Source organism: Nicotiana tabacum, chromosome 17 (assembly GCF_000715075.1).
Source record: "Nicotiana tabacum cultivar K326 chromosome 17, ASM71507v2, whole genome shotgun sequence".
Classification (NCBI taxonomy): Eukaryota; Viridiplantae; Streptophyta; class Magnoliopsida; order Solanales; family Solanaceae; genus Nicotiana; species Nicotiana tabacum.
The window spans coordinates 40804338-40876426 of NC_134096.1; the positions used below are offsets into that span (position 1 = coordinate 40804338).

Genomic DNA, 72089 nt, shown 5'->3' on the forward strand with positions numbered 1-72089 from the left:
TGAGGCCATTAAGGTCGATAATCAAAAGATCGAGGCAGTTAAGAACTGACCAAGGCCTACAACTCTTACTGAGGTGCGTAACTTCTTGCATTTAGCTGGTTATTATCGAAGGTTTGCAAAAAATTTCTCTTCTATTATTGCTCCGTTAACAAGGTTGACGTATATTCCACTGGAACGATACTTGTGAATGGAGTTTCCAAGAGTTGAAGAATAAGCTAACCTCAGTACGAGTTTTAGCTCTTCCTAAAGGGTCAGAGGTTTATGTTATATATTGTGATGCTTCTAGAGTAGGATTGGCAGTGTTCTGATGTAACACAATAGATTTGTTGCTTATGCTTCAAGGCAACTGAGAAAACATGAGTAGAATTACCCGAGTCATGACTTTGAGTTAGATGCAGTTATATTTTCTCTGAAAATATGGCGTCACTATCTGTATGGAGTTCATGTTGACGTATTTACAGATCATAAGAGTTTGCAATATGCATTCAAGCAATAAGAATTTTATTTGAGACATCGGAAGTGGCTCGAATTGTTAAAGGACTATGACGTTGATATTCTATACCACCCCGATAAGGCAAATATGGTAGCTGATGTGTTTAAGTTGGAAATCAATGGGTAGTCTAAGGTATATGGAAGTTGATAAATTAGAGTGACTAAAGATTTGTTCCGGTTGGCCAATTTAAGTGTATGATTGCTTGATACATGCGAGGAAAAAGCCATAGTTCAGAATACTGTTGAATCCTCGTTAGTGGACGAAGTAAAGACACGACAATTTGACGATCTAGTCTTGGTGAAAATAAGAGAAAGCATTCCCTTTCAAAAGAAGAATTTGATCGATTTATCTGGGCACAAAGTCTTTATATATAAGGGCCAATTGTATGTGCCCAATGTCAGGGGACTCCGAGGATAGATCATGGTAGAGATTCACCAATCTCGATACTCTATTCATTTAGGGTCAACCAAGATGTATCATGATCTTGGACAATTATACTGGTGAAACGACATGAAGAGGAACATTGCTGAATATGTCGCTCAATGTCCAAATTACCAACAAGTTAAGGTTGAACACGAGAAGCCAAGAGGATTACTTCAAAATATTGAGATTCCGACCTAGAAATGGGAGATAATCAACATGGAATTTGTTACCGGATAACCATGTTCTCACCAAAAGTTAATTCCATGGGGGTTATTGTGGATAGACTCACAAAATCAGCTCATTTCTTTTTGCCTAGCAAGGACATTTTTTCAGCTGAAGATTATGCTAAGATATATATTTAGGAAATAGTTCAAGTTCATTGAGTTCCAATTTCTATTATATCGGACAGAGGTTCCTAATTTACAGCTAACTTTTGGAGATCATTCCAAGAAGGATTGGCTACAAGGATCAATCTTAGCACAACTTTCTATCTACAGATAGATGGTCAGACTGAACGCACCATTCAGACGCTTGAGGACATGTTACGAGCCAGTGTACTAGACTTTAAGGGAAGTTGGGAAGACCATCTACCACTCATCGAGTTTGCTTATAATAACAACTACCATTCTAGCATACAAATGGCGCCATATGAAGCCCTATACGGACGAAAGTGCAGATCCCCTGTCGGTTGGTTCAAGGTTGGCGAGACAAAATTATTAGGCCCTAATTTGGTGCAACAAGCTGTAGAGAAGGTGAAAATGATTCAAAGTCGACTATTTGTTGCTCAGAGCCGACAAAAGTCCTACTCGAATAACCAGTGTCGAGACTTGGAATTCTCTATAGAAGACTGGATACTCTTGAAGGTGTCGCCTATGGAAAACATGACGAGGTTTGGCAAGAAAGGCAAACTCAGCCCCCATATCAGATTATTCAGAGAATCGGCCGAGTGGCTTATAAGCTTGAGTTTCTCCTAGAATTGGGAGTAGTGCATCCGGTATTTCATGTATCCATGCTTCGTAAGTGCTTAGCTAATCCTTTTCAAATTACCCCAATTGAAGATATTCAAGTCACATAAGACTTATCTTATGAGGAAATTCCAGTGGCTATCTTAGATCTCCAACTTCGTAAGCTGCGAACTAAAGAGATGGCTTCAGTTAAAGTACTTTGGATAAGTAATAATGTAGAAGAGGTGACATGGGAAGCTGAAGAAGATATGAAATCCAAATACCCTTGTTTGTTCCATACTGCAGCTGCAGGTACGGGTGTTCAAAACCGAACCGAAACCGAAAACCGAACCGCACAAGTGACTTAATGGCTTATTGGTATCGGGTTAACGGTTTAATGGACGGGGAACGAATTGAAATTTTTTTATTAACGGCTTATCGGTTTGGGGGCGGATTATTCAATTTTCTTAAAGACACCTAGCTTTCCCTTTACCTTTATTTCCTGATTTTTCGTTCTCCTAAATCCTAATCCCTTTCCCAACCAAGCATGTTCCCTGAAAATCAGGTTCATTAATCTTAACTTAATCCCCTCAATATATTTTGTACTTGAAAAATATTTTGATAGATAGATTCCCAAGACAAAATATATATTTGTAGCAAGGAAAAAAAAGAGTTGCAACTTGCATGTACTTGGAATAAAGGATTTGTCTATTTTCAAGATAAGGTTGAGAGGGACAACCGGACAAGTTGAATCCCACTTACATTTTTGTAGTTATTTCTTAGTGGAGGATTAACTTGGATACCCTCTGGTTGTTTATCAACCTTATAAGCAAAAAAGTACATAATTTGGTACATGTTTCCCGTTAATCTCCTAATTATACTTTTTTATGAATTATTATTAACTTTTCATGGAACCTAGCTTTTCCTTTAACTTTATTTCCTGATTTCCCGTTTTCCTAAATCCTAATCCCTTCCCCACTTGATTAACATTTAACATTTACAATAGTTCCCTTTAGAAACCCTAACATCTAAAGTTCTAAACACAACAGAGCAGCCAACCCTCTGGCCCCTCTCGCCTCTCCCTCTAGCAAGAAATTCTCAAACAACAACCGTGCACAGTCGCACACACGCATAGCCAGCAGAGCAAGGAAGAAAGAAAGAGGAAGTCAAAAGATGTATGGCCATGCTTTGCAAGTTAAAGATTCATAATCAATTCTACTCATTCTTTTCTTCACTCCAATTTAAAATCAGGTTGATATTCAGTTAAAAAATATTATAACACAAGCCTGGATAATATTTGAGTTGATAAATATTTGGTTGATATTCAGTTAAAGAATGGAGTTTTTCTATATGAGTTGATAAATAGGGATAGCTTTTACATTACTTATTAGCAGAATCTTTAATTAAATTTTTTCAAACTAACTATTGTTCTGTATTAATTTGATCTTGTGTCTTTCTGCAGATAGTTCCTTAATTTGTAGCATGACTGAAAATATACAAAGTCATAAGGTGATGGGTGAAAGTGGGGCTTCTAATTCAAATGCAATAAGTCAAGCTGAAACAACGGAGTCAAATATAACCAAAAAAAGGAAAAAAGGTCTGTTGTGTGGGATCATTTTACAGAAATTATTACTTCTGAAGGGACTACAAAGGCAAAATGTGACTATTGCTTTATTGAGTATTCTTTTAAAACCAAAGACGGTACGTCAACACTTCTTTCTCATATGTTTAAGTGTCCTAAACGCCCTGCTATTGTTGATAAAAAACAATCAAATTTAGGCTTTAAATCTGTTTCGAGGGGTGATGTAGCTGTTGTTGCTTGGAAATTTGATCAAGAAGAGTGTAGGAAGGCGTTATGTCGTATGGTAATAGTTGATAAACTTCCTTTTAGCTTTGTTGAGAAAGAAGATTTTAGAGACTTTATGAAAGTGGTACAACCTTATTTTCGGATCCCTTCCCGTAGTACTGTAACTAGGGATTGTTTTGATCTTTTTAATGAAGAAAGCAAAAGTTGAAGAGGTCTTTTATAGAAACGAAACAAAGAGTATGTATTACCACAGATACTTGGACTTCTATACAAAGAATCAATTACATGTGTATCACTTCTCATTGGATTGATAGTGAATGGAATATGCATAAGAGAATAATTAATTTTTGTCCTATTGTTAGTCATAAAGGCGAATATATGGCAAATGGTATTTGTAGGTGCTTACGTGAGTGGGGGATAAATAATATCTTCACTGTCACCGTTGATAATGCAAGCTCAAATGATGTGACAGTAAAAGAATTGTCTAAGCAATTAACAAAAATGGGAACTAATTTGATGAACGGTAATCACCTTCACGTGAGATGTATGGCTCACATCATGAATCTTGTGGTCCAGGATGGTTTAAAAGAATCTTCAGTGTCTATTGAACGTGTTAGGCATGCAGTGAGATATGTTAGGCAATCTCCTGCGAGGTTGAAGAGGTTTCAAGAATGTTTTGATGATGAACAACTAAATTGTAAAAAAAACATTATGCTTGGATGTTCCAACTAGGTGGAATTCCACCTACTTGATGTTGCGTAGGGCTGTTGAATTTGAAAGTGCATTTTCACATTATGCTTCTAGTGAAATTGGCCTAAGACATTATCTTGAGCATTCTTATATTGAAGTTGGAATTTCTACAGGTGAACTTTTGAGTAGTGATTGGGAAAATGTAAAAAGAATTACAAAGTTTCTTGAAATCTTTTATCTTCTTACTTTGAAAATTTCTGGATCACGTTATGTTACATCGAATATTCATTTTCTTGAAATTTGTGCGGTTGCTGTTTATTTGAAGCAATTGATAGCAAATGAAGATACAGCTTTAAGTGAAATGGCAAAGAAGATGAAAGAAAAGTTTGATAAGTATTGGGGTGATCCAGGGAAAATGAACAATATAATTTTCATCTCATGTATTTTGGATCCACATTACAAGCTCGAATCAATTGGCTATGCACTTGTAAAAATGTTTGGTCAAGATCCGGGGGAAACTATACAAGCAGAAGTGAAGAAGTACATGACTTCATTATTTAGTGAGTATGTAAAGTCCGGCTCAAAAGGTGTCGTGCTTGATTCATCTTCAGATTGTTCTTCATTGGACACTTCTACTTTCCGGCTTTCTGGAAGTCAAGTAAGCACCCAAAATACAGGACTTTTAGAATCACTCATGCAAGATATAAAAAAATATAAAAGTGGGAGTGGAGGTGTGGATACTAGAACAGAGTTAGATAAATATTTTGGTGAAGAAACTGAGGATGACACTAAAGAATTTGATGTTCTTCTCTGGTGGAAATTGAACTCAGCTAGATTTTCTATTCTTGCGGAGATGGCTCGTGATGTATTAGCTGTTCCGGTTTCAAGTGTGGCATCTGAATGTGCGTTTAGTACGGGATGACGTCTTCTTGATTCATGTAGGAGTTCATTAACTCCTAAATTGGTGCAAACTTTAGTGTGTCTTCAAGATTGGCTTCAAAATGAAAAATTAAAATAACCTGTTTGTGTTGAGGAAGATCTTGATAAAATTGAGCAGCTTGAACAAGGTAATAATTTTGTTACTATATTTGTTGTATATAAATGTTGTGGATATGCTTATATTTATCGCATGACTCATTTTTTTAATTTTCTTTCTTCAGATTTAGCTAGCGATGGAAAAGACCCTTCCGTAATTGACGTGTAGTGTTAATATATATGGTAATAATTCGAATTATGGAAGTGAATCATTCATATTCCTTCCCTATGGCTTATAGCTCTGTGAAACATATGTAACAGCTAATATTATGATAAGTGCAGGTTTATAGCTTTGTGAAGCATATGTAATAGCTTTGTCTATCATGATAAGTGCAGGTTTATAAACTTTATAGTATCACCAGACACTCATGTTAACACTCATGTTATCTGATTCTAAAGTATTCTAAACTATCCTATCTATGAGTTTGGTGAGAAGATATTCTAAAGTTCATACAATATACTAGAGATATCTAATTTGCTTGTTATTTACAATTTGTTTCTTGGCCAGTTTTTTATGGTATTGGGGTAGAACTCATTATGATGTAAATACTTACAATTGAACTACTTATGTTTGGTTTAAGTCATTGAAGTATTATATTGGTAGTTGATGCCAGTGTAAAACAGTTCAATTTTGGTCCTTGGATATGTTTGTGACTTTGTGCTGGTGGTGTGACAATGTGGTCAGTTGTCTTTTATTTTCTTTCAGTATTACAAGCAATACTTGTTTTTAGGGACTAAAACATCAACTTTCTTTGTTAATTGTAGGCCTAGATAGAAGAAGAGCAATTTTGTTGGTAAAATTCTTATGGCTGTTGTGCTAATAGCACTATGCATTCTTATGCTCAAGCAGTCCCAATCTTCTAATACCCCAAGCAGTCCACATTTTTATGTATGAGACAATAACCATACACTTGAATGTAGTTGATATATATGTATGAGAAATGTTGAATGTATGAGAAATGTTGACTATGCTGAAGTATGTTAAGTTTTAATCAACTGAAACTAAACCGATAACTGCCCGATAATAGCTAAACTGATACAAATTCGCCCGATATCTTATCGGGTGGCTAGTGGATTAATACATTTAAAAGCCGATAACCAATAAGTAAAACCGTTAAGAGTAAATAACCGCCCGATCCGCCCGATAAGCAGCCCTAACTGCAGGAGATAATGTTGAGATTACTATTACAGGCATAACTCAAGATACCACAGAGGATGATTGAGATATTCTAAAAGATTGATTGCGCTTCAACATTCACGGACGAATGTTCCAAAAGAGGATGATGTTACCCCCCACACTTTTCCCCACACATAAAGTTGAAGATTGAAAAGTTGTCTTCCAGCGCAACCAATCGGCCGGTGACATGTTATGGGAACAAAGGGTGATTACACATTCCATTAGATTGCCAGCTGCCCCACCGGGCATAATGGCCTGTGCGGGTGACCTGTTTGGCACTTGGGGTGGTGAATATCTAAAACTTGATATAAAAAGTAGCGCATGTTCTTTCTCTTTCATTCTACGCAATCTCACTAGCTTCAAGCTCATCCAAAATACTCGCAAACTCCTTGTAAGAACTCTCAAATGATTCAAGACCAAATCAAAGGCGAACCTAGTATAATTTAACGTAAAGAAGCTTGTGATCATCACTATATCATGTGTCTTCTTGTTATACTGATTTTAGAAACTCTTTGGAGGTGGAGGTAATCACCATAGAAGCGTAAGAATTCAGGAAGCGTAGTTAGCCTCTTCAAAAAAGGTATGTAAGGCAGTTTCCTTTCTTGGCATGTCTTGATGTAAGCTCTTCTTTCTAAATAATTCATATGTGGTAAGACTAAATTATTCTAAGCCTTTCTTGATAATATTGTTCATGTTCTTGTATGTTCTTTGTCGTTGGCATTTTCTTTCCGGTTTGAGATTTTTCTGGATGACATCTTGAGGTTGTGAAACATAACTCATTTTCTAATCTTGATATCTCTTGAAATTGATCTGCATTATATATATATATATATATATATATATATATATCGAGTATAGTCTTCCGGATATGGCACATATTGTGCAACCACAAATCAGTTGGGTATAATGAGATATGATAATGAAGTATTTACCGAGCCCTTTTTGTGGTCGGGTACGACCGTGTCCTCCATGAGGCCGAGTACGAAATGATGTATCATATGATAGTACCGAGTACTCTTAAGACCGGATACGCCAAGTTCTATTAAGACCGGGTACAACCAAGATATCTTAAGACCAGGTACGACCGAGTCCTGTTGAGGTCGGGTATGTCGAGTCCTGTTAAGGCCGGGTAAAACCAAGACCTCCTGAGGCGAGGTGCGATGTGATAAAGATATAAGACTTTACCGAGTCCTCTCCGAGGCCAGGTATGATATGATATAATATGCCCCAAAGAGTGGCCGAACATGATATGAGATGATACGCCCTAAAGAGCGGTTGAATAATATTATATTATGTATTTAATGTATAGCCCCAATGAGTGGCTTGATTTTTACAAAACTTGCATACATTTTTTATTCATGGTTATTGCAGTGCACGCCACCTGTGGCTTGTCTTCGGTACCGAGTTTGAAATTATGTATACATATCTCTTATGTTACGCTTTTGGTTTACATACATTATCAACCTTACATACCCAGTACATCTTTCGTACTGACTCCCCTTTCTTTTGGGTGATGTGTTCATGCCCACACATAAAGATAGACCCGGTGACGCCCCTCCCCAGTAGGGTACCCGTTTCAGCTGTTGGTTATCGCACTCTACTTCTCTGGAGTAGCTGCACAGAAGTCAATAGGTACTGAAGTATATGTTTCAATCATTTTGGGTATAATGAGGCCCTGTCCCGACCAAGTTGTATATTACATTACTCTTAGAAGCTTGTAGACCGGTGTCCAGTGTATATGTAAATATGCTTATGACTCTATTGGAAACGACAATGTATATATAAGATGTTAAAGTTTCTTCCAAAGTTAGTTGTGAATGTTTTTTTAAAATTTTGGTATTATACTTGGAGGACTTATTGGCCCAGATTTCATGTTGAAAGGTCTAAGTATGGATGTTAGTTCGTACGAGACTTCGGGCATCGTGTACCGGTCGCACCTTCTGAGGTTGGGGTTTGACAGTTGTTCACTCTTTTAAGACTAGAAAAGGCCGCCGAAGTCTTATGCTACTCAAAATTGACTTATAAAATGCTTTTGACCGCTTAGAATGGTCTTTTATTCACTACTATCTCTCTAGTCTAAAATTTCCTTTACCCTTGATCTCCATAATTAAGAATTGTATCTCCTCCTCCTCTATTTCCATCATCGTCAATGAAAAGCCGACTTCTTTCTTCTCCCCGATTAGAGGTATTCATCAAGGTAACCCTTTATCTCTCTGCCTCTTCATTATATGTATGGAAACCCTTACTAGGATTATCACTCTATCTATGACTAATAACACTTGAGACACCATCAACTATCTAGTAACGGCTATGCCCTATTCCATCTACTCTTTGCTGATAATCTTATCTTATTCGCGAAAGCGAATGCCAAAAGTTCTACTACAATTAATAGTGTGCTTCACCATTTGGCTCTCTTGCAGGCCAGAAGATCAACCATGCTAAATCCAAAGTTATATTCTCTCCGATTACTTCTCAATCTACACAATTAGCTATTCTCAATATGCGTATCTCTACTACGGTAGATCAATATTTAGGACTTCCAATCACAAACTTCCAGCCTAAAATTCGAGGCTACTAATATATCTTCGACCGCATGAATAATCGTCTTCAGGGCTAGAAAACGAAGTTTCTCAATCTTGCCTGCCGAACCACTTTGATCAAATCCGTCCTTGCTTCCATTCCTACATATGCGATGCAAAATAATATTTTGCCGACCAAAATTATAAATAGTATTGACAAAATTCAAAGGAATTTTCTTTGGGAAACTACACCTGACAAAAGAAAAATTTATTTAGTTAAGTGGGATAATGTAACCTTATCACGTCAAAAAGGAGGTCTGGGCATTCAAAAAACAAAAAGCAAGAATTTGACGCTAGTTGCAGGTTTAGCATGGCGCTTCTGCCACAACCCCATGCCCCTTAGATTAAAGTTCTTTCTTCTAAATACCGCCTGGCTCGGACTACCGCACCTGACACTCCTCCTCAGTCCAATACCTATTTTATTTGGAAAAGCCTTCTCAAGGGTTACACATTACTACCAAGGGAACTAAGTGGCCTATTGGATCGGGTTCAGATATCAACTTTTGGCATGATATTTGGCTTTCCAATAATTCCATACCTAGGAGTCTTATTCAGGGTCCCTTACAACTATTTGAATCTACCTTAACATTGTCCCACCTTTTGCAGAATGATCAATGGCAATTTTAAAATCTTTCTTTTATTCTCCCTCCTACTATCTCTACCCTCATCCATAGTACGCACTTCAACCCTTACTCCTCATGCTCTGGTACGTTTTGCTAGTTCCCCAATCAAAGCAACACTTTCTCCGCAAAATCAGCGTACCAACTACATCTCCAGGAAGTCCAACCTGCTGTAATAGATGTTGCCCCAATCTCCTAGATTTAGAAACTACATATACCCAATAAACTTAAAATATTCCTACGGCTAGTGTTGCAAAACCGACTTTCTACTGCTGCTTACCTTTACTCTTTACATGTTCTTCCTCACCCCGACTGTCAATCGTGTCTTTGTGCTTCGAAAACCATAAAATACTTGTTTTGGGACTGCGACAATGCCAAACCATTGTGGACTTTCTTCGATGTTAACACTACTGCTCCCAACTTTAATGATTGGCTTCACGATCAATGTTGCATACTCAAAACCTCTTTATCTACTAGACATTCAGGTTCCTGGTATGTTAATAGTTCCTTTCATTCTTTGGCATATTTGGATCACACGGAATCATAATCAATTTAACAACCTTCACAATCAGGTGTTTGTTAATAATATTATGTACCATCTTATAGAACTTCACTTTCTCTTAATGCCTCATCATCCTACAGCTTCCACTTGCAGTCTTTATATCAAATGGAACCTCCGCTTGAATACCTTTTTAAACTTAGCACCGATAATGTCTTTTATCCAGCTGCCCTAAAAGTTGGTGCCACAAGGATTTTTCATAATCATAACAGTCAATGGATTCGCGGATTTACGACCAACCTAATAACTGAATTTGAACTAGTAGCACTTTTGCTTAGTTTACAGTTAGCTAAGGAATTAAATTTATCTCCCCTTCAAATAGAGACTGATTCACAGATATTATGCACTATGGTCGAACATAGAAATGAGCTCCACTCACACATTCTTTCTGATTACAGGTCACTCATACTGGAACTGGGTCGAGTAGAACTTAGGCATATCTACCGTGAAGCAAATACTATAGTAGTGTTTTGGCTAAGCATGGATTGAACCTCATCCCCTCTGATGGCAGGCAACCATGGCAGCCCTTACACCACTTATCCCCCCCTTTGTGTTACTCACTTTCAATAAAGACTGTTCCAGAGACTTATCTGCTCGAACAGTCCCAACTTATAATAACTATAACTCTCACGTTATTTAGTTGTTTAATATCAACATCTGATTTAGCGGAAAAAAGAAGAAGGTCTATGTAGGACGTGGACATATCCCTAATTTTTTCAATTTATACAAATCATAGGGGGTTGAACTGGATATATATTAAAATATCAATCATTTGCTTTCCTTTCCTAAACAAAACAATTGGGGGGGGGGGGGAGGGGCACTCAAAAAGAAAAGGGAAAAGGGCCAAATATACCCCTCTATTTTGGTATATTGTTCACATCTACCCTCCGTTATACTATCGGGACATATCTACCCTTACCGTTAGCCAAACTTTTTAAAAATACCCTTCACCTAACAGAAAGCCACTAAATTAAAAAAAGTACCTTTTTTTAAAAACCCATTAATAACCTGTTAAACCCCTTTCATTTACTGCACTTCTTTCTCATATATTAGTCATCTGCTTCGTAGTTACTTGTTGAACTCAAGAAGTGAAAGGCATAAAAATACCGACAACCATATATTCATTTATATATTGAGTCCCGATTCTTTTAATATCCTTATTGTATGTTTATTATATTCTACCTTTTCCAATTTTCTTTTTTTCTTCTAGCTTGTCTTTTTGTTTTTTCCACCATATCGAACTGTACCGAGTATTCATCATGATTTTCTTTCCACCAATACTTGAATGTTTATAACATCTTATTAGGTTAACAGTTCTAAAGTCTTAAGGCAACTACCAAAGTATTTCTTCCTCCGACAATGAGACTTTGTTGATGAGTATTCATGCACCATGATTTTCTTATTCTGCTTTAAGCATTTGGGCAATAAATAGTTATCGCCAAATCATGACTTAAGAACCAAAGTTAGATTCCAAGTTATATGGGATGTGATACTCATAATTCTTAGTAACAACTGAACTTATAGTGAACAAAAATTAGAAAAAAATTAGAGGAGATTCAATTTAATATCAAACTACACTCTAAGAAATTCATCAAGAATGAAAGAAAGTACACCAACAAGTTGGAAAGCAACTTAACAACCTAAGTACACTAACTTCATGTATTAACCAAACACAAGTATTATTAAAGTATATATCAGTTGTTACCAACATACAAACTAAGTGTCAAGTGTACATTACATTAGACAAAGGGATGCCATGTTATAACCACAAAAAAATAAAAAATAAAAATGATAACATGACATCCTAATGCCACCATGAACAACTAGTAACCAAAAATATAAGTTCTTACTAATTCTACTTCCACCATCATTCTCGTCTCTCTCTAAATAAATAAAATGTATTAAGCCGTCTCACAAATTTAGGTTTCAAATTTTTAAATGATGGGTTTAACGGGTTATGGGTTAATAATTTTTTTTAAATGATTATTTTATTAATTTGGTAGCTTTCCGTTAGGTAAAGGATATTTTTAAAAAAATTGGTTAACGGTAAAGGTAGATATGTCTCGATATTATAACGGTATATACGAACAATAAAAAATTTGGTTAACAGTAATGATAGATATGTCTCGATATTATAAATGCATATATGAATAATATATTAAAGTAGAAAGTTATATTTGTTTCTTCCCCAAAAAAAAAAAAAAGTACCCTCTCCCAATTTAGCTACTTTGATTTGAAGTTGAGCAGTGTTGGAAAGAAGAGATGGAAAGAGGGAAGGTGATAGTGGAAAAAGTAGGAGGAAAATCAACAGTTACAAAGTGCTTCTCAAAGTATCCCCTCAAATTCATCATCCCCAGAAAGGTCTGTTAATCATTTCATCTCCCTTTCTTCTCTTTTTAAGCTTATGCTCTTCTTGACTAATCCTGGATTATTTTACACGCGATACACTATTGGTATAACTTGTACGGAAATCTATCGATTATTTTACACACGATAAGAATCAGTGTGTTAGTAATAGTGGGATAAATAGAGTATCTCAAGACCTTCAATTACGGAAATCCTTATATTATTGTTCACTCATTATTTTCCACTGCATAAACAAATTTCTGCATTATAATTCGAAAACTAGTCCTTAAACCAAACGACCATTATCTTGAGACATCATTGCTCAGCTTTTTGGTATTTAGTGGAAATGCACCTATGTAGCTCAATATGCACTATATCTGCAATTACAATGTTGCTTTTGTCGTTGAAAGTGATAATCTTGATTTGTTCTTCTCAATTTCATGGTCTGTTTTAGGTGGGTTCTTCTGAAACAGATGCTGTTTGGATTTACACCATCACTTATGGTGGAGGAATTGTCTCTGTAAGTCATCTGCTCCCCAACTCTTCTCCCCCCTACCCAGTCCCAGAACCCAGGATTGTAAGTTTGTTCTTAGGAAATTGTGGCTGTAAAAAAACAAAAAAGATTTTCTTACTAGCATTATGATGATTCACTTTCTGGGTTTTATTTTGTTGAACACATAAATAATTAAATTATATTGTGCTCTCTTTATCAACTTAAGCTTTTAGATGAAATAATCATACATTTTAACACTGTATCAGAGCAGGCAAAAATCCTTTGCTAGAGTCTCGATGCCACCTACTAGCATTATGATGATTCACTTTCTGGGTTTTATTTTGTTGAACTTGAACACATAAATAAGTAAATTATATTGTGCTCTCTTTATCAACTTAAGTTTTTAGATGAAATAATCATACATTTCAACACTGTATCAAGCAAAAATCCTTAGCTAGAGTCTCGATGCCACCTACTATCAAAAAGAATTTCCACGTACTTTGGCCAAAGAAAAATAAGGGGATGTGTACTCTCTCTAACAACTTAAGCTTTTAGATAAGATGATCACACATTTCAATACTATTTATTCGTTGTATATGATTAAAGCCTATGTTACTCCGACTCTCCAAAAGTGATCCCGTACCCGTGTCGGATCCTCCAAAAATACACTAAATTTGGAGGATCAGACACGCACCCAACAATATTTTTGAAGAGTCCGAGTAACATAGATTAAAGCTAATATAACGTCGGTATATGTTTGCTTCTAGGGAGATTCTATAGCATGTGATATTACGGTGGGAGATGGTTGCACCACTGTTTTGACCACTCAAGCTTCTACTAAGGTTAAAGTCTTTGGAAGTTTGATTATTTGTAAATAGATAGGTTGATTACTTCTTCATGCATAAATGTTCTTAGCATGGTGCTTTGGAGCTTGTTACACGTTTTATTGATACAGTAAAATTTCCGCTGCAGGTGTACAAAGCCGTGGGATCAAAGAGCTCTGAACAAGTGTTGGAGGTAATGCCATTATGAGGAAGTGTGTTATAAATTGTTCTTTGTGCTTTTATATGTTTAGACCTTCTTAGTGCATTGTGGATCGATTCCAAAAGTTTGGTCCTTGTCTACGGCAAGAAATTCTAAAATCTACTGTAAGCATACAAAAAATAAGATCAGGTCTTACTGACAGTTATTTTATTGAACTTGATGATGCAGAAAAAGTAAGCGAATGATAAGTTTTGGAGGAGATAGCTGAAGGAGAAGAAAAAGGAAAAGAAAAGGAAAATGAGAACCTGAAATTGGTGTCAGAACGGTGAGGTTGAAATTGTGTGATAATGGAGTCCTAGAGTTTGAAAGATTTTGTATTAGTTAATAGGGAGATATTACGAGATGATATATTGTTTTGAGGTAACTATCCTTCAAGTATGATACAATCTTATGTATTTTAAGAAGTTGATATAGTTAAACTTATAAATGAAAAGACATGAAAAAAGGATACATAACAGCTTCCACTTCTAATTACAGCCATAAGAAAAGGATACTATGGTGTGATCGTTTTCTCTAAATTATATAATAAGATATCCGCCTGACATTCTTCAACACCAGTTCCAAGTAATTAAAAACAAGACAGAATATATAGCTTAAATTCTATTTTTTGGTTAACGGATGACCGATAATGAGGTTTGTTGGAGAACATGTAGCAAGTTCTAAAGAGCATATCATTATCTTCTTTTTGTTATTTGTTCTTTTCTTTGGGCTCATTTTAACTGTCTCATTTGATACCTAGCTAGAACTCTTAGTAAAAGTGGCTGTTTATGCCATGCAGTAGGCAAGAATAGGAAGCAATGCCTTTTTGGCTGTAATTCCAGATCCAGTAACCTGTTTCTCCACAGCAAAATATTCTCAAAGGCAAGTGTTCAAAGTTGTCTCTGACTCAAGTTTGCTTCTTGTTGACTGGATAACTAGTGGCCGTCATGAAAGAGGAGAAAAATGGGATTTTGATCTTTATAAGAGCACGAATCACATCTTTCATAATGGTGATGAGCCTTTATTTCTTGATACAGTAAGCTTCTTCCTTTTATCAGTCTGGAAGTTTTTACTTAATGTATGCAAATAGCATAAATTCTTTAATAAAGCAAAGCTGTATCAGCTGTTTTTCAGTCTGCTCTTTCCATAGCAAGAAATCTAGATGATAGTCACATAAGTATGAGTTTTCCCTTCAGGCTAATTGAAATTTAAAAATACTATACGGTTTTTGCCTTTAACCTGTCAAGTAATTCTTTTATTGCCTGCATGTCAAATTAAGAGTTTATTGTTGTTTTTTCTCTTTAACTTGACTCCTCTCTTGCGTAACTTGCTCTGACTAGCAATCTTAACATGATCTAGATTATAAGTGTCAACAAGGAGCGGATTTTCCTTGTAGCTGACCCCTGGATAGTTGTAACCCTGCGCAATCTAATATGTTCAGTACTGACATAATGAGGAACACAAAATCAAAAGATCATGGTATCATTAATTGATAACAGGAAACCCTTAAATACAAAGAAAAAAGCAGCTAAACATTTTTAACCATGTAAAAGAAAAAGTTTATGAGGAAAATTCTCTCCCTTGTGCTAAGCTTTATCAGCTCCTGTTCTCTTCTTACTGGTCTCTTAATTAATACTGCACTTTGGTCTTCTCTATTGCTGTGAAATTTTCAGTGGTCCTCTTGAGCTTCTGGTATTTTGTCTTCATTTTGCCTCATCTGGTCATTTTGCTAAATGATGTGAAAATCTAGAAGAAGATTTTTCCAATTGAAATGGCAAGTCATCCTCTGCCTTTCCTTATTATGCTTGATACAACCTGAAATGAAAATGGTAATGAACCATAGTATTCAAATGATTGTCAATCCTCAAGAGCCAAAGAGAAGAAATAGAGTGAGAATGAATTGTAGTAACAACTTTTGAATAATTATAAGGAATTAGCTATATCTGCCTTACATCTGATTAAGGCTGTTTTGTAACTATATACTGGCCAGTTCCATCTTGTTCAACCTTCAACCCATGTAGTAGCTAGCCGCTCGTAACTAATAGGTGTATGAGGTGCACATTAGTATTTCTGGAAATGAGTCATAAAAATGATTTACCATTTCTCTTCTTTGTTCTCCAACTACTCTACTAGATTTAGTCCAGAAAGTTTTCAGTTTTGATCCCAGTGTCTCCGCCCTTGATGCTTTCCTGCCTCTTAGCTGGACCCCTAATGTCTGCTTTCTACTTCCTCTTTGTATCTCAATAACACAGAACCTAATCTTCATTTTGAGCATGAGTCATGGTGTTCCCTCTCCATCTCCAAAAGGGTCTTAGAATTATCACTTGGTCCATTGCACATCCATGATTGCTCCTTTTTCGAATAGGGGATCTCCCTCACATACCTATTGCTGATTTTCTATTTCAACTTAGATATTCAGAGTGACTCGTCTGAAGATCATGATTTTTCGTTGTAAGCTGCAGCCGCTAACTGTTTTACTTTTAATCAGATATTGTTAGAACAAGGAACACATGCAGGTATTGCTGAACGTATGCAGGACTATCAAGTGATCGCAATGGTGATACTATTGGGGTATGTATGGGTTGCTCACCGTGTACTTAAAAAATTCTTTACTCCCCTGCTGTCATTCTTTTTCTTGTTTCTTGTGCAATTTTTACGTTTTAAGTCCACATTTCTCTTTCTTGAATGAAAAGGAAGGAAGTTGCATAGACCTATCCATTTTTTGTTGCTTGTTTGCAGGCCAAAGTTGAAGCTTATTCAAAACCAAATCCAGGAAGATGTAAAGAAAATAATGTCTCAGAGTTTACACATGCCTACAATTGGTTCAAGACAGTACAGTAATAAACATAATGATCACTGCTTGACCAAACCATGTTTTGTTGCTTCCTGCAGCATATTTGGTCCAAAGGTATCACCCACCGACACCTACTCCATTTCTCTAGTTGCCTGTGAATTTCAGGTACCAGTGTTTGAGCATATACAGTTAGTCTTTGAGCAGATAAGACCAATCCTTTTTTTTGTTCAATTAATGTAGCATACTTAATACGTTTTAAGCAGATATCTTTATCTGTTAATTGCTTTAAGAACAAAATCAACCCCAGGACGTTTCAATTCGGGTTGTGCAAGTGTTGCTTTCTTTTCCTCTTTTCTTTTTCCTCACTTTTTGGCCCCTCTCCAAGTTGGTCTCCAGACTTCAAAATATCCGCCCTATTTAACCTTTAATTGCTACTCCATTATTTTCTGTAGGGAACATAAAATATTAAGTTTCTCACTTCTCACAATTTTGTTGTATTGAGCTGTTTTAGTCACCAGAATTCATTTGACCATTTTAAAGTGCCACCAGAATTCACTTCCATGCTACGCTAAAGAACCAGATGAAGATGGCACGTTACATTCCCTTCATCAGAGATTTTCACTTGCAGGGAATAGGTCTTGTTACTCGAATTGCTGCCATGACAACTGAATCAGTGTACAATTTTCTGCAACATCAGTTGTCCAGTATGGAGCCACTACTTGGTGTCAAGCCATATTCTTAAGCAAGTGGATAAACATTTTTCCTGTCAAATGCCATGTAAGTAATGTTTGGTTTATCAATCCTTTCCGTTTTTGTCAATACTCAATAGCCAGTTGCCCATTTTGTTTGTAATCATCGTATCTGCAGAGAGTTGGATGTGTAGTTGTTTTGCATCCGGATTGACAACCGGCACTACTGTTCTGGTCATGTTTTTGTGCATTATGGGGAAATAAAAATGGTATAGGATGCATGAAACTAACCTGGGTCGTCAATATTCTTGAAAACACAATTTGTCAACTGCCATTCTGCTTGCCGTTTTGCATAATTAGCCATCCTGGAAATAATGGCAAGTCTTCTTTTATTTGGAACAAGTTGAAAGGAAATGGTGTGCTAAAGTTGTTCTCGAGTGCAATAACAAATTCTTTGGAGCTAAATCAGGAGAAGGATCTTTTTTCTTCTTTCTTCTGTTGGTTGGTTAAAATTACTGTACTTTTGTTTTAGTTCCTTTTGTCTCGCTGAACTTTGACATGTATTATAGTGTCTAAATTTTCACTAGCAGGATCATCCTAATTGCAGGTTTGAATAACTTTTCTTTTTCCAATATCAGGAGGAAAAAGTTCACACTATAAACTGTCTCTGGCTAGGTATGCCGCGGATGGATCACTAGCTTTTGAACATCGGACAACCATTAAGGTGTTTACTGTTCATCAAGATGGAGACTAACGGTACCAGCTCAAGAATGTTTAAATCGTATAATTAAAACTCTATTGATTCTATCTTTCACCATGCCATCCAAATATGCTAGAATGTAACAATGGAATCAACCTGCTTGTACTCTCCAATCTAACAAAAGCCTTTTTGAGCTCTTTCTAATTGGTGATGAATGCTTTTCCGAGGTCTTTAAATGCAGTCCACACTTCTCCAGACCTCTCTATATGTACCAATTTATATTCGGACTAAAAATGCGAGTACTTTAATTAAGTATTTCATGGTTTTCCTAACTGTTTTAAGTTATTATCCATTTATTCTTGATAAAATCTTCCATTATTTCATGATTTTCTACTCTTGCTAGGCAACTTAACTTACATTGTATGACATTTATATGAGTTGCTTAGATATCTGCATGGTGCGTGGCTAATTATGCAAAAAGTGTACAACTGAGGGGTTAAGTCTTTTTTTTTGGTTAATGGATATTACAAGACGAGGGAATTTCCAGCTACAAGTAGTATTTAAGAAAGTCAAAGATGGAAGGAGTTATAGCAAAAATGGAGAGGGCTTTAATATAGTGCGCATATGTATGGGTATATATTGGTATCAATCATTTGAATTAGTATACGTAAACTTGAATAAGAAAAGAGAAAATAAAAAACCATCGAAAAAGAGAAAGAACATAATAATGTGAAACTATGGGGGATGTAAACATGAGATGATGTCCACTTCTTTCCTCTTCCTCTAAGTTTTGTTTCTTAGTATTTTGTTTTTTAATATGAATTGTTGACACTTTTGTTTCATAAGGTTGACAATTTTTCTACTTCTCTCAAATAAAAATTATAATAAAACTATAAGATAAAGGGCACAAAGAAAGAAATAGAAAAAGAAAAGAATGGAAAATATAGTGTCACAACTATATTTACATATAGGATAATGAAAGTGCATTAGACAAATAGAAGAGGAGGATCTAACTACTTTTAACATTAATAACCTTTTACATTACCATAAAAATATATATTGCAAAAAGAATAATAAATCTTAATTACAAAATCAATTACAGCAAAAAAGCTCCTAGAATTCCAAACAAACAAATGAGACTGCCTTTTTGTGTAAACTCCTGAGCGGAAGTTTAACGACAACATCGGTATTAATCAAGATTGCCTTGAGAATATAGGAATGCTACTTAGCCATCACTAATTTGACAGAACAACATTGACTGGCGATGAGTCTACCACCTACGTATAACTATAGAAATGAAGAAAATTCAAATGAGAATGATTGAGGTTAGGGGTTGTGAATTTATAGGGATAAAAGAATTGTTGGTGACAGAAATTTGATTAGTATTGTTTAATGCACAAAAGATAACGGCTTGGAAGGTGAAAGCTGAAATGTTGATGCCTATAATTGTTTATTATATGGATTAGTAATTATAAGATACTCACTAACTGTTACTTTGGTGATGAATGAAAAAATGCAAAAAAAAAAAACAGAAAAAAGATAAATAGGAATGCTTGTCATATAGTGATGCCATATCATCTTGCCAATTACCAGCTTTATATTTATATATAGATATAGATGACGTGAACTATTTTTCCTTTACAGTCCACATGCCAAAACGGTATTAGGAGTTCAACGTTAATGCGCGTAAAGTGTAACAACGCCTTCCACACCTCCCATGTTGTTAAATCTTCATCAATATTTAGTTTATCGGTAGAGTACCTCAAGACCCCCAAAGTTGGCATTTTTTTGCAGGTGCACGCCTGAACTAGTTCTTGTTCTAATTATTGGTATATTGAAAGCCTTGAACCCTCCCTACCTACGAGTTAGACCTCACTTGAGTGTTCAGAATCACGTCCACATTAAAAATTAATTTTATGTGATGTCCACCTAGACAAAATAAATTATTTTTAAGTCAAATCAATTTAAAAATAAAAACCAATTGGAAAAAAAAGAAAAGAGAAAAGGTAATAAAAAAAAAACTAAAGAAGACTTTCGAACAAAAGAGATTCTTCAGTCTCTCATTTCACCGTTAATGTCTCTTATATCGCCTCTTAATTTCTCTCTCAATTTAGTTTTTTTTTTGAGATTTGTTTTTAAGAACTGTTTATTGAGTTATGGGTTGGTGAGAGGGTTAATATAGTGGGTGTGGTGATTTTTTATTGTGACTTCTGGATTGGAATTACGATTACCATAGTCGAATATTTCACTTGTGTTGTTGGCTTTTGTTTCTACTCTAATTATCTACTTGGTAGGTCTACGTATAATATTTGCCCCTTCTCCATTATTTTCCATTCATATTTACTTTTTCTTTGATCATCTTTTGGTTTCTTCTCCGACTTCTTGTTCTTAAGTTTTCTTTGTTTTTGCTTGTTGGATATCCTATTTTTGATTTATTCTCTGACAAGTGTTAGATGATTTCTGCTTCTTCTATAATAAAATATTGCAGTTAGTTTTATGCATGCATGGAGTAGGGTTTTTACTAATCCGATAAAACAAGATCTTTGGAATGAAGTGAAGGACTGACAACGATATTGAGATTGATGAGAAATTCTGGGAGGAGGTTTTTATTCCTCAAGCAGTTCTAAAACTTGTTGCAAGTGATTTTTCTATGCATTAGATGAACTAGTGTTGGAGCAGCTCTCTTTTTCCTTTCATTCTTTTCAAGTAGTAGAGAAACATTAAAGTAATAAAAATGATGTGCATATATATTAGGGGTGTAGAATTTAGGCCGACGTAGAATCCTATAAAACAGCTAACAAAGTGATCTTTAACTTGTAGTTTTCCTAAGGCAGAAACTTGTCCTCCCCTCTCACTATGACACTTAATCTTGAGTCTGTTTCATTTGAACCCTATAATATATCACGTTTATGAAATTTACAAAATCGAGCAATATGCCCACTCTTGCCACATACAAAGCATGGTCTCGCAATTTGAACTTGTTGATTCTGTGTTTGGTTGTTTGCACCATTATTCTTCTTGGGAGGTCTACCATAATTTTTCTTAAAAGTTTTCTTCTTCGGCTTCAAAGAAGTATTTTTGTAAGTTTCAGGAGTACTAACATCATTTGAAGTGATTAAATTTACCTTTGTAGTGTCGGATTGTAGAGTGCCCTCTTCCAATTGCATAAGTGCATCTTGGCCTCTTGCCTCTTCTTTCGTGCGAATTTGCATTATCAACATCTCAAGTGAAATTTTCTTTTGTTTGTGACGCATAGTTGTTTGAAATTACTTCCATGAAGGTGAAAGTTTATCTATTATGCCACAAACAATAAGGTTGTCTCCAATTTAAATATGCTCGGACCTACGCTCTCCAACAATCATTATGAAGTCTTGAGCTTGATCTACTACAGATTTGTTGTCAACCATTTGAAAACAAAAAAAATCTACTAGCAGCTTATTTTTTTGCACCTACCTCCTCAGTATCATACTTACTCAGCAATGCTTTCCAAGTTTTCTTTGCAGTAGAATAAGTTCTATCATAATAATCATAAAAATTACCAGATAGACAATTAAGAAGATAATACCAGCACTTGTATGAAGTATTATTGTATTTTTTAATTTTCTCTTGAAGGGCAATTAACTCATCATCATTCATGGAGGAGTTATCCACTTTGCTTGGATTCTTCTCAGCTAAAGCGTAAGAAATATTGAGTAGACTTAAATAAATAAGTCCTTTACCCTTCCATCTCTTCTCTTGAAATGAGTATGTTGAAACAAAATAGCTTGTTGAGATCTCCCACCTTGATATTAACGAATTTTTCAACTGTAGCCATTTGAATCTCCTCAAAATTGTTGGTGAAAATATAACTACAGTTGAAAAATAAAATGAAGAAAATAAAATATCTTCAGGCTGAGGCGTGGATATCTCGCTCTCTTTAAGAAGATTCAAGCCCACTGCGACAAAGTCTTCACTAGTCCAGCCGTAATCCTCTTGACTTGTCTCCACTAGGATATAACAGTCTGATCACATCGTATGACTCGAACAAACTCTGGACAAGTTGTTTAGTCAAAGCCTCCAACTAGATGAATACCTTTCTTCAACAAAAATAAAACTCTCTTCTTCTTTTTTTTCACAATTTTATTCTCACTTATTAAGTACTCTACAAGTTTTTTTACACACCATGTTATGAAAGAAAGACTCTTATTTATACGTGTAGGAATTCTTCCTTAAATTAAATTAAAAAAAAGTGGGGTAATAAGCTATGAATCATGAAGAACATGGGATAATGAATGAAGTAATGTGTAATTAGTGATAGAACATGGGAGAAGAGTTACAAAAGAGTTATGGCCATTTTTTTACATCAGAGTTATGGCCATTATCAAGATCACAGGTAATTAAGAAAAATCATGGCATATTTTATATTAATATTAAAATGCTAATATACTAACATTTGGAAATTCGTTGGCGACCCTTTTGGCCAAATGTCTTGGTGAGTAGTCGGTTACAACTTACATGCATAACTAAATTAACGTTTGCAAAAAATTCAAATTGTGACTACCTTACTTTGTATACATTTTAAAGCATATAGTACCATAGTTGTAACGATCCGACCGATCATTTTGAGCTCTAGCGCGTCAGCGGTTTGAGGCTTTTAGTAGCTTCACTTTAGGTATTATGACTTGGACATGTAGTCGGAATTGAATTTCGGGAAGTTCGGAGTTGATTTGGAAAAAAGATTCTAATTTCGGAAGCTTTAAGTTGGAAAAATTGACTAAGGTTTGACTTTTGAGTAAATGACTTCAGAATCGGGATTTGAAGATTTTAATAGGTTCGTATGATGATTTCGAACTTGGGTGTATGTTCGGGTTGAGTATCGGATTACCCGAGAGTATTTCTACGCTTATTGTGGAAAGTTGGCATTTGGAAGACTTTAGAATTTTTTAAGTTTAGTTTGAGGTGGACTTTGGTGTTGTCGATGTCCGCTTGGGATTCAGAGCCTTGAAATAGGTTCGTATTGTAATTTATGACTTGTGCGCAAAGTTTGGCGTCATTCCGGAATATTTTGATATGAATCAGATGCGTTCGTCGAAGTTTGGAAGTTTAAAAGTTTAAAGGAAGTTTCGATCATCGATTCATAATTTTGATGTTGTTTGACGTGGTTCGAGGCTTCGACTAAGTCCGTGTCGTATTTTGGGATGTGTTGGCTTGTGTGTACGGGGTCCCGGGGGCCTCTGGTGCAAATCGGATTGGAACGAATCGAGTTTGGACTTGGGAAACTGCTGAGATGCACCAGGTCTGGTGCGACTGCACCTGCGAAAGATTTGGTCGCAGGTGTGAGACCGCAAAGTGACCAAGGGGTCGCAGAAGCGGTCCTGGGAGAGATGGGTTGTGGTCGCAGGTGCGAGAAGGATTTTTGCATCTGCAAGCCCGCAAGTACGACGAGGCTCCGCAGATGCGGAGTTGGAGAGGTGTGGCTGGCCCCGCAAAAGCGGAAGGGATCACGCAGGCGCGGAAGCGCAGAAGCTAGAGGAGGGCTGCAGAAGCGCCCTCGCAAGTGCGGCTGGTCGGGGCCTAAGTGACTTCCGCAGGAGCGGACATTTTTTTGTAGAAGCGTAACCGCAGGTGCGGCTGAGGTGCCCGCAGGTGCGAAAACGCCTAGGCAGAATATATGTTACTCAATCGGAATATTTGCTCATTTCACTCATTTCTCTCTTGGTTTGGGCGATTTTTGGAGAGCTTCAAGGGGAGACTTTCATCATCTATGGCAAGGTAAGTTATTCCCACCTATTGTAAGTTAAATACATGGATTCTATAAGGATTTAAATATGGAAATTATTAAAAATTGTGGGAGTTTGGTAGAAAAACCTAGAATTTAGTATTTTTGAATTTTGACCATGAAAATGTATATGGAATTGGAAATAAATCATATAATTGAGTTCGTATTGTTATGGATAATGTTTATCTTCAAACAAATTTCGGAATCCCGGCACATGGGCTCGAGGGATGACTTTATCGACTTTTCGAGCAGAGTTAGGAATTTGTTTAAATCGATTTATTACGAGTATTGGAGTATATTGTATTGGTTGCACATTTGTTTGACTAGTTTCGGATCGCTTGGCCTTAAATTGAAGAGTTAGAGTGGCGTTGGAGCCGATTATGGAATTTCGGAGCGAGGTAAGTCTCCTGTCTAACCTTGTGAGGGAGAAACTACCCCTAGGTGATATTTATTATTATGTGCAACTAGTTGTGGGTGCTATGTACGCACGAGGTGACGAGAGACCGTATGTAGCTAAAACATGATTATGTCCGGGTAGACTTAGGACCTTATCATATAATGTTTAAATTGTTTGTACTTATTTACTAGTTTAATTAATTGAAATTTTTAACTGAAATTGATTTAGAAACATATAAATATACTAGGCCGAGCTTTATCACCTTGAGTTGTTGCCAAGATATTTGATAAATGTAAAGGGGTACATTTATTATTGTGCCCATGTACTGTATTGTAAATACGTACCCCGTGATTTGGTAATTTCCTTCCTTTCTTGTGGAGCGGGCCGAACGCCTTGGCACTATAATAGATACTTCTATGGTTCGTGCCGCTCGACCCTCGGCAATGTACACATTATTCTGGATCGGACCGAATGACTTAGGCAGAATCGTGCGTTATATCGCTCGTAGTCCGAATATTCACGAGATTATCTTTCCACTGATGCCCATCATTTTATATGGTACTCCTTATTTATTTGATATTGGCACTTGACATTTTCTGAGCTGTTACGGTAGAATATAAGACTGAGAAATTCATACTTTAAAAGAAATATTTGTAAGATTATGTAACTTACGGAATTAGCCCATTATTGCTCTGTGCTTCACATCTGCTTATGATTCATTATATTGCTTCATTGGACCTCTAGTAAGTGTCGATGTCGATCCCTCGTCACTACGTCTTCGGGGTTAGGTTAGATACTTACTGGGTACGCGTTGATTTACGTATTCATGCTGCACTTCTGCACTAAATGTGCAGGATCTGACAGGTTCATTTGGTGATCATCTTGGCGTGTAGGCGCACCTGTAGAGGGGACTTTATATGATCTGCATTCCAAGCTACGCATCGCAGTCCATCGAGTCTTCATCATAATATTCATTTTATCCTGTCTTATTTACATTCTGGATAGATGTTGTATTATTATTGTACTCCTTAGAAAATGCTCATGCACTTGTGACACCAGATTTTGGGGTTATACTAGTTGATGCTCACAGTTTCGTATATTATTATTGCCTTTTATTTCTTTCAAAAACTATAAAATTGTACTTTCACGTGGATTTAGAAATGTATATCTTTTTCATTATTAAATTCTATTATTTTGAAAGTAGTAAAATGAGTAATTAAATTGATAAATTACCGTTGGCTTGCCTGATATCGGTGTTAGGCGCCATCACGACCTATAGTGGATTTTGGGTCGTGACACCTTGGTATCAAAGCATTAGGTTCACTTAGGTCTCACGAGTCATGAGCAAGTCTAGTAGAGTCTTGCGGATCGGTACAGAGACGTCTGTACTTATCTTCGAGAGGCTATGGGGCTGTTAGGAGCACTTCCCTTCTTGATTCCTCATCGTGCGATTTGATTCTTTTGAGGCTTGTGCCTTTATTTCCTTCCAACTCAATCTTACGCGACGTGGGGTGCTTGTTATCAATTGGGCGTCGAGGAGTTGTAGTGGTACTGCAAACGCGGTGCAAGATGTTTTCCATGTGTGTTCGAGTGGGCTATTATCTTCGCCTTGTGGAAGGATATCCTGTCATTTCAGCTCAGTAGCTGTATTACCGATGGCTTTGAAGCTATGCATGGGTTATTATGACGTTCATGCATTGTTATCGCACAGTGCTAGTGTGATGGTAGGGTGCTTATTTATGGATCGCGGCGGTGAATGACTCAAAAGGAGGATTTCTCAGTGCATGATTTAGAGGTTCAATATTTAATTCCAGTAAAAGAAAGGCAATTGGTCTTTAGATGTCTAGGTTTGGTTGATGAAGTAACGAGGCTTGATATTTTTGAGCGTGGTGGAATTCTCATTTGTGATGTGGTGTCATCGTCCTTGTTCAAACACATTAGGGTTCCCCGGTGTTATGGCCTTTTTTGATTTGTCTTCAGGGCAAGGTATTGCGAAATGGTACCTGAGGAGCGGTTGTTAGAGATAGCGGTGTTTAGCAGTTCAGAATTGAATTGGTATTTCTAATGTTGATGGCTCGAAAAAGGTGATCTTCTAGGAGGTTTAGAGTTGATAGCAATTCATTAGTTCCGGTGCTACAGGTATGGATTTGAATTGAGGCAACATTTGGACAGCGAAGTATGAGGAGGGACATGGCGGGAGGTGTCTCGCTGTGGTTGAATTACTAGTAGGTCAAGTATGAGAAGCAGAGGTCGAGAAGTTGCTTAAAGGAGATGGTTTGACCGAAGTGGGAGTCGCAAAGTAGCTTATAGATTCTTTGGTAGGATAGCCACGTGATTTGAGAAAGTCTAGGGCAATTTGGGAATCGTGATGGAAGGTGATTTGGTCTACGAATTTTATTTGGGATGGTGGCTACTATACCGAGGGAGATTGGATATGGAAGAAAGGAGTTTGCTTGAAATGAAAGAGGGTGTGAAGATTTGATTATTGTTTCGGACGCAACGTGACTTCGAGTTTGGAAATGTATTGTCGGACTGTCAGTTGATGTCAATGGGGGATGAACAGACTTTTACAGCTGGTGGGTGAGCATGGGCTCAGAAGAGTTTACTAATTTCGTGGTAGTTGTACCCAGTGTAGGGTCGTTGGGAGATGTCAGTGTGGAATTCCATAGGTGGGCTATCTCCTGTGGACAAGTCAGGCGGTTGTGTGATTTTGATGAAGTTTCTACGAAGAATTCTACTTACTACCCGGTAGAAGGTCGAATATGCGATTGTGACTGATAATTCGGAATGTTCATGGAGAGTTTAATAAGGGACTACGAGAAGTTTGGCGAGTAGATGGTGCGAGGTCATGGTAATAGAGAAGGAGGAATCATTATGGGTTCTACATTATGTGATGGTAGCTTAAAGCTAAGTGGGGGAGTCAACTGTCTACGATTGGATCACGTGGTTGTCTGCTTGTGCGGTTTCTTGTTATCTGTGTATTGGTGGGTTATTATGACTGAGGAATAAAAATATTAGGGGTAATTCGGGCAAAGAACTTGATGGATGTGCGCTATATTTGGCTTTATCGATTCATGTTCAGGTTTTTGGGAAGACTTAGAGTTTATGCTTTTGTGGGTGTGATGTACAAAGAAAAGAGTTCATCCGGTTTCTTCTTTGAGAGGGTGTTCACGTGCTAGTAGAGCATTGGAGTTGATTATATTCGGGACCAGGTCAGAGTGGGTGACTATCGACAACAGTCCTAGTGGGTTCAAGAATTAAAGAGAAGTGCATAAGGATTTCGGGTCTGTTGTGTGGCTAAGGATCGAGTTGTTGCGGAGGATTATGAAAGGGGGGCTTGGAGTGTCTATGTTATCATTGGGCCTGCGAGGAAGTATTAGAGGAAAGGGAGAAATAGCTTCGGATTCGCTGAAGGTCTTTCAGAATGGGTGTACCAGTTGGAGATACTATTGTACGCCTGAGGAAGGTACGAGACGGTTCATGGGTATTGAGACGATGTGGTCTCATGAATTGGGTCACTCAGGAGGAGTGTTGTTGAGTTTCGTTATGTTCTCGAATGGAGCTATTATTATTTCTAAGGCAAGTCAAGAGTAAATTGAAAGAAGTGCGGTCAATTAGTAATGGTTTGAATCAACATGATTCTAGCAATGATCAGTTCCTTCGGCACGTAAGTTATACAAGTTGGTGGTTGTTGTACGTGCGGGCTTGACAGCCACCATGATTTGATTGATTTGGTAGGTATTTGATTCTAATGGCCTTGTTATGTATAAATGGATCCCGGAAGAGTTATGACGATTTAGATCATGACTTGAGGTTTGTATTTTTTGCGGTTTGAGAATTCAGTTACGTGTTGCATTAGTTCTTATGAAATAAGCTAAGAGAAAGGTTTCTAGCCAATGGAGTGTTTATTCTACTAGTAGTTCAGGGGTTATGATGAATTCTTGTATTCTCGCGTAGCGGCATAATAGGTGCAGTGAGCGGCATGGGAATTGGAAGTTGAGGATTAAGGTTGTTGTTCGGTGTTGACAAAAATGTCACGAGCTCGGATGAGCTGGGAAGAATTTAGATGTTCAGAGTAAGCTGACATTATCCTAGTGTCGCCTGGGAATGGTGTTCTGTGGAAGGAGCATTGTGTATTGATTTGCGGGTTCTTGAATTACTTTACAGATTAGTACGGTTGGTGGTATGGAGGTGCAGACTTTGCTACCTAGTGCGGAAGGTCGTGGGAGCGTACCCCACTGGGAGATTGTATAAGTGTGACCTATTAGTCAGTTGAGTGTTAGAGATTGAAACCAAGTATGGAGATTCTAGTACTGCCGCTAATGTGATAGTTTATGCCTGGAAGGCGCTCTAGTCCTTTAGTTATGAACTGTTGGAGTTTGGTCCGGAGTGGACGACTGCTCGTGGTAGTCATGAATAGGACCATTATGGATCCTTGGAAGGTTATTGGCCTAGTATGGTATGATCAGAATCAGTTTGAGGTCCGTTGGTGGGTCTAATGTGAATGTGTGCTCTACGTCAGGTCGGATGTTCTCATTCGTCATAGCATTTCTTACAAAGAAGTCGTCGGGCATTGGATTGTATTCCCGTCATCAGCTATTCCATGTAATACTCTATTGTTCCATGTGGGTTATGAGACAACTTGATTATTCACACATGTGTTGTGATCCCATGTAGTTTGTGGTGTTACATGGACAGGATGTCTCTCGAGATGCAAGACATTTATTGCACCTTAGTTGTGCTTGCGTTTCGTAGCGTATGGTGCTACCTGTCTCCCCAAGATTTGTATTATGCACTTGGCGTGCTTGTGGTCGATATTCAGGCATTTCATAAGTATAAGCGTTACGACTTGATGTGTGTGTTTTCTTCTTGATTATTATGTGCAGATCGGGTGGCACGCCCCTATGGGTATATCGTTTGGATCGGGTAGCATGCCGCCACAAGCATGTTCTGTGGATCAGGTTGCACGCCATAATATTTTCATGTTTTGATCGGGTTGCATGCCGCAACGGTGACACATTGGATCGGGTTGTACGCCGCAACAGTGAGATATTGAGCATAGTTCCTTACACTCATTTTGTGTGCCTTGTTTTCATCCTTGAGGTAGGTTCACAACATCTATTCGGGCGTTTTATTCGTTACACGAACTGGGTAGTCTTTTTCCAGAGTTCATTTTTCTTTATGTATCACATTCGAGTTTGTTGCTTGTGGGCGCATTGTGGGCATCATATGAGATTGTTGGCAGTGTCTGAGATGGCTAATTGCCTGAGCAGCTTGTACTGGGTGAGACGAGGTTATCGGACATGGGATCAGTGCGATCAGAGTTATGTAGGGTATATTAAAGAGCAAATATTGTTATTCAGTTAAGAATGAGGTAATGGTCCTTGTCAGGAGGAGAGACTTCTTGGATTGTTGATTCAGCAAGTGGTTATTAGTTTCTACACATCTTTGCCGTCATGACAGTATTTCGAGAGTTGGAACAAGACTTATATGCGTCATGTGGCGTATTGCGGGCATCAGATTCGTGAGATTCCAGCTATTGTGGTCGGAGGATGTTATTATAGGCAACCGACTTATGTGGTGCATGGTGTGATTTCAGCATAGGTGCATGATCATGTTTTGGTACAGTATGTGGTGATTGATACGGTGTTTGTATGTTAGAATCATGTCTTGTAGAGAAATTCAGAGGTTGGAATTTGGTTTTAAGGCTTATTAACTAAATGAAAGGGAAGAACTTCAGTCTGTCTCGAACTAATGGGCTCAACTGGGTTGTAGTGGCACGGGTAGGTGCACGAGGTGTTAAACAGTGATTTTGGAGAACTCTGGAGCAGTCCCTAGCACGTTCGAGGATTAACGTATGTTTAAGTGGGGGAGAATGTAATGATCCGACCGGTCGTTTTGAGCTCTAGCACGTCGTTCAGTGGTTTGAGGCCTTGAGTTGCTTTACTTCAGGTATTATGACTTAGACGTGTGATCAGAATTAAATTTCGGGAAGTTCAGAGTTAATTTGGAAAGAAAATTCTAATTTCGGAAGCTTTAAGTTGGAAAATTAACTAAGGTTTGACTTTTGAGTAAAAGACTTTGGAATCGGGATTTGAAGGTTCCAATAGGTTCGTATGATGATTTTGAATTTGGGCGTATGTTCGGGTTGAGTATCGGATCACCCGGGAGCATTTCAGCGCTTATTGTGAAAAGTTGGCATTTGGAAGGCTTTAGAATTTCCTAAGTTTGGTTTGAGGTGGACTTTGGTGTTATCGATGTCAGTTTAGGATTCTGAGCCTTGGAATAGGTTCGTATTATGATTTATGACTTGTGCGCAAAGTTTGGCGTCATTCCGGAATGTTTTGATATGAATCAAACGCGTTCGTCAAAGTTTGGAAGTTTAAAGGAAAGTTTCGATCGTCGATTCGTAATTTTGACGTTGTTTGACATGGTTCGGGGCTTCGACTAAGTTCGTGTCATGTTTTGGGATGTGTTATTATGTTTGGACGAGGTCCCGGGGGCCTCAGGTGCAAATCAGATTGGAACAGATCGAGTTTGGACTTGGGAAACTGCTGAGATGCACCAGGTCTGGTGCGACCGCACCTGCAAAAGTTTTTGTAGCAGGTGCGAGATTGCAAAAGCGGCCAAGGGGTTGCAGAAGAGGTCCTGGGAGAGCTGGGTTGTGGTCGCATGTGCGAGAAGGATTTCTGCATCTGCGAGCCCATAGGTGTGACGAGGCTCCGCAAGTTGGAGAGGTGTGGCTGGCCCCGCAGAAGCGGAAGGGATCATACAAGCGCAAAAGCCAGAGGAGGGTCGCAGAAGCGCCCTTGCATGTGCGAGCTTTGGGCCGCAGGTGCGGCTGGGGCGCCCACAGGTGCGAAAATGCCTGGGCAGAATATATGTTGCTCAATCATGATTTTTGCTCATTTAACTCATTCCTCTCTTGGTTTGGGCGATATTTGGAGAGCTTCAAGGGGAGACTTTCATCATCTATGGCAAGGTAAGTTATTCCCACTTATTGTAAGTTAAATACATGGATTCTATAAGGATTTAAACATGGAAATTAGTAAATATTATGGGAGTTTGGTAGAAAAACCTAGAAGTTGGTATTTTTGGATTTTGACCACGAAATTGGATATGGAATTGGGAATAAATCATATAATTGAGTTCACATTGTTTTGGTACAGTATGTGGTGATTGATACGGTGTTCGAATGTTAGAATCAAGTCTTGTAGAGAAATTCGGAGGTTGGAATTTGGTTCTAAGGCTTATTGACTAAATGAAAGGGAAGATCTTCAGTCTGGCTCGAACTAATGGACTCAACTAGGTTGTGGTGGCACGGGTAGGTGCACGAGGTGTTAAACAGTGATTTTGGACAACTCTGGAGCGGTCCCTAGCACGTTCGAGGACGAACGTATATTTAAGTGGGGGAGAATGTAACGACTCGACCGGTCGTTTTGAGCTCTAGCACGTCGTTCAGCAGTTTGAGGCCTTGAGTAGCTTCACTTCAGGTATTATGACTTGGAAGTGTGGTCGAAATTGAATTTCGGAAAGTTCAGAGTTAATTTGGAAAGAAAATTCTAATTTCAGAAGTTTTAAGTTGGAAAAATTCATTAAGGTTTGACTTTTGAGTAAACAAGTTCGGAATAGGGATTTGAAGGTTCAGATAGGTTCGTGTGATGATTTCGGTCTTGGGCGTATGTTCGGGTTGAGTATCGGATCACCCGGGAGTATTTCAGCGCTTATTGTGGAAAATTGATATTTAGAAGGCTTTAGAATTTCCTAAGTTTGGTTTGAGGTGGACTTTGGTGTGTCGATGTCCCTTCGGTATTCTGAGCCTTGGAATAGGTTCGTATTGTGATTTATAACTTGTGCGCAAAGTTTGGCGACATTCCGGAATGTTTTGATATGAATCAGACGCGTTCGTCGAAGTTAGGAAGTTTGAAACTTTAAAGGAAGGTTTCGATCGTCGATTCATAATTTTGATGTTATTTGATGTGGTTCGAGGCTTCGACTAAATCCATTTCTTGTTTTGGGATGTGTTGGTATGTTTGGACGGGGTCCCCAGGGCCTCGGGTGCAAATCGGATTGGAACGAATCGAGTTTGGACTTGGGAAACTGCTGAGCAAGCGGCCTAGGGGTCGCAGAAGCGGTCTTGGGAGAGCTGGGTTGTGGTCATAGGTGAGAGAATTCCTGGGCAGAATATATGTTGCTCAATCGGGATTTTTGCTCATTTCTCTCTTTGTTTGGGCGATTTTTGGAGAGTTTCAAGGGGAGACTTTCATCATCTATGGCAAGGTAAGTTACTCCCACTTATTGTAAGTTAAATACATGGATTCTATAAGGATTTAAACATGGCAATTAGTAGAAATTGTGGGAGTTTGGTAGAAAAACATAGAATTTGGTATTTTTGGATTTTGACCACGAAATTGGATATGGAATTGGGAAAATCATATAATTGAGTTCGTATTGTTATGGGTAATGTTTATCATCAAAACAATTTCGAAATCCGGGCACATGGGACAAGGGCTGACTTTATCGACTTTTCGAGCGGAGTTGGGAATTTATTTAAATCGATTTATTACGAGTATTGGAGTATATTTTATTGGTCGCACATTTGTTTGACTAGTTTCGAATTGTTGGCCTTAAATTGAAGAGTTAGAGAGGCGTTGGAGCCGGTTATGGAACTTCGGAGCGAGATAAGTCTCTTGTCTAACCTTGTGAGGAGAAAACTACCCCTAGGTGATATTTATTGTTATGTGCAACTAGTTGTGGGCGCTATGTACGAACGAGGTGACGAGAGACCGTATGTAGCTAAAGCATGATTATGCCCGGGTAGACTTAGGACCTTATCATATAATGTTTAAATTGTTTGGACTTATTTGCTAGTTTAATTAATTGAAATATTTAACTGAAATTGATTTAGAAACATATAAATATACTAGGCCGAATATTATCACCTTGAGTTGTTGCCAAGATATTTGATAAATGTAAAGGGGTACATTTATTATTGTGCACATATACTGTATTGTAAACACGTGCCTCGTGATTCGATAATTTTCTTCCTTTCTTGTGGAGCGGGCCGAACGCCTTGACACTATAATAGATGCATCTATGGTTCGTGCCGCTCGACCCTCAACAATGTATAAATTATTCCGGATCGGGCCGAATGACCTCGGCAGAATCGTGCGTTATATCGCTAGTAGTCCGAATATTCACGAGATTATCTTTCCACTAATGCCCAATATTTTATATGGTACTCCTTATTTATTTCATATTGGCACTTGACATTTTATGAGCTGTTACGGTAGAATATAAGACTGAGAAATTCATACTTTAAAAGAAATATTTGGAAGATTATGTAACATACAGAATTAGCCCATTATTGCTGTGTGCTTCACATCTGTTTACGATTCATTATATTGCTTCATTGGACCTCTAGTAAGTGTCGATGTCGATCTCCTCGTCGCTACTTCTCCGAGGTTAGGCTAGATACGTACTGGGTACGCGTTGATTTACGTACTCATGCTGCACTTCTGCACTAAATGTGCAGGATCTGACAGGTTCATTTGGTGATAATCTTGGCGTGTAGGCGCACCTGTGGAGGAGACTTTATGTGAGCTGCATTCCAGGCTACGCATCGTAGTCCACCGAGTCTCCATCGTACTGTTTATTTTATCATGTCTTATTTATATTCTGGAAAAATATTGTATTATTATTGTACTTCTTAGAAAATGCTCATGCACTTGTGATACCGGGTTTTGGGGTTATACTAGTTGATGCTCACTATTTCGTATATTATTATCGCCTTTCATTTCTTTCAAAAACTACAAAATTGTACGTTACCGTGGATTTAGAAGTGTAAAACTCTTTCATTATTAAAATCTATGATTTCGAAAGTAAGAAAATGAGTAATTAAATTGATAAATCACCGTTGGCTTGCGTGACGGTAGCGTTAGGCGCCATCACGACCTATAGTGGATTTTGGGTCGTGACAATAGTACCATCTATATATTTTGCAGACATCCTTATTCAATCTAATTTCTAATTTTGATTCCTCCAGTTAAAAGAAAAAAACATTATTATGATGGATCGGATCCTCCTCAATTATTTAAAGTTCAATTTATTGGACTAACGAGTCATCATTCTACTTAGTTATTCTAATTATATATATATATATATATATATATATATATATATATATATATATATATAAATTAAAGTTGCCTGCTTGTACGAGGATTTGGGGGACAAAGGTGGGGACAAGAAGTTGTATAGGTTAGCTAGGGCGCGAGAAGGAAGGCTCGTGACCCGGACCAAATGAAGTACATAAAAGACGAGGAAAGTCAAGTACTATTGGAGGAGGCACATATTAGAAGAAGATGACAAACATACTTTCATAAACTCTTGAATGAAGAAGGGGACAAGGCTATTGTGCTGGATAATTTGGGGCACTCCGAGAGTCGACGTAATTTTAGGTATATTAGGCGTATTAAGGTCAAGGAGGTGGAGGAGGATATGCGCAAGATGGGTAGGGAAAAAGTAACTGGGCCAAACGAGATTCTGGTAAAATTCTAGAAAGCGCGGGTAGGGCAGTTTTAGAGTGGTTGACTAGGTTATTTAATGTCACTTTTAGTACGGCGATGATGCCCGAAGAATGGAGGTGGAGTACGATGGTCCCGTTATACAAGAACAAGGGTGATATTCAAAATTATAACAACTATAGATGCATCAAGCTGCTAATCCATACTATGCATACTATGAAGGTTTGGGAGAGGGTTGTGGAGACCCGGGTGAGGAGGAATGTGTCCATTTCCGAGAACCAATTCAGATTCATGCCGGGGCGATCGACCACATAAGCCATTCATCTTGTGAGAAGATTGGTGGAGCAGTATAGGAGAGGAAGAATGATTTACATATGGTATTTATTGACCTAGAAAAAGCATACGACAAAGTCTCTAGGGAGGTTTTATGGAATGTTAGGAGGCAAAAAGGTGTACCTGTAGCATACATTAAGGCGATTAAGGACATGTATGATGGAGCCAAGACCCGGGTTAGGATAGTAGAAGGTGACTCATTACACTTACCAGTCGTGATGCGCCACATTCAAGGGGAGGTACCGTGGTGCATGTTATTTGCAAATGATATAGTACTGATTGACGAGACGTGAGGCAAAGTTAACACTATTCTGGAGTTTTGGAGACAGACCATGGAGTCTAAAGGTTTCAAGTTGAGCAGGACCAAGACAGAGTACTTGGAGTGCAAGTTCAGCGACACTACCTAGGAAGCTGACGTGGAAGTGAGACTGGATTCACAAGTCATCCGTAAGAGAGGCAACTTCGAGTACCTTAGGTCAATAATCCAAGACAATGGGGATATCAACGATGATGTCACATATATATTGGAGCGGCGTAGATAAAATGGAGGCTTGCATCCGGTGTTTTGTGTGATAAGAACGTGCCACCGAGACTTAAAGATTAGTTCTACAAGGTGGTGGTTAGGCCAACTATGTTGTATGGAGCAGAGTGTTGGCCAGTCAAGCACTCTCATGTCCAAAAGATGAAGGTAGCGGAGATAAAATTGCTGAGATAGATGTGTGAACATACCAGGAAAGACATGATTAGGAATGAGGATATTCGAGACAAGGTAGACGTATATTCTGTCCTGGACAAGATGTGGGAAGCGAGCTTAAAGTAATTTGGGCATGTGAAGAGGAGGTGTCTGTATGCTCTAGTGAGGAGGTGTGAGAGATTGACGATAGCGGGTCTGAAGAAAGGCAGAGGTATACCGAAAAAGTATTGAGGTGAGGTGATTATGTAGGACATGACGCATCTTCAGCTCACCAAGGACATGACTCGTGATAGGTGGGCGTGGAGGGCGAGGATTAGAGTAGAAGGCTAGTAAGAAGTATTTTAGTATTTTCCATATGCTTAAAATTATATTACTACCTGTTATTGCATGTGTTTTGATCGCTCTACTTCCTTGATGTTGTTAATGCTTTTCGGACTTTTACACTACTGTACTTTTTCTCTATACTATTGTGATTTGCATGCTTGTTTGGAGCCGAGGGTCTACCGGAAACAACCTCTCTACCTGCATAAGGTGGAGGTAAGACTGCATAGATACTACCCTCCTCAGACTCGTATTGTGATATTATACTGAGTTTGTTGTTGTTGTTGTTGTTGTTGTTGCTGTTGTTGTTGTTGTTGTTGTTGTTGTTAGGGTTCTTGGTGAAAATTTGAAATTACATGGATTTGAACACTAACACATTTTTTCCATAAATACCTTGTTTCCTTTTCTCTCAGTTGATACAATTGTCATAAAATGAAATGCACTATTACCTAACTCATTTCTTAGTAAAAATGTTTTCATCTGTCTAAGTAATAGACCGAGTGACATAGTATTTTCTACTATATCTAATAAGAGGGAGTTAGCAGACAGCTGGACGACATGTCTGTTGAGGCTTTTGAGGGGTATCTGGTCATTTCAGTTGAAATGAAGCTACATGATTAGTTGATAGAGAATCTTACTATAGGCACCTTTAGAACTTTTGAGCACTTTGACCAATTTAGCCATATGCGTATATCATTAGCGATCACCACATATTTTCTTTGTACTACCTCACATGGACCCCACATCCCACCCCATCCAAAGAGACAACAAAACTCAAATTTAAAAAAATAAATTTGGTAAATTCAATGAAATATTTGTAATAGAATATGCTTTTCGCTCTCAAGAATAAATAGGCTCATCTGATTAACGAATTATTTTGAGATTATGTTATAAATATGATGAATAAACCTTAAAAATTATTTTCAGTTTCTTGTGATTGTTATCATCAATACTAATAAAGAAGATGTAATTTCGATCAGTTTTGGTACCTGTAACAAAGTAAAATAACTATGTACTATTATACTGCTCTCTTTCTCAATAAATTTAGCGTGGTATAATCTCTTTGATTCAGTAGGGACTAATTTTAAGTTTTATTAACTTAAAAATAGTTGAAAATACAGTTAACTACTAATAATTATTGATAAGAAGACAATTATATTACATTCTATCCTATAGGTCAATCACCTAAATGAGACTGAAAGAGTGCTAATAAGATCACTTATTAATTTATCAATTTCAAATCAGATCTTATTTTAAGGTCTAGTTCATTAATTTCTAGAGACAATGATAAATTGTTATATTGTTAAATATATTATTTATAAGTTTCACCACAAGTAAAACAACGTACATACTTAATACTTTAGAAACTTACATGTTTCATTGTAAGAAAATAAAAGGTATTATTTGGACTACTACTTTCGATGTTGGGTACCCTATTATGATAAAAGACTGTAAATTATTTAATAGAGAAAATCTAGAGAAAATCAAATATAGTATATTCAGATTTTGAGAAGTATTATTAAAGAGCATATATAAGATATATTATTACATTTAAAGTTATAGAAGTTTATAGTGCATTTTATTTTTGAGGAATAATTAATCAATTAAGAGTTTAATGTTGTAGAAACTATATATATTTACTATAGGTTGGATTTTTTTTCCAACCTAGGACATACTGAAAAAATAAAGGGAGGAACAATCTGAAAAAAAAAGAGCAAATATATTAATTATTTTATTGTATAGGATTTGGAGTTTAATACCAAAACTTTAGAATAGTATAATCTAAAGCTTTACGTTAGGATAATTGTTATTATCAGCAAACACGAATTTGTTCCATAATTATTTTGATTGGTGTACGACTAGACATTTAACTATCCATACATGCTTGCAATACCAACGTTAGTTGAAAAAAAAAGTGGGAAAATTTGTTAAGACATAAACTATAAATAAATTACATCTTAGCATAAATTGTTGGGTCCGTGCTTGAACGGGCCGAAGACCATCTAGTGTGCTGATAAAAGATAATGTGTACCTTAAAAAAGTCCCAAATATTTAACTGTTTTAGCTAGACCAATATAGGGCTTTCACATCATGAGAGTAGCACTCCTTGCGATTGTTGGATGACAAATCTATATGCAAGAATAATCTGTTGTCTTTATCCTTCTTTTTAGGCCTTCTTTTTAAGTCTATCTATAATGGATTGGTTTTTGAATTGTGATTTTTCCGTTCCTATACACTGTTTGAAACCTTATTATCAAAAATATCACAGTTTTAGTATTTATCCGATCTAAATACGTTTTAACTATAAAAAATATATATTTGTTTAAACTAGACTCCTTTCTGCGGTAATCTTCCTTGTTTAGACGCAGGATTTTAGGATCGCTTATATTTCAGTTAGAGATTTTACTGACGCAATCATCGTGTCACGACCCAAAATCCACTAAAGATCGTGATGGCGCCTAACATCGCCGACATGCACGCCAACAATGATTGATCAACTTAATTATCTATTTTAGTAATTCAAATAAAAGCTTTTCCTTAATTAACTCGTATGAAATAGAGTTTTACAGAGTAAGTGATAATATTTGCATAACTACAATAACGAACAACTCGTAGGAACCCCCAAAATCCGGTGTCACAAGTGTATGCGGATTTTTCTAAGGAGTACAAGAATAATACAACGGCTGTCCCAAATGTAATACGACCGAATAAAATAATTAGTACAATGAAGACTCGGTGGACTGCGATGCGTAGCCTGAAATGCAGTTCACGTGAGGTCTCCTCAACAGGTGTACCTACGCGCCAAGGTGATCATCAATGAACCTGTCAGATCCTGCACATTTAGTGCAGAAGTGCAACATGAGTACATAAATCAACGCGTATCCAGTAAGTATCTAGCCTAACCCCGGAGAAATAGTGACGAGGGGTCGATATCGACACTTACTAAAGGTCCAATAAAGCATTAAAATAATATATAAGCAGATATGAGGCATGCGACAATGATGGGGTAAATCTATAAGTTACATAATCTTCCAAGTTCTTCTTTCAAAGCATGAATTTCTAAATCTTCTATTCTACCTTAACAACTCAGAAAAATGTCAAGTGTCATTATAAAATAAATAAACAATATCATATAACATGCTGGGCATCAATGGAGAGATTAGCTCATGAATATTCGAACTGCTAGCGATATAACACACGATTCTGCCTAGGTCGTTCAACCCGATCCAGCATAATGTGTACACTACCGAGGATCGAGCGGCACAAACTATAGATGTATCTATATACTGCCGAGGCGTTCGGCCCGCTCCACAAGAAAAGAAAGGAAGTTACCGAATTACGAGACACGTATTTACAATACCGTACATGAGTACAAAATAGATATAATTCTTACTGTTTATCAAATAACTCGCCCACAACTCAAAGTGTTAAGGCTTGGCCTAGTATACATATATTTATTTCTAAATCAATTTCATTTATAACTTCAATTAATTAAGCCAGCAACATGAGTTCAAATAATTTAAATATTACGAAATAAGATCCTAAGTCTACCCGGACATAAACATGCTTTAGCTAGGTACCGACTCTCGTCACCTCGTGCGTACTTAGCACCCACAACTAGTTGCACATAACAATAAATCTCACCTAGGGAGTAGTTTCCCCCTCACGAGGTTAGACAGGAGACTTACCTCGCTCCGAAGTTCCATAACCGGCTCCAAGGCCTCTCTAACACCTCAAATCAAAGCCCGTCGATCCAAAATTATTCAAACAATATGCAAACCAATCAAAATACATTCTAATACCCATAATTAATCAATTTAAATAATTCCCAACTCCGCTCGAAAAGTCAATAAAGTCAATCCTCGGGCCCACGTGTCCGGATTTCGAATATTTTCGAAGATAAACTTTACCCATAATACCATGAACTCAAATATATAATTTATTCCTAATTCCATGTCCAATTTTGTGGTCAAAATCCAAAAATACCAATTGATAGATTTTATACCAAAATCCCAAATTTCTACTAATTCCCACGCTTAAATCCATATACAACCCATGTATTTAACTTGTAATAGGTGGGAATCACTTACTTTGTGTTGCTTAATGAAAATCTCCCCTTGAACCTCTCCAAAATTGCCCCAACAAAGTAAAAATGAGAGAAAATGGGTCAAATCACACTTTTAAAAGAACCCTCTGCCCAGATGACTTTTCGCATATGCGGTCAAATAGTCGCTTATGCGGCTCCGCACCTGCGGAAAAACCATCGCAGGTGCGGCTCCAGCTCAATCCAGCAGCCTCCACTTTTGCGTCCCAAATAGCGCTTCTGCACTTCCGCTTCTGCGGACAACTAGCGTTTTTGCGCTCACGCACATGCGTGATAAAGTCTGCTCATGCGGTCCCAAGCCTTCTTGGCCAATTCCGCTTCTGTGATCTCCCCCTTCCGCAAGTGCGACTCCGCTTCTGTGGTCAACCTTCCCACTTCTGCGACCCCAACCTCGGTCATGCCTGGCCGCTTCTGTGGAGCCCATCTTGCTTCTGCGACCAGGCTTCCATAGAAGCGATCGCACCAGCAACATGAATTTTCCAGCTTTTCCTTATATCCAAATATCGATCCGTTAACCATCCGGAATCCACCCGAGGTCCTCGTGACCTTAACCAAATATACCAACACATCCCAAAATACTATACAAATTTAGTCGAAGCCTTAACCACGTCAAACAACATCAACATCATGAAACGCACCTCGAATCAAACTTTAAAATTTTAAATTTTCAAATTTTATATCTTGTGCCGAAACGTATCAAATTAATCCGGAATGACTTCAAATTTTACACACGAGTTTTAAATGACATAACGAAGCTACTCCAAGGCTCAGAACCCCAAATGGACATCGATAACATAAAAAATCTACTTCAAACCAAACTTATGAAATTCTTAAACTTTCAAAATGTTAACTTTCCATAATAAACGCTGAAATGCTCCCGGGTGATCCGATACTCAAACCTATTGGAACCTTCAAATCCCGATTTAGAGGTCGTTTACTCAAAAAGTTAAATCTTAGCCAATTCTTCCAACTTAAAGCTTCCAAAATTAAAATTTTCTTTCCAAATCAACTCCGAAGTTCAATTCCGACCACACGTACAAGTCATAATAGTTGAAGTGAAGTTACTCAGTGCCTCAAACTGCCGAACGATGTATTAGAGCTCAAAATGACCGATCGAGTCGTTACACATCGCAGCATAATCAAGGCAACATATTTGTAGAATCCTTCTATTACGTAGATTTTTTCTGGCTATCATCGCACCATAATCGAGGCAACATATCTGTAGTACCCTTCTATTCTCTGGTTTTCTCTGGTTTCCTCTGGTCTTCCATAAACAAAGGTTTTGAAGAAAATAATTGCAAATAATTAGCTACAATTGAATTGAATTTTACGACATAATGTCAAAATTAGCGATTATGCTTCACCTCAATGGTCGGTGGGATAGCGTTGGGAGATGCAAAGATTTTGATGTTGATGAAACTGTGGTCAATGAAGATTCAAATTATAGTCAATTGAATTCCGCAATTGCAGAGCATCTAATGATCGATACCTCCGCAAAAATCGTCGAAATCAAATACACTATCAACAAACGTTGTCCTCCAATAGAAATTCAGAACGATATGGGAGTTCGAGTGTATATGGAGACTAAAAAGGAAAATAAAAACTTAGGAATGTATCCGTTGTGTATAACAGTGCATGATTTTGATTTAGAATGCAGTATATCGAATGCGAGCACAATTGCTAGTTTGCTCTATTTTTCTAGTGCTGATGTTTTTTCAATTTCAAATGTTCTACAATTTTACTACAAATTATCTACAATAATACTACATAGCAAATGTAGTTCAACTGTTACGTCTCTACAAGTATTCTGTCAAATACTGAACACATGAACATACATAAGTCTGAATTACTATACTTTTAATTGAGTGCAGGTTCTTCTGATTATCGTAATACTAACATGGTATAATTGTCAAGCAATTGTAACACAATTGGATAAGTATCAGGAACAATGAAGTTGATTGATATGCAAACATCTCCGATAATTTTGGAATATGAAAGTATCATCATAACAGAACATACGCCAAATATAATTGAAGTAGGCCAAGTTTACCAAGATAAGCAAACAATTGTCAGTGCAATGAAGCACTATTCTGTCATGAATAAGTTTCAATTTAGGGTGAAAAAGTCTAGTGCAAGAAGGTAGGAATATTTTATTTGTCAAATTCATATTGTGTATAAGTTGTAGTTTTTTTGTATATAAATTGTTTAAAACAAGTTGTTGTGCATGAACAACCTCGTATTTAGTATCTACAATTTGCATAATATTTTTTGAATTGTTTTTATTTTGTTGCTACTGCCTCGTATGTGTTGGGGACAATTGTACGTGGCACTTCAAGTCCACCAGCATAAATGAATCAACATTGTTTAAGGTTCGAAAATTCAAAAACTTGCACACATGCTCTTTGATGGACAATACATATATGCAACGCAAACCTACTTCCATGGTAGTTGGCAGCATGGTGATGCCAAAATATGCAGATCCTAAGACAATATACACACCAAAAGACATACAAACTGACATGTTGTCGGATCATGGTGTGAACTTAACATACATGCAAGTTTGGAGAGCAAAGGAAAAGGCTTTGGAATTTTTGAGAGGTCATCCTACTTATTCCTACAGTCGCTTGCCGAGTTATTTGTATATTCTGGAGAAGACTTATCTAGGGTCGGTAGTGAAATTGCAGAAGACTGAGGATGACTGTTTCTTGTATGCATTTGTTGCACTTAGTACGTCCATCAAGGGTTGGGAGCATTGTAGGTCAGTTGTAGTAGTCGATGACACCTTCTTGAAGTCGGCATATAGGGGAATCATGCTAACAGCTAGTACAATGGATGCAACAGGTAATGTAGATTAATTGTAAAAAAAAAGTTATAAAGTTATTTTTGAGAATGTATTTTTTATATTTTCAAGTTTTATTACTGAAATTGAATTTCTTTTTGCTACCTATGTGATAGGTAGCATATTACCACTAGCATACGCCGTTGTTGATTTAGAAAATGATGCATCATGGAGGTGGTTTTTTGAGCAATTCAAACATGCATATGGTGAAAACCCAAATATGTGTGTTGTTTCGGATCGGAATGAGAGTATATTGAAGGCAACATCTACTGTTTATACCGGCATGCCACATTATGCTTGCATGTGGCATATTTGAACAAATGCAAGGTCAAAGTTCAAGAAAGGTCATCTAAAGTTAAGCGAATTATACTTTGCCACGGCACGATCATACACGCTTGATGAATTTAATGAAAGAATGTCAAAGATTGAAGAGATCGACACACATGTTAAAGCATACCTATACGATATTGGCTATCACATATGGTCTCGGGTACATGCTACGGTGAACAGAACATGGACGATGACATCAAACATTGCAGAGTCCTTGAATGCGGTAACCAAAGATGCAAGAGAGCTACCCGTAATAGAACTATTAGAGTACATAAGGACTCTTCTTGAATGTTGGACTAATGAAAAGTTATTGAATGAAAGGATACATTCACATACCTTGGGAAAAATACAACAATGAGTTGGAGGACAACATGACATTATCGAAGAAGATGAGAGTAAGTTATGACCAATAACATCATATCATTGATTTCATCAAACTAAATATATACTGATAATTATAGAAATATTGTTGTATGATTGTAGTTATTTTGTTTTGTATCTGTTGTTGACAACTTCTTGTATGTTTGTAATGAAATTGTAGGTGAGGGATTCAACAGATTACATTCATATTATGATAGATTGTGTGAAGTGCTTCATTGTTTGCCTTTAAAATAAGAGATGTAGTTGTGGACAATTCCAGCTTGATGAACTTTCTTGTCCACATGCTTTGGCAGTTTTGAGGCACAAGAACGAGTCTTATGAAAACTATTGCTCTCCTTATTATACGAGGGAGAGCCTTATGCAGACTTATGAAATACCAGTTGACCCACTGCCTGATGAAAGCAAATGGAATGTGCCACAACATATAGCTGAAAAAGTTGTAATGCCATCTACTGGGAAAAGGAGCCAGGGAGACCTAAAAAAAGATACAAACCATATGATGAAGTAAATGCAAAGAAGTACAAGGTTTCATGTGGCAACTGCAGACTAGAAGGGCATAACAAAAGATCTTGTAGGAATGCTCCCAAAAAGAAATAAAAATTGATATAGTTTAAAGAATTATTTTTTACTGAGTACTGCTGATGATAATCTGCCCTTTAAGACATATTAAGTTGTATTTGTTCTGTTCTGGAGAATTATAGTTGTGGTGTAATTATGTTGCTAATTTGAATAAAGATTGTCTCCTATATTGAATGTTTGCTAAACAGATTTTAACTCTTAATGCAATTGGTTTGTAGTTGTTTTGTTCGAATACTGGGTTTATTTATTACTTTTTAGCCTTTCCTAACAACACTACTAAAATTGAATAGATTATGTATTTCTGTATAGTAGTTGTAGACATAGTTATAGTTATGCTATAAAGAAATTATATAGTACCAATATCGAGATCAAGTACTAACAACTTTCAACCAAAATAATGCCACAGATGTTTTCTATTTTAAGTAGTAGAATTCTGGACAAAATAACAAAATAAAAGGTAAAACAACTGTAGCACAAATTTGCTACAAATAAATTGCAGCTGACTTGTTCTTAATAAATAATTTTTCTACAACTTTACTACAATCCAGCCACAACTAAACACTTTAACTACAATTTTTCTACTGAAAAGGGCAACTAATTCTTTTTGTTCCGGACTCGTGTTCTCTCCTTCACAGCTAGTGCACCTTTTCTTCTTGCTAATTTGCCAATCACCTCACTTTCACTAATTGCACCAAGTTCTTGCCTTTTCCTAGCATAATCCCAATGGAGCGCTCCATAGCATCTACAATGTTTATCAATTCAGAAAGGTCTTTCTTTGAAATCGATAGCTCTCCAATGCAGACATATTCTGCAAATGCCGCCACGTATACACCACAATTACTGCAAAAAATAATAGGGAAAAAGATTTAGCATTCAATGTAAAATATAACTGTTTAAATAGAAGGAAAAGCAGCACATACAGTGATCCCTTTTTTTGCTGGGGTATCTCACCGACCAATCACTGAATGTCAAGAGAATAAGTAACACTTTTTTCAATGTATGCCTTTGTGTTCTTGTAGTTGATGTCTGGACGCTTTCCATAGAAGCCGGTGCATGACAAGTAGATGGGGATCATAATAGAAAACTTGTCAACAATAGATTCAATAAGTTTGTGATTTCGTGAAGAGACCATAAAATCTTACACATATAGAACCCTATCGGTAATGTCAAACACAACCAACAACCAATGAAATTTCTCCACATTGTTTATGGGCATAATCACAAAATTAACTTTGTCCCATTCAACATTTGCAAGTAATCGGTACCCCAATATTTATTGTGATACGACGTTCTGGGGTTTGACTACAACAAGCTTCCTATCGGCAGGAGCATTAATGTACCTCTCATAAATTTATTCAATTCTAGTCTTGAAGATATATTCAGTGGTTGTAAACTTTGTTTTGTTTTCAAGACCATACTTTCCTCTCTTCCTCAAATAGTATAAAATAACATCAATGTTCTGGAAAAAAAAATAGATTTCATTATTTCTCAATGCTGAATACAATTTAACTACAATTTTCAAACAAAGAATCTATAAATATCTAAAATAATAGAATACTACAGTTAATCATTAAGTTCTGCCAGGGTATGTATGTACCGTTTTGTTAAGAATTTGTTCGGGATGTGCCAAAGTATAAAACTAGTTCTTTTTATCAACTTTCTCTACTCCAAGATCAAATTACGGGTTGAGTTGGTTATCTTTTAAAGTATAAGGCACCTTCTTTCTATTTAAAGACATAGCAAGTACAATTATTATGTAGTTTCAATTGGAAATCCATAAATTGTATGCACTCGATAATATAAAAAAATGTATAATCTAACCTCTTTGAAACCGTGTCGGTACCTAAATATAACCACTTATTGAATTCTTCCAACAAGTCAGGATTAACATCATCGCCAATAACCCTTGTAAATGGATGCTTGATGTTGAAAATTGGAGGAGGTCCAACAGAAGTGCTTCCCCCAGAACTGAAATAAGGGAGAAAGGGGGATCTGGCATGCTTCTAGGAACCCTTGTTCTTCCTTGATGCACAGGGGTTGTTTCATCTTCATTAACCTCGCCGAACTTAACAATCTATGAGAAGTTCTCTAGCAATTCAAAATCATCAAGTGTTACTGCCCTTTTTCCAGACCTGGAGTCATTGTTCGAATCACCTATATTGATGTAGTCGACTGGTTCACCTACAAAATTAAAAACAAAAGAACAACATTGTATGTTGGTTGTATCAGTTCTTTTGGAAAAACTGAAACTTATATGAAAGTTGTTGTTTTTGTCCTACAATTATATTGTAATATATAATACCGCTGAAATCTTCATTGCAATCGTCTCTTTGTTGTATAACATTTGCTTCTTGAATTGGAGATTGCAAATGCATAGTCTCCTTCTTCTCATATAAATGCTCTCCTTGTATGTCAACTTTTGCATCCTGTTTTGGTGAGTCCACATGCATAGTTTCCTTCTCTGTTACAATAAATGTGTACAACTTAATAAAATTGTAGATCATTTGTAGTAAACAGAAACAACATTGTAGATAAATTGTAATTTAGTTGTAGTTAATTTGTTGAAATGTTGTCCTGTAGCTGAAATGTAATATGTATTGTGAAATATGTAGAAAAAATATACTAAATCATACCTGCAATTTCTTCCTCAAATGCCCCTAGAAATTGAAAAGATAAGTCAATACCTACAGGGCATGATATAGGAACATTCTTCTCATTTTGAATGCCAGACATGTGTCCTGTATCTAAGAAAACAATTGAAAATATAATGTAGATTATTTGTTGGTAATTTAGGCTGTATGTAGATATAATGTAAATATAATATAGATTATTTGTCATGAAATTGTGTTAAAATTGTTAAAATACATGTTTTACTGCTGCTGCCCAACACTGGTTTAGCACTACTACCACGATACTGTTGTTTGTTCTTTTCTTTGTAATGCTCATCATTTTTCGCAGAACTGCCAGTAAACTTCAAGCAGAATTTCTTAGGCTATATACTTTATGAATGCTAATATATAAACATAAACATGGTAAAAATTATTTTCCAAAATAGATATATTTTGAATGAAACCTTAGCATCAATGTTAGTATCTTGTTGACTTTTTATTGCCTGTAACACAGACTTGATGGAATCATTGAGTAGTAGTCGAATGCAATCTAGTTCTTGAAAAACCTAAAGAAAAACAAATGGTTATAATGTATCTGACAATTAGAGCTTACAGATATATAAAGAAGACTAAAAATCAAGAATTAAGTATACATCTTTCTTGAACAATCCAAGGTTTGAACCGACCTACACATTAAAATAGAAAGAGTTAAAGAAATAATTTGCATAACATAAATTAAAGAAACCAACTAGGAATATCATCAGTTGTTACCTTATCAACATCTTTTCTTAATTTTTTTAGTTGTTTCAGAATATCTTTCTTGTCATCTATTCTCATTGCCTGCTTATTGCCAGATGGAGATGGAGTATCTGTCGGATGCTCGGCCTGTGTTTCAGCTTCTTCAAGGATGTATTCAACTTTGTCTAGCAAAGTCATTCTAGAAAGCTCTTCTGAGGCTTCAATCATGTTGGTGAACTGAGTGAAATAAAAAAGTGAGGGACCTAGTCATCATATGTATAAAATGTGTAGATAATTTGTATTTATATTGTCTGTATAGAAGTGAAAAATATTTACCTTGATCCATGATGGTTTGATCATCCTCTCTTCCTATGCATAAATTCATATCTTGTCCTTACTAGATGTCCAGTTGAGTTGTCACGACCCCAAACTCCCTCCATAGGAGATCGTGATGACACCTAGTTTCTAAGACTAGGTAAGCCTATCAATGTGGAATAATAATAAATATCTGAAATAAATAAACTACAATTCAAATAATTGCAACTCCCCAAACCCGGTAGAAATAAGTCACAAGCTTCTAAGAATTTATTCTCTATGTCTCTATACATCAGAGTCTAAAACAAATAAGGAAGCAACATAGTAAGATAGAAGGGGACTCCGGAGTCTGCGGACGCTGGCAGGTATACCTCGAAGTCTCCTCGTATAGCTAGTTTACTGATGCCTGGTCTGATAACACGTACCTGGATCTGTACAAAAGGATGTGCAGAAGCGTAGTATGAGTACATCACAGCGGTACCCAGTAAGTGCCAAGCCTAACCTCGGTAGAGTAGTGACGAGGTCAGGTCAGGCCCTACTAGAAAATAATAATTACATGGAAAAATATTTAACAATATAATAAAATAAATGATAATGAAAATGAATCAAGTAGCAGGTCACCATTTAATTATATAAAATAATGGCAAATAATATCTCGTAGAAACCAACAAAATTTCTTTTCAACTTAAGAAAATCACAACAAATAATCAAAGGCAACTACGGCCATAAATCAATATCAACAAGGGCACTCCCGAGGTACCGCCTCGTAGTCCCAAATCATAAACAAATTCACAATATCTCATTTTTCTTATCTCACCGCGGGAGCCTTCACAATTCATTTTAAGAAAATTATTTTTTTCCCGAAATAGCATCCCGCGTTTTAGCCATCCTTATCACACCGCATGACTTCTAGTAGTTTCCCCTACTAGCCACGCGTATCAAGCCACCCCTATCTCACCGCATGAGTTTCAATATCCAGACCTTATACCACCGCATGCGTATCAACATCACAATATATCACAATTTACACCTCAAGTGCTTAAATAATTTAACTTTCCAAAATAATTCAACAACAATATTTTTCCACAATAAAGAGCTCACGACTCCATCACAATGAGCATAAAAATCTTACAAAAAATATTCAGAAATAAATAATTCAGCAAAATAATATTTCAAATCTTTAATACGTTGCTTCAATACCAAATTTAAAAATGTCCAATACTTCATATTAATAATATTTAATTTAAAGGAACTCAACCTACAAATAATGCACAGAATAAAAGAAACCAAGTTCCAACTAAACAGGTAAAACAATTAGCAGAAAAAAAGTCAAGCAAATTTAAAGTATATGAATCAAATCAATGATGGAGTATATAACAAGATTTAATAATTTAATTAACATGCAACAATGATCTACACAATTTAAAATTATAATCCTTCACATTTAGCCCGTGTACACACTCGTCACCTCGTGTACACAGCGTTCATCACATTACATTTAATACCAATCCTAGGGAAAATTTCCTCCACACAAGGTTAGACAAGTCATTTACCTCGACTTGCTCTGATTTAATCATGTAGTATGTCTTTTCCTCGATTTTTCGACTCCGATCGACTCGAATCTAGTCATAATTAATCTGATACAGTCAACAAAAATTATAGAATCAATTCCATCAGAAAATACTACATTTTTCAATAAAATCCAAAATTAACTCAAAAATGGTGTGTGGGACCCACGTCTCGGAACCCGACAAAAATTATAAAATCCGACAACTCATTCAATTACGAGTTCAACCATACTAATTTCACTCAAATCCGACTCTGAATCGGTGTTCAAATCTCAAAAATTCATTTTTTTGAATTTTCTACAATCTTCCCCAAATTTCCACCTCAAAGTACTAATGAGATGATGAAATCATTGATATGTTCATATATATTAAGTAAATCCGAGTTAGAATCACTTACTCAATGAATTTCTTGAAAACTCCACGAAATATCGTCTCCAATCAAGCTCCCAAAGTCCAAAAATAAAATAATAACCTAAACCTTGGATATATAGTACATCCTCTGAACTCAAATTTTGCGGTTAGCGAAATTCCAAGCGCGGCCGCGCCCTAGGTCCCGCGGTCGCGAAAATAATGGTGCGGCCGTGAAATTCTTGGGGCTGCACTGCCAGGCTTCAGTATTTTGGCCATAAACATCTATACAGATGTCCAAATGATGACTTCTTTACCTTTCTGGAAACTAGACACGAAGGGATATAACTTTTGTTTTTGAATCATCTCAAAATTCCTTGTAGATCAAAAGATATAGGCTTCCGAAGTCGGACCAGCAGATCTGCAGAACTTCCTGGAGCGCGGCCGCGGACAGAATTGCATGGTCTGTGAAATATTGAGCGCGGCCGCGAAATTCTGCTGCTGCCCGCGCCCCTCCTTCGCCTCAGCGCCCAAAAATGCACGGTCCGCGCCGCCAAAAGTTTCAGAACAATATTAGAGTGCCGAAATGCCCGGACTCGCTCAAAACTCACTCTGAAACTCATCCGGAACTTTCCGGACACAAACCATATATGAATTTCTATCATAAAACATGCTACGGACCTGCTCGCGTGATCAAATTGCCCAAATAACACCTAAAACTATGAATCGGATACCAAATCAAAGGAAATTTTCAAGAAAACTTTAAAACTTATATTTTTATAACCGGGCGTCCGAATCACGTCAAATCAACTCCGTTTCTCACCAAATTTGGCAGACAAGTCATAAATATTATAGTGGACCTATACCGGGCTCCAGAATCAAAATACGGACCCGATGTCCATAAATCCAACATCATTAATTTCTTAAAACTCATAAGCTTTTAAACTTTTATTTTTTCAATAAAATTCCATATCCCGGGTTAAGGACCTCGGAATTCAATTTCGGGCATACGCCCAAGTCCCAAATCACAATACGGACCTACCGAAACTGTCAAAATACTGATCCGAGTCTATTTGCTAAAAATATTGACCAAAGTCAACTCAGTTGAGTTTTAAAGCTCTAATTCACATTTTAATCCATTTTTCACATAAAAACTTTTCAGAACATTTTACGGACTGCGCACGCAAGTCGAGTAATGATAAATAGTGCTTTTCGAGGTCTTAGAATACAGAATTAATTATTAAATTTAAATATGACATTTTTGGTCATCACATTCTCCACTTTTAAAACAAACGTTCGTCCTCGACCAGAGTTAGAAAAAAGTACCTGAGCTGGTAAATAAGTGTGGATAACAACTACGCATATTATGCTCAGTCTCCCAAGTTGCCTCCTCGACCGGATGACCCTTCCACTGAACCTTCACAGAAGCAATTTTCTCTAACCTCAGCTTTCGATCCTGCCTATCTAAAATAGTCATTGGTTCCTCAACATAAGATAGATCCTTGTCCAACTGAACCGAACTGAAGTATAACACATGAGGCGGGTCACCGTGATATTTCCGAAGCATGGAAATATGGAATACCGGATGAACCGCAGAGAGACTAGGTGGTAGTGCAAGTTTGTAAGCCACCTCTCCAACTCTCTCAAGAATCTCAAACGGCCCAATATACCTAGTGCTCAACTTGCCCTTCTTTCCGAACCTCATCACACCCTTCGTAGGCGAAACCCGGAGCAATACCCGCTCACTAACCATGAATGCAACATCATGAACCTTCTAATCCGCATAACTCTTCTGTCTAGATTGGGCTGTACGAAGTCGATCCTGAATCAACTTAAGCTTTTCCAAGGCATCCTGAACCAGGTTTGTACCCTATAGTCTAGCCTCGCCCGGTTCAAACCAACCCACTGGAGACCGGCACCGCCTACCATATAAATCCTCATACGGAGCCATCTAAATGCTTGACTGGTAACTGTTGTTGTAAGCAAACTCCACAAGTGGTAATAACTGATCCTAACCCCCAAAATCTAACACACATGCACGAAGCATATCCTCTAGTATTTGAATAGTGCGTTCGGACTATCCATCCGTCTAAGGGTGAAATATTATACTCAACTCCACACGAGTACCTAACTCTCACTGTACAGCCCTCTAAAACCATGAGGTAAACTGTGTACCCGATCAGAGATGATAGATACCGGTACACCGTGAAGTCTGATAATCTCGTGAATATATACCTGAGCCAGCTGGTCTAAAGAGTAAGTAGTAATCACAGGAATGAAATGAGCTGACTTGGTCAATCTATCCACAATCACCCAAACTGCATCGAACTTCCTCTGAGTCTGTGGGAGCCCAACAACGAAATCCATAGTGATCCGCTCCCATTTCCAATCTGGAATTTCCAACTTTTGAAGCAATCCACCCGGTCGTTGATGCTCAAACTTCACTTGTTGACAATTTACGCACCGAGCTACATATTCCATTATGTCTTTCTTCATCCGCCTCCACCAATAGTGTTGTCTCAAGTCTTGATACATCTTTGCAGCACCCGGATGAATGGAGTACCGCGAACTGTGAGCCTCCTGGAGAATCAACTCACGCAACCCATCTACATTAGGCACACATAGCCTACCCTGCATCCGTAATACACCTTTATCTCCAATGGTGACTTCCTTGGAATCACCGTACTGAACTGTGTCCTTAAGGACAAGCAGATAGGGGTTATCATACTGACGCTCTCTAATACGATCATAAAGATAAGACTAAGAAACCACACAAGCCAAAACTCGTCCCGACTCGAAAACATCCAATATGACAAACGGATTGGCCAAGGCATGAACATCCAAGGCTAAATGCCTCTCTGCTACCGGTAAATATGCTAAGCTGCCCAAACTCTCCACCTTATGACTCAAGGCATCGGCCACTACATTGGCCTTCCCAAGATGATAGAGAATAGTTATATCATAATCCTTAAGTAACTCCAACCATCTTCGCTGCCGCAAATTAAGATCTTTCTGTTTAAACAGATGTTGTAAACTCCGATGATCGGTGTAGACCTCACAATGGACATCGTACAAATAATGCCGCCAAATCTTCAAGGCATGAACAATAGCTGCTAACTCAAGGTCGTGGATCGGATAATTCTTCTCATGTACCTTTAACTGTATGGACGTGTAAGCAATCACCCTATCATCTTGCATCAACACTGTGCCGAGGCCAATACCCGAAGCGTCACAATACACAGTATAAGACCCTGAACCTGTAGGTAATACCAATACTGGGGCTGTAGTCAAAGCTGTCTTGAGATTTTGAAAGCTCTCCTCACATTCCTCTATCCACCTGAACGGAGCACCCTTCTGGGTCATCTTGGTCATAGATGCAGCAATAGAAGAGGTCATAGATGCAGCAATAGAAGAGAAACCCTTTACAAATCGGTGATAATACCCTGCCAAACCAAGGAAACTCCGGATTTCCGTAACTGAGGACGGTCTGGAAAAACTCTGCACTGCTTCAATCTTCTTCGGATCTACCTTGATCCCCTCACACGAAACTATATGACCCAAAAATCCCACTGAATCAAGCCAAAACTCACACTTTAAAAATTTTGCATATAACTTCTTTTCTCTCAAAATCTGAAGCACAGTCCTCAGTTGTTGTTCATGATCTTCCTGACTCCAGGAATACACAAGAATGTCGTCAATAAACACAATGACGAAAGAATCAAGATAGGGCTGAAATACACTATTCATTAAGTGCATAAATGTTGTTTGGGCATTGGTCAGTCCAAAAGACATCACAAGAAACTCGTAATGACCGTACCCAGTCCTAAAAGCAATCTTCAGGATATTTGGCTCTCGAATATTCAACTGATGATAGCCTGAACGCAAGTCAATTTTAGAGAATACCCTGGCACCCTGAAGCTGATCAAATAGGTCATCAATACGTGGCAATGAATACATGTTCTTCACTATAACCTTGTTCAGCTGGCGGTAATCAATACACATCCGCATTGAACTATCATTCTTCTTCACAAATAAGACAGGAACACCCTAAGGCGATACATCGGGCCGAATGAAACCCTTATCAAGCAACTCTTATAATTGTTCTTTTAATTCTTTCAACTCCGCTGGGGCCATACGGTATGGTGGAATAGAAAGGGCTTGAGTGCCCGGTAATAAATCAATGCCAAAGTCAATATCCCTGTCGGGTGGCATACCCGGAAGATCTACTGGAAATACATCAAGAAAATCCTTTACTACAGGAACTGACTCCATAGTAGGAGTATCAATACTAACATCTCTCACATAGGCCAGAAACGCATCACACCCCTTCTCAACCATTCGTTGAGCTTTAAGAAATGAAACAACCCTGCTAGGCACATGATTCAAGGTACCTCTCCACTCTAACCACGGTAGACCTGGCATAGCCAACGTTACCGTCTTGGCGTAACAATCAAGAATAGCGTGATAGGGCGACAACTAATCCATGCCCAAAATATTATCGAAATCTACTATTTTGAGCAATAATAAATCAGCTCTAGTCTCAAAACCACCGATAACAATTAAACACGACTGATACACGTGGTCCACAATAATAGATTCACCCACGAGTGTAGATACATAAACAGAAGCACTCAAGGAATCACGTGATACACCTAAATACGGGTCAAAATAAGATGACACATAAGAATAAGTGGAGCCTGGATCAAATAAGATTGATGCATCTCTATCACATACCAGAATAATACCTGTGATAACAGTATCGGATGCAATGGCGTTTGTCCTATCAGGAAGGGCATAATATCTAGCCTGTCCTCCCCCTCTAGGGCGACCTCTACCTGTCCTTCCTCTATCTCTAGCCGGTTGTGCAGGTGGAGTGTCAACTGGTGCAGTAATCATGGCCTGAGAAGCCTGAGGGCCCTGTGGAATAGGTAGGGCCTAAGAAATCTGTGGAGGTGCCCCCCTCCTAAATCAGGGGCAATCTCTCATAATATGACAAGTGTCACCACACTCAAAACAAGCCCTCGGAGGTCATGGCTGCTGGGACTGGCTCGGGCCTGATCGACTAGACTACCTGCTAAAAGCACCCCGTACATGAGATACAGTAGACACTGGCGGTGCATAATATGGACTCTAAGGTCTGGAAGTAGTTGGAATACCACTGGAAGCTGGAAGTGCCGAATGAATAGGACGGCTCACATAACCTCTACCATGATGGGCTGCAACTGGGGCATGAGAATTATTATATGTGCCAGAATCTCGGGGTCTCTTAGCTTCCCTCTCTTCCCTCTCCCGAGTCCGCATACCTTCAAATCTCCTAGCAATTGACACCACCTGTTGGTATGTGATTCCCATCTCTAGCTCTCGGACCATACTGTATCTGATACTAGGGTAGAGACCCTCAATAAATCTGCGAACCCGCTCTCAAATAGTAGCAACTAAGGCCGGTGCATGCCTAGCCAAATCACTGAATCAGACCGTATATTCTGACACTGTCATGGAACCCTCGCACAGCTACTCAAACTCTGCGCACCACGCATCTCTAAGACTCTGAGGAACATACTCCCATAAGAACATATCTGAAAATTTAGTCCAAGTAAGTAAAGATGCCTCAGCGGGACTATCCAACTCGTATGCCTGCCACCACTGGTAGGCTGCTCCCCAAAACTGGAATGCCATGAAAGAAACCCCACTAGAATCCACAATACCCATAGTACAAAGGATACGGTGACATTCCTCCAGAAAACCCTGAGCATCTTCTGAAGCAAAATCGATGAAAGTAGGAGGGTGGTACTTTTTGTACCTCTCAAGCCTGAGCTGCTCCCCCTCTGAAACTGCTGTCCTAATCTCAGGTCAAACTGGAACAACTGGCTGCACTGGTATAACCTCTGGGCCATGGTCAACTTAGGCCCGTGGCTCTGGAGTACGGGCGGTGGGAATCTGTGCTTCTCCCCCGGCCTGAGATGTGGTAGGAGCAAGTCGAATTAACCCTGCCTGATCTAGAGTGACAGACATGCTCAAAAACTGGGCAAGAGTCTCCTGAAGTGTAGGAGTAGTAACAGCCGTCTCAGGTGCCTGCTCTCCAACTGGAGCTATTGGTGGCTCTGGTGCAACAGCTCGTGCAGGTGCTCTGGCTGCACCACGTGGTCTTCCTCAGTCTCTGGCTCGGCCTCTGCCCCGGCCTCTTGCGGCTACAACAGGGGTCACAGGTATCTGATCATCGGATCCAGTTGTGCGTGTCCTCACCATCTGTAAGAGAATAGAAAGATAATGGTTTAGAACTTTAAAGTCAACAAATGCGTATGATAAGGAATCAAAGAAGTGAATATTTCCTAATAGTTCCATAGCCTCTCGAAGATAAGTACAGACATCTCCGTACCGATCCGCAAGACTCTACTAAACCTACTTGTGACTCATAACACCTATGAACCTAGTGCTCTGATACCAACTTGTCACGACCCCAAATTCCCTCCATAGGAGATCGTGAGGGTACCTAGTTTCTAAGACTAGGTAAGCCTATCAATGCAAAATAATAATAAATATTTGAAATAAATAAACTACAATTCAAATAATTACAACTCCCAAAACCCGGTAGAAATAAGTCACAAGCTTCTAAGAATTTATTCTTTATGTCTCTATACATCAGAGTCTAAAACAAATAAAGAAGCAACATAGTAAGATAGAAGGGGACTTCGAAGTCTGCCGATGCTGGCAGATATATCTCGAAATCTCCTCGTACAACTAGTTTACTGATGCCTAGTCTGATAAGATGTACCTGGATCTGCACAAAAAAATGTGCAGAAGCGTAGTATGAGTACACCACAACGGTACCCAGTAAATGCCAAGCCTAACCTCGGTAGAGTAGTGACGAGGTCAGGTCAGGCCCTACTGGAAAATAATAATAGCATGGAAAAATATTTAACAATATAATAAAATAAATGATAATGGAAATGAATCAAGTAGCAGGTCACCATTTAATTATACAAAATAATGACAAATAATATCTCGTAGAAACCAATAAAATTTCCTTTCAACTTAAGAAAATCACAACAAATAATCAAAAGCAACTACGGCCATAAATCAATATCAACAAGGGCACTCCCAAGATACCGTCTCGTAGTCCCAAATCATAAATAAATTCACAATATCTCATTTTTCTTATCTCACCGCGGGAGCCTTCACAATTCATTTTAAATAAATCATTTTTTCCCGAAATAGCATCCCGCGTTTTAGCCATCCTTATCATACCGCATGACTTCTAGTAGTTTTCCCTACTAGCCACGCGTATCAAGCCACCCTTATCTCACCGCATGCTTTTCAATACTCATACCTTATACCACCGCATGCGTATCAACATCACAATATATCACAATTTGCACCTCAAGTGCTCAAATAATTTAACTTTTCAAAATAATTCAACAACAATATTTTTCCACAATAAAGAACTCACGGCTCCATCACAATGAGTACGAAAATCTTATAAAAAATATGCATAAATAAATAATTCAGCAAAATAATATTTCAAATCTTTAATACATTGCTTCAATACCAAATTTAAAAATGTCCAATACTTCATATTATTAATATTTAATTTAAAGGAACTCAACCAGCAAATAATGCACAGAATAAAAGAAACCAAGTTCCAACTAAACAGGTAAAACAATTAACATAAAAAAGGTCAAGCAAATTTAAAGTATATGAATCAAATCAATGATGGAATATATAACAAGATTGATAATTTAATTAACATGCAATAATGATCTACACAATTTAAAAACATAATCCTTCACATTTAGCCTGTGTACACACTCGTCACCTCGTGTACACGGCGTTCATCACATTGCAATTAATACCAATCCTAGGGGAAATTTTCCCCACACAAGGTTAGACAAGTCACTTACCTCGACTTGCTCCGATTTAATCACGTAGTATGCCTCTTACTCAATTTTTCGACTCCGATCGACTCGAATCTAGTCATAATTAATTCGATACAGTCAACAAAAATTATAGAATCAATTCCATAAGAAAATACTATATTTTTCTATAAAATTTGAAATTAACTCAAAAATGGCCTGGGGGACCCACGTCTCGGAACCCAACAAAAGTTACAAAATCCGACAACCCATTTAATTACGAGTTCAACCATACTAATTTCACTCAAATCCGACTCTGAATCGGAATTCAAATCTCGAAACTTCATTTTTTTGAAGATTCTACAATCTTTCTCAAATTTTCACCTCAAAGTACTAATCATATGATGAAATCATTGATATATTCATGTATATTAACCAAATTCGAGTTAGAATCACTTACCCCGATAAATTTCTTGAAAAGCCTACGAAAATTCGTCTCCAACCGAGCTCCCAAAGTGCAAAAATGAAATAATAACCTAAACCTCGGATATATAGTACATCCTCTAAACTCAAATTTTGCGGTCAGCGAAATTCCAAGCGCGGCCGCGCCCCAAGTCCTGCGGTCGCGAAACAAATAGTGCGGCCGTGAAATTCTTGGGGCTACACTTCCAGGCTTCAGTATTTTGGCCATAAACGTCTCTATAGATGTCCAAATGATGACTTCTTTACCTTTTTTAGAAACTAGACACGAAGGGATATAACTTTCGTTTTTGAATCATCTCAAAATTCCTTGTAGATCAAAAGATATAGGCTTCCGAAGTCGGACCAGCGGATCTGCAAAACTTCCTGGAGCGCGGCCGCGGACAAAATTGCTCGGTCCGCGAAATATTGAGCGCGGCCGCGAAATTCTGCTGCTGTCCGCGCCCCTCCTTCGCCTCAGCGCCCAAAAATGTGCGGTCCGCGCCCCCAAAAGTGTCAGAACAATATTAGAGTGCCGAAATGCCCGAACTCGCTCAAAACTCACCCCGAAACTCATCCGGAACTTTCCGGACACAAACCATATATGAATTTCAATCATAAAACACGCTACGGACCTGCTCGTGCGATCAAATTGCCCAAATAACACCTAAAACTACGAATCAGACACCAAATCAAAAGAAAGTTTCAAGAAAACTTTAAAACTTATATTTTTACAACCGGGCATCCGAATCATGTCAAATCAAATCTATTTCTCACCAAATTTGGCAGACAAGTCATAAATATTATAGTGGACCTATACCGGGCTCCGAAACTAAAATACGGACCCGATGTCTATAAATTCAACATCATTAATTTCTTAAAACTCATAAGCTTTCAAACTTTTAATTTTTCATCAAAATTCCATATCCCGGGTTAGGGACCTTGGAATTCGATTCCGGGCACAAACCCAAGTCTCAAATCACGATACGGACCTACCAAAACTGTCAAAATACTGATCCGAGTCCATTTGCTCAAAATGTTGACCAAAGTCAACTCAGTTGAGTTTTAAAGCTCTAATTCATATTTTAATCCATTTTTCACATAAAAACTTTTCGGAAAAAATTTTACGGACTGCGCATGCAAGTCGAGGAATGATAAATAGTGCTTTTCAAGATCTTAGAATATAGAATTAATTATTAAATTTAAAGATGATATTTTGGGTCATCACATAAGTATGTGGGGGATCGAATTACCAACCCTTGTAGCTAAGGGTGGCAAGTGGGCCGGTCCAGGCCCGGGACCGCGGGCCAAACGGGCTAGGACCGTTTGGCCCGGTTTTAGTGGGCCTGGGCCGATCTCGCGCTAATCCAACTATTGATGAAAATGATGACGAGGAAATAGATTTTGATGAAACTCAACCGGATGATGATACACCAACTAGTCCTGCTCCTGATGTTAACCCAACTAGTGGTAACCCTGCTAATCCAAATGATGCCCCATTTGATACTCCTGTTACTACCCCTACTTTTTCTAGACAACTTAGCAAACGGACGGAAACATCTCCCGTTTGGCCATTTTTTACTCAACTAATTCTAGAAAATAAGGCTAAGTGTAAAACTTGTGGCACGGAGTTAGTTTTTAAATATTTTGGATCGCGGGGTGGGTGGGGGGAACTTTGGCTAGACACATAATGAAATACCCTCAAGATAAAGTGAGATATCTTCGTCTGAAAGCTTTGGCCGAGGGGAAAAGTCTACCTACTCCTAGTCAGGTTGACCCTAGTACCGGTTCAAATCAATTTCAACCGGGAATTAACACTGTTACCGGTGGTATTTTATATTATGATCCAAAAAAAGATCGGGAAGAATTGGCAAAAATGGTAACTGTTATGTGTTTACCCTATAGTTTTCCTTCTGATCCTAACTTTGTGCATTATATTAGAATTTTTTTTAATCCTACTTATAAAGGATGAAGACTAAGAAAGATATTGCCATATTTTTTAATGCTATAATAAAATTACAAGGCATATCTCTTTACAATATTTTTGTCTTTAGACTTAGATATTATTTTTAACATCCTTTTGTCTTTAGACTAATATATATACTATACTATACTATATATACATCTTATATATAGTATATAAGATGTATATATAGCATATCGAATATAGCTTATATATAAAGATACTATATATATATATATATATATATATATATATATATATACTAAACTATATATACATCTTATATATAGCTTATCGAATATAGCTTATTACTTATATATATATATATACTATATATACATCTTATATACTATATATATACACTATATATACATCCTATATACTATATATATTCGATATTAAATATTGAATATTAAAATTTAGGTCACAATTCTATAATAAAATTTACAAAGCATTGTCTTAGATATTTTTTTTTAACATCCTTTTGTCTCTAATATCTATTTAATTTTTTTTGTTTTTTCAAAATATGTTGGGCCCACTTAGCCCACTTAGCCCGCGGGCCGGGACCATTTAGCCCGGTCCCGGGCCGGTCCTTACAAAAAGCCCGTTTAGGCCCGGGACCGGCCCACTTGCCAGCCCTAGCGGCATCTAAGCATCGTGCTCGAGACTTAATTCTCCAAGTGTGATTATTGGCTTGATTCAATGGAATTTTTGGGCCATATGTTGTTTAGTGAGGAGATTAAGGTGCATCCGAAGAAGGTGGAGGCATTTCCTAACAGACTGAAGCAATTGTGTATAATCTTCGATACCCCATGCGAAATTCGCATACTACCCCGAGTCTACCAAATAGAACCTAAAATGGTCTATCAAACCATTATTTTTCTCTGAAGGACAGAGGAAGAATTCTATCAGATAGAGAATACACAGCTTGACTGCATCCTCATCATTCACCCAACTACAGCTGGTTACAATTTGTTTCAAGTACGACTTCTCAACTTTTTCCTTGTTCGGAAAATAGCTCCTCATTATTTTACTGTCATACTTAGTTGTGTAACCAAAGTCCGTTACTTCTGTAAAACATTTAAGACCAGCGATAAGGGCAAACTCCCTCAACCCAAAGTTAAGCCTCTCACCCTTTACCTCTATTGTAAACAAATGAGAACTGGATGCGTTCAATTCATACATCATGAGAAGGTGAATTGCCTGATTTTGGATACATATTTTGGACATGCAAAGAAAGTGCTCAAAACATGTCTTCTTAAACAACTTTAACCCATTTTCAGACAATAACACCTTGATTTGGGCAGGAATAACAGGGTCAGATAATGTCTGGAACCTAGTGATGCCATAATCAACATCATGTTCGATTCTGCACCAAAAGAAACAGTAAGTTATTAAAAATATTTAAAGACCAAAAAATAAAATAATAATAATTCTACTACATTTTAGCTACAACCAGAAAGACATTAATACATGGGAAAAGGGCCAAAATTATACTGGTATTATGTTAAATAGTTTATATATATCCTTCGTTATAGTTTCCGTTCAAATTTAACCCTACCGTTAAGATAGTAAGCAAATTTGTCCCTAACCCTAACGGATGTCTATTGTGGCACCGGACTCAGCAAATAAATTGCCAGCTAGAGTCCATGTCACCATTTTTTTTACAATATCTTATCTATTTCATAGATTTACAAAATCAAAAAAACAAAAATTAAAAGACATTCCCATTTTGATTTTACCCCATCTCTATTGTCTTCATCAACTGCCAGCTTTTTTCCCGATTCTGGCAAGAAATTCAAATCAACTCACACAGACCAAAATCGTCGATAAGATTAAAAGCCACCAAAGTATCACTACCTTAGCTGTACTCAATGCAGCCATGTCAGATCTTGTTGGCAAACACCCACTTTATGTCATAAAAATGTTACTTTGATGGCACCATTGAAGAATTTGTAAAGAAAGCTTGAGAACATAAAAGTATTGAGATTCATTGAAGTTTGAGCAAAATTGTTAGCTGGGTTTGTTGGTGATTTGAGGCTTGTTGATTTCTTAATCTTCATCGGCATCTTCGCCGAGGGAGCTTCATCAGCGACTGTATGCTTTATCCAAATCTTTATCGAAAAAACCTCTCACTACCACCTCTTTCCATTCCCATTCAGAAAAAAGAAGAAGCTGCAATCACCACCAAAAGAGTCACTCTGATCTCGGTCATTAAAGGTCTATTCTTTCTTTTGGTTTTTTCTTCATTTTATTCTGTCTAGTTCTTCATTATTTTGCTATGGCCGAGAATGTGAAAAAAAAATGGAGGAGTTACGGTAGGGGGTTTATGTGAAGAAGGTGGGTATGTCAATTAATGGTGGTTGGCTAGTACCGATTTTGGATATGTATTTGAAAGGAGACTAAAATCACCATTAAAGGGTTTGGAAAAGCTTGAAGAATACCTAATGGGTCTGTCATATTCTTCAGAAGTTGTTGAAGTTCATTTTATGTTACTTGAATATACTGTTGAGGCTGAAAATTATTGATTAAATTCTGATTTTGAAGCTCTTTTGTGATGAAAAATTGAGGCTTTTGGGTGGTGAAGCTGCTGATGGAAGAGGAAATCGAAGGGGAAGAGAGGTATTGGGAATGGTGAGGTTAATTACGCGGCATTTTTAATTTAGGGGTCCGAATGCTCTGATGGACATCCGTTAGGGTTAGGGACAAATTTATTTACTATCTTAACGGTAGGGTTAAATTTGAACGGAAAGTATAACGAATGATAGATGTAAACTATTTAACAAAGTACATGGATAATTTTGGCTATTTTCCCTTAATACATTGCATACAAATAAGTTACAAAATTAGTAAACATATATAACAACTGAACTACATTGAAGCTACAAATGCATTGACAAAATTATGTTTAGAGCAAAAAAGTAGAAACTAACAACTAGACATAATATATACAATTTGTTTATAGAAAATGAAACTAACTTCTACAAATAGAGCAAATAATAACCAATAATAACCAATAAAATCAATTAAATTATGTAGTACATTCCCTAACAAAATTATTTCGAATAATATACAAAAAATCTATAATTTTCAGAAAAATATAGAAAAGTTGATAACCAACAACAAATATACACAATGTAGATAAAATTTCTACAAATACAGAAAAATAAAAAATAGGTTTTGTAACTAAAAAAAAAGAACAAAAATTGTAAATACTAAAATTTTACCTTCTCCAATGGCTGTTGAGGTATGTTTTTAGGAGATTTTTTAACCTTCTTCTTTTTTGAAGGTTTGACAGTAGGAGAAACTTTGATTTTTTTGCAGGTTTCGGGATAACTTCTTTTTCGACGAAATCATCATCACGAGCAATTTCTTTGCCCTTCCGCTTTACTGATTTAGCAGATGTCGAAGCTTCATCAGCATCCCTGTCATGCTTGAGTTTTGTTCGAGCTTTTGCCCTAGCTTCACGAGGGGAAAGCTTGGACTTTGCCTCTGGTTTTGCATGTGTCGATTTCACTACGTTTTTTTGTGAATCCCGTGGAAAAACACCCAAATCAAAAGTAGGAATATCACCAACATTAGCTTTTTTAGGGCTATTCTTCGGAGATCATTTCTTCTTCATCGCAAAGGAAGAAATTTTTTAAGCTATTACTGATTTCGTAGGATTTTGAGAGATAAATTAGAAAGTTTGAGAGAGATTATAAAGGATTTTTGAACAAAAATGGAAGAGAGTATCAGAATCGTGGGAGGTATGGACAGAGAAATGTGGGGGGAGTGGGTTGTTTACGTTAGCGAGATTATAGGAGTTAATTAATTCTCATTAAATTCCTAAAATGTATATAATTGGTAAATTATATATGCCTATGTAATTAAATTGAAACTTGAGTAGGGAGGGTAATAAAGTTTCAAATAGTGTATAGGAACGTAAAAATCCCAAATTTTGGTTCCCTTACGTAACATCACTTTTTCTTTTCTCATCTTTTGTTAAGTGGAACAATGTCATCTTTCCAATTGGAAACTTCTCAAGTGAGTAAATGAAAGATAGATTTCAGTTTTGTTTTTTACAATTGTCTATACGAGCAATTTGCTTTTTCTTCATCATCTTTGTGTCACTTACCTGACTAATAATCTATGATTTTGGTATACATGATAATCCTATAGTTTTTCTCGGTAAGGTAAAATCAAAATTATTTGCGAATATGGGAAAGCGGTACTAACTTAAGAAAACCTCTCAAAATGTGAGTCAAAAGAATTTAAAAGCATCACTTTCCTGATTGATCATATTGTAAAAGAAATTTGGTTTTATTAGAAAGTAATATACTTTACACAAATTGTACTGTGCCTTTTCTTGTTTCTTCTTCAAATTGATACAGCAAGGCGTAAGTGTTTTGAGTCGTCAAGTTATTCCAAATTAATAATTGATCATTATTTAACTTAAAAATTATAGTTTGCTGCCTCTCTTTGCTCCTCTTTTTCGAGGAGAGCCTCTCGACTCCCGTATTGCGCAAATATCAATGATGATACTTCTGAATATTAGACGTTAGAATTAATTAATTAATTAATATATATATCGATTGAAACAAGCTAAGTGATATGAGAGAAGACTTGATACAGTAGAGAAAAATAACAAACATTCTTAAATATTTTTCTTCCAATGCTGTATAATATTTTATTTTAAGAAAAAGCTTAATTCACTAATTTAATGCACCTTAACTGACAGAATTCTTTTATAGAAAACATTTAACGCAATATCTATGACTCCCTAAAAGACCTCTATATAAGAAAATCAATGGCGATTTTATGAATTTGCACTAGGAGCTAATGTAGTTGCTCGAAGCCATTTATATACTCTACTATAAAAGTGTTCAGAGCATACTAATAACTTTTTTCAAAGATTAATTTATGCACGGACAAATGGACTTTAGGTTGATACTTGCTTTGATTAGTATCATGAACGAATGACTCAGAAAAAGAAGGGGAAAGTTCCTTTTGTAAGTAACGTAGAAGATAGATCTTCGACTCCTGCCGTGTTGCCCTCATTGACCAAACAAATACGCCTCATTAGTGCGATGTAAACTATTCTACACAATGCATGAAATCTCAAATCCCTAAATTACCCTTCTTCTGGATAAATTTATAACAATTTATACAGTACAACATTTCCAGTTTCCTTTGTCTTTTTATTTATTTATTTTCCACACGGTGTCCGGTACCCGTATTAGAACCCGACTATATCCGGATTCGCGTCGCGTGTAAGGCCCTATTTGAGGGGAAGCGCTCCCTACCAAGGATTTTTCCATACACATGGCTCGAATCTGATATCTCTGGTTAATGAAATAGCAGCTCCATCCGCTGCATCACATCCTTTGGTGGTAAATTTCTAATTTCCTTTGTCTTTTTTTTTATTTTATAGTTTCCTTTGTCATAACTATCCACTGGTGTTTGTTTCAAAAAGAAGTTAATATCTTTTTCCAAAACCTAAAACGTTATTAAAGAAAACTTTTTGCAAATATTGAAAATTACTCTAGAATTTCTAATGATATTTGATTAAAAGAGATTTAGGAAAAAATTAAAGTTTTTTTGAATAAAATTTTTAACACCAATTGAAAACAAATGCTACATGATTCACATCTAAAGCACTCTTTACTGAGACTACTTCATGTTTACAAGTTGGAGCATGGCACTAACAGCGTCATTGATGATAACAAGGAAGGAACTGTTTAAGATAGTTCCAACAAGTTTCGTAGATTTTCCAAAAGGTGCATAGGCACGATCTTGAAATCCAATGCTACCCTTTGAACCACTCGGCCATCTCTTGTATTATGTATTCAAAAACCACAAAATTAGAAGGCGTTAGTTTAAAAAAATAAAAAACAGAAAAATTTGAGCCCACAAGTTTCTTGTGTGTGCTTAAGTAATTTAACCTCCTTACAGTTGTCCATGTTATAATTCTGTATTGATGTAATAAACAATTAAACTTTCTGAAAAACAAAACAGAAAGTTAGTAATACTTGTTTAACGAAATAAATTCTGAAAAAAAAAAACAGTATAGGAATAAATCGAGCCCACTGAATACACAGTGTGTCCTTAAGGAAATTATTCCCCTCAAGTACCCGAGGTGCTGGAATATATCCTCCCAGGATAGAACGATTTAACTCACCGGAGTGTTGGTACCAAAACGCCGGTGAACAGCGAGCCACTCGAAAGCTGTAAAACACACTGGAATTTTTGTGCAGAAGAAGAAACTTAGAAAATTTTGTAAGGAAAGATTCTGGGATTCAAACTCTATTTATAGAGTTGCTGGCATTGTTTCTGAAAAGGTTTGCAACCTTTCAGAAATAGCCATGGATGTTGGAACAGGGTTGTTTGAAATATTGCGGGAAAATATATTTAAAATAATCCGGGAAAGAAAACGGGCCTGACCGAACCGGGTCGTGGGTCATGGGTTATTCCGGATTGAATTTTTTGTTAATTATTTAATTAATTAATTAAATAATTGAAAGAAATTTTGTCCAAAAAGACTAATCAATCAATCGATCTTTGACCAAATCCGAATCCGAATCCGAAGCCGAGCCGAGCGAGCGACGACGACGACGACGACACGAGGCTTGCCTTCTTCTTAACTCTTTAAGAGCTAGAAGAAGAGCAATTATATATATACCCATCAAAAGCCTTTTCTTCCTCCGATATGGGACAATGTCCCTTTGCCAAGGGAAACTCAAATATTTTATTTTTCCTCCATTTCTCATTCACCCTCTTTAAGCTACACAAGCTTAAAATCCCAACAATCCCCTACATGAATGGGGAATGACTATAAAATAAAGGAATGCACGGACGCGTGTTGTTTTACATGTAAGAATTAATTGCATCTGGATAAGTAGGCTTCCCTTTGAACTTTCCGTAGTGAACTTATATCGGATATACTCGGTCAATCGGTAGATTTGATATCTTTGAACCGTCGAGCTTTGTTGTATACCTAGACAACATAAGTCACACAATCAATCCTTAACCATCTATGGTTCTCACGGTTGTGTTCGTTTCAGCCATGAACACCGCCCGGTTTCATGAGTGCTTAGAGAATGGGCCTTTACTTTCATTCCCCTTGAAGCGGCTTACACTTCACACTTACATAGGTAATTTCTAAACGTGTAATCCTGTAGACACACTATCTGGTCATATCCTGCCAGACTTAGAAAATCATTAAAAACCTTTAAGCTTTGTTGACTCATCAAAAATCCTTAATGCTTTACCTCGATTTTTGAACATTGTCTTCATCACGAGAATGGGTTGAGTTATTTGATAATATTGAACCGTCATTCATAACTTTGCTTGATCTCTTTGAACCTAGCTCGTGGGATCTCCAGTCTGCTAGGTAGAGTTACCGTCATGATGACTTTTCCTAGACCTTAACCCCATTCCCTTTGATGATCTTTCAACTGCATCTCTAGATAGGCTTTTTGTAAGTGGATCCGACACGTTATCTCTTGACTTTATGTAGTCAATTGTGATAACACCACTAGAGATTAGTTGTCTAATGGTATTGTGTCTCCGTCGTATATGATGAGATTTTCCGTTATACATAACGCTCCCTGCCCTGCCTATTACCGCTTGACTATCACAATGTATACAAATAGGTGCTAAAGGTTTAGGCCAAAATAAAATATCTTCCAAGAAATTTCTGAGCCATTCAGCTTCTTCACCGGCCTTATCTAAAGCTATGAATTCAGATTCCATTGTAGAACGGGCGATGCACGTTTGTTTGGATGATTTCCAAGACACTGCTCCACCCCCAATTGTGAAAACATATCCACTCGTGGATTTAACTTCAGATGATCCAGTGATCCAATTTGCATCACTATATCCCTCGATCACGGAGGGATATTTGTTATAATGCAAAGCATAATTTTGGGTATGTTTGAAATACCCCAAAACTCGTTTCATTGCCATCCAATATATGTGATTGGGATTACTTGTAAACCGACTCAGTTTACTAATAGCACATGCTATATCTGGTCGTGTACAATTCATGATATACATCAAACTTCCCAATACTCTTGCATAATCCAGTTGTGAGCCACTTTCACCTTCATTCTTTTGAAGTGCATAACTCACGTCAATTGGAGTCTTGGCAATTTTGAAATCCAAATACTTGAACTTGTCAAGTACCTTTTTAATGTAGTGAGACTGTGATAATGCTAGACCTTATGGAGTCTTGTGAATTCTGATTCCTAAGATCACATCAGCAACTCCTAAGTCTTTCATATCGAATTTGCTAGCCAACATGCGCTTAGTAGCATTTATATCTGCCATGTTTTTGCTCATTATCAACATGTCATCAACATATAAACAAACAATGACTTCATGACCTGGAGTATTTTTAATATAAACACATTTGTCGCACTCGTTGATTTTAAACCCAATTGCCAACATTGTTTGGTCAAATTAGGCATGCCATTGTTTGGGTGCTTGTTTAAGTCCATAAAGCGACTTAACAAGTTTGCACACTTTCTTTTCTTTACCAGTTACCACAAAACCCTCAGGTTGTTCCATGTAAATCTCTTCCTCTAATTCTCCATTTAAGAAAGTTGTTTTAACATTCATTTGATGGATTTCAAGACCATACACGGCCGCTAGTGCCACTAACACCCTAATAGATGTTATCCTCATTACTGGCGAGTAAGTGTCAAAGTAATCAAGGCCTTCCTTTTGTCTATAACCTTTGACAACAAGTCTTGCCTTATATTTGTCAATAGTGCCATCAGCTTTCACTTTCCGTTTAAAGATCCATTTCGAACCTAAAGGCTTATTTTCCGGAGGAAGATCTACCAATTCCCATGTATGGTTATCCAAAATTGATTGAATCTCACTATTGACTGCCTCTTTCCAAAACGCTGAATCAGAAGATGACATAGCTGCTTTAAAAGTTTGAGGCTCATTTTCAAGCAAGAATGTCACAAAATCTGGTCCAAAGGAAGTAGATGTTCTTTGACGTTTGCTACGCCTTGGATCTTCTATACTTGGAGTATTTTCCTTTGGTTCTTCCCGAGGTCGTTTAGGTCTTTCACTTAACGACTCACATTCAGTTTTATATGGATTGGCTCCGAAAAATCTCCCCGGTTTCTCTGCCGGTGGAAGAGCAGTCCGGCTTGACGAGGCTATCGTCGTTGCCGCAATAGTCGCAGAAAAAATTCCGTTATCAATTGCCATTTCTCACTGTAAACAACAGAAGAGTTCAACTAATGGCAAAATCAGAACAGTAAACAATACTGTTATTAACAAAAACAGTATGTATAATAAATAAAACTGAAGTTTTTATATACTGTTTCATAGAAAAACGATGAAGTTTTTATGTTCTTCAAATCGATTTATGAATTTTAATACACTGATGAAGTTTTTTATATCTTCAAATCAGAATAGTAAAATTCAGAAGGAGTAGAAAACCACACAAGTTTTAATCTCCACAAACAAAATATAGAATATAATAAAATAATTTCCTTAAGAATGTTATAATTCTGTATTGTTGTAATAAACAATTAAACTTTCTGAAAAAACAAAACAGAAAGTTAGTAATACTTGTTTAACGAAATAAATTTTGAAAAAAGAAATAGTATATGAATAAATCGAGCCCACTGAATACACAGTGTATCCTTAAGGAAATTATTCCCCTCAAGTACCCGAGGTGCTGGAATATATCCTCCCAAGATAGAACGATTTAACTCACCAGAGTGTTGGTACCAAAATACTGGTGAACAGCGAGCCACTCAAAGGCTGTAAAACACACTGGAATTTTTGTGCAGAAGAAGAAGAAGAAGAAAAAGAAGAAGAAGAAGAAGGGCAGAAAATTACGTAAGGAAAGATTCTGGGATTCAAACTCTATTTATAGAGTTGCTGGCATTGTTTCTGAAAAGGTTTGCAACCTTTCAGCAACAGCCATGGCTGTTGGAACAAGGTTGTTTGAAATATTGCGAGAAAATGTATTTAAAATAATTCAGAAAAGAAAACGGGCCTGACCGAACCTGGTCGCGGGTCATGGGTTATTCCGGATTGAATTTTTCATTAATTATTTAATTAATTAATTAAATAATTGTAAGAAATTTTGTCCAAAAAGATTAATCAATCGATCTTTGACCAAATCCAAATCCAAATCCAAAGCCGAAACCGAAGCCGAGCCGAGCGAGCGACAACGGTGTGAGGCTTGCCTTTTTATTTACTCTTTAAGAGCTAGAAGAAGAGCAATTATATATATACCCATCAAAAACCTTTTCTTCCTCCGATATGGGACAGTGTCCCTTTGCCAAGGAAAACTCAAATATTTCATTTTCCCTCCATTTCTCATTCACCCTCTTTAAGCTACACAAGCTTAAAATTCCAACAGTCCAATGTTTCAGATTAATTCCTCCGAGGATATAAAGGAATAACTATTCTGTGATAGCGGCACAACAAATCACAGAACTTTGACGAACTCAAATGGCGGAATAAATCACACTAGATGCTTTCATTTTGCTTTGAAAATCAATATACAAATGCAGAAGAGAGAGGGGAGATCTAGTTTACAGTTTTTTGTGGTGAAAAATAAGCCAAGCATTTGAATTTATAGCCAACCAGTTGGAACCTATTCGGAAATTGGTGTTTGTTTGGCCAGAAATTTTTCAAATTTTTGTTTGGAAATTAATAATTTAACCAGAGAATTTATTAAAATTTCAGGCAAAGAAAATAAATAACGAAAAAAACGGAAAATAAATTTAGTCCAAAAAATTTATCAATCAATTATATCAATTAACCAAATCCAAACCCGAAGTCAAAGTAGAGCGAGCAACGACGGTGCGAGGCACCACATCTTCTCAACTCTTTAAGAGCTAGAAGATGTGCTTCTCTATATAAGAACAAGGATTTTCTTTCCATTTTCCGATGAGGGACAAAGTGCCTTAGTAGAATGAACACTTCAAACTTGTCATTTTCCTCCAAATTCCCCCCCCCCCCATTTTTCATTCACACTGCTTTATTTAATTAGATAAAAATCCAACAATCCCCCACATGAATGGGGAATGGCTATCTGAAAATATGCATGACAAAAATGTGTGATTCACAAGTAAGGATTAATCACATCTGGATAAGTAGGTTTCCCTTTGAACTTTTCTTAGTGCACATATATCGAATATACTCGATCAATCAGTAGATTTGATATTTTGAACCGTCGAACTTTGATGTATACCTAGACAGCCATACATCACACAATCAACCCTTAACCATCCTTCGGTTCTTATTATTGTGTTCGTTTCATCCATAAATACTGCCTGGTTTCATAAGTGCATAGAATACCGGCCTTACATAATTCTCCTTGAAACGGCTTATACTTCACACTTATATGGGTGATTCCTAAACGTGTTATCACGTAGATACACTATTTGATATATCTCGTATCAAACATAGAAACCATTAAGAAGCCCTAACGCTTTATCCTTGTAACTGAACATTGTCTTCATCATGAGAATGGACCAAAATTTTATTTGACAATATTGAACCATCACTAATGACTTTGTTTGATCTTCTTGAACCTATATCTTGGGATCTCCAGTATTCTCGGTAAAGTTACCGCCATGGTGA

The 72089-nt window shown here is 37.2% G+C and overlaps 2 protein-coding genes across 9 annotated transcripts in view; both read left to right on the forward strand.

Moving 5' to 3' along the window:
• Nucleotides 1-1890, forward strand: part of LOC142171798 (uncharacterized) — a 3768-nt gene extending 1878 nt beyond the window's left edge. The window contains exon 3 of the mRNA XM_075235502.1: nucleotides 1414-1890. Within this exon, the coding sequence (XP_075091603.1) occupies nucleotides 1414-1890 (477 nt within the window). The remainder of the gene's footprint in view (nucleotides 1-1413) is intronic.
• A 10624-nt stretch (nucleotides 1891-12514) lies between these two features.
• LOC107821796 (urease accessory protein D) lies at nucleotides 12515-18687 on the forward strand. Of its 8 annotated transcripts, none has more exons than XR_012701149.1 (9): nucleotides 12515-12688; nucleotides 13128-13193; nucleotides 13934-14008; nucleotides 14139-14183; nucleotides 14992-15225; nucleotides 16678-16760; nucleotides 16929-17097; nucleotides 17533-17760; nucleotides 18280-18687. XR_012701149.1 is itself a non-coding variant. In XM_075234222.1 (9 exons), exons 1-8 carry the CDS (start codon nucleotides 12590-12592, stop codon nucleotides 17723-17725), a joined length of 885 nt encoding a protein of 294 aa, XP_075090323.1. In that variant the 5' UTR covers nucleotides 12515-12589; the 3' UTR covers nucleotides 17726-17760; nucleotides 18280-18687. The 8 variants fall into 8 exon arrangements, 5 of the variants coding, with proteins under 5 accessions (XP_075090323.1, XP_016503737.2, XP_016503738.2 ...); XR_012701148.1 differs by having other exon boundaries at nucleotides 18311-18687; XR_012701150.1 differs by having other exon boundaries at nucleotides 18348-18687.
• Nucleotides 18688-72089: the final 53402 nt, after the last annotated feature.

Coding starts and splice junctions, on each gene's coding strand:
- LOC107821796 (XM_016648250.2), top strand. CDS start 12,590: ATGGAAAGAGGGAAGGTGATAGTGGAAAAAGTAGGAGGAAAATCAACA. Junction 15,226..16,677: donor AGCCTTTATTTCTTGATACA/GTAAGCTTCTTC, acceptor ACTTTTAATCAG/ATATTGTTAGAACAAGGAAC. Junction 16,761..16,928: donor GCAATGGTGATACTATTGGG/GTATGTATGGGT, acceptor GCTTGTTTGCAG/GCCAAAGTTGAAGCTTATTC.